Raw genomic sequence first — 72089 nt, 5'->3', positions numbered from 1 at the left:
TCGTATCGTATATATTAATTTGTTCTTTTGTGTTTTCATCACAGAAAAATGAGGCATTCAGTCTCAGGAAAAATTTAACATTTTGCGTTACATTTTTTTCTAGAGTTGCTTCTTCTCCTCAGATGAAGAATTTTAATATCTGTTCCAGGTTGATGGAATTTTTTCAACGAGACAAGCAGCACAAAGACATCTTTATTTCTGTGGTGCGAGCATGAAAACAGAAATCTTAAAGACAGACAGATCAAAGCCCAAAAAAACCTCAAACTATCTGAATGAATGTGTTTTATAGTTGAGGAGAAGCGACATCTTGATGTTTTCCGCTGCAGTTCGATGATTAATTCTCCTTTTTAAAGACACATTCTTCCTTCACAGACATGTCAGACTCTTTGAGGTCTTAATTATCACCAATCGCATTCCGTCTGCAGGTGATAGTGCTGCTGCGTGTGTGTGTGTGTGTGTGTGTGTGTGTGTGTGTGTGTGTGTGTGTGTGTGTGTGTGTGTGTGTGTGTGTGTGTGTGTGTGTGTGTGTGTGTGTGTGTGGGTGGAGGGGGGCTTCATTGAGACACTTGATCAGCTGAGGCCGTGCCACAGCCTTTTGTCAGAGGTCAGTCTTTTAAGTATCCAGGGTGGGCTGGACGTCTTCATCAGCTCTCCGTCTATTGTAGCGAGGTCGTCGGTGAAAGCCTCTTACTGGACCTCCCTCCCTCACTTCAGCCCGGTGAGCCCCCCCGTCAGAACAACAGTTGTATTAGACTGCTCCACGCTCTCTACAGTTGTTTATTGTTTGGCCTCCATACAGCATGAGAGCCTCCAAAGCCTCTTATGCTGCCAGAGGAGCCCGTGAGGACCTGACGGGGGACTGCCCTCGAATTAGAGCTCCTCTCCAGCTTCAACTGGAAATGAACGTGTAACAGCTCCTTCACCTCGGAACAAACTGCTCATTTGGCATCAGTACATGTTACTGATCACGTTTGTTTTTTTAAACATAGTTGGAATAAGGGCGACAAAAGCTTTCTGACTTCAATCAGGGGAGTTATGGAGAATCACTGTATGAAACAAATCGCATTATTCCTTATATTTGTTTGTATAATTATTTTAATGTCCAGTTATTTTGTATTAAAGTTGTTGTGGTGGATGACTGGTGCCATGTTAGGAAATGCAAGCTAATTTGTGCACTACTTTTTACACAAAGAAGAAATTCAAAGTGTTCTGTAAAAGGCAAAGAATTTAATTAGAACAACAAAGCCTGATGTGTTATGATAAATCCACATGCAGAGCCAAACAATGTTAGTCCATCACTCAGTACTTTCTAACCTGCCTATAAGAATCCATAGTTAAGCATTAATAATACTCAGTTTATTATACTTATAAAATTGTGATGACTCGAGTAAAAACTTGATACAAAGATGAATCTGCGACACGCGGACTAATGCTGCATTCAAATGAAACTCGTGAGCTCGTGGTTACAACATGGGAAGTTGTGTGCGCCGTATACTCGGCGTTTAAGTGGTACAGTCGTAAAAACATTGTTGCTCGGCAACGTGGATGGCGTCTAGAAGCCACAGTTTAGCTAACAGTTTAGCAAGCTAACAGGGGCGGGTAACATAACGCAGCAAATTCAAAGACACAGAGGGAAAAGATGAGGCTGGAGGGAAGATCAACGTTTTCCTCAGACGAAGGCTGTTGTCTAAGTTATGAAGACATACTCTACATCACTAAAATTACACATGACGTTGTTTATTTCTATAAACATCAGCTAACAACTCATGGACCCGAGGCTACTAGAAGATTTGAATCTCCGACGTTGTGACTACCACAGAGGGTGCGTCACGGTAAACGGTAAATACAACCCCATTTGAACGCAGCATGAGACAAACCTGCATCGAGCGAGGGGAACACAGATTTAACTCATCAGTGAGGGCACAGGTGAAACTAATCACACAATCAGACGGGCGGGAAACAAACTAGCTGGAAATGAGGTAGACCGACCTGAAACGAGAGGAAAGGTGATTGTATGAAATAAAAGAACAAATGAATGAATGAAAAGAACAATAAAACACACAACCCATTGAGGACGGGGCGCAACACAAATCTCACATTGTCATAATCTAACTTGTTGTTTTGATCGAACAACTAACGAGACAATTTATATTTCATCATCACGAAGCTCTTTATAAACTCAGTCCAAAGATCCTGTTGGATGATGAATATTTGGACCATCTTACCTTTGTGGTCGTAGCTTCACGGCCCTCGGGGGGATCTCAGTCTGATCAGCACCGCTACAATCCTCATGTTAGATAAAGCTTCTGTATCTTGGTTCACTCTGACTTCATTCATTTAATTATATTGTATGTTTATTTTTATGGAATTACTGTAAAACCCCTTTGTTAATGTTAGTAAAAGATGATGATTATTATGGTAAATAATACAAACTTCATCTAAGAGCTGAACTGTTCACTGCCCAGAAGAAACTAACCCTCTTGTACTGACACAGGGAGGAAAGGAAAGTTATTTTGCATTACATTTTATTTTCCTCTCAGTGGAATCAAATGTTTGCTTAACCAAGTTGGTTTTATGGAAGTTCTGTGTACTGAATTTAAAATAATCCTCAGGGAAACTAAATGCTGATTATATACTCAGTAAAGATTTATTTTAAATCTTTTAAAAGAAAAGCCGGTTCACCGTCTACATCGGTGATGTGGCTGAAACAGCCTCAGCAGACATCCCCTGTTTGTTAATCTTTCACTGCATGTGTTTTTTGCCTTCCTGCATTAAACTGCAGAGTTCCTGCAGTTCCCAAAAAATTCCCAGCATTTGGTGATTTTAATCTTTATTGTACGTCCTCCACTCCGGGATGAATTCACTCCATTTTGCTAATAAATCCATCACAGTAATGAAGCCTTAAGTGTAATTGTGGCGGGTCTGACACTGTGTGTGTGTGTGTGTGTGTGTGCGTGTGTGTGTGTGTGTGTGTGTGTGTGTGTGTGTGTGTGTGTGTGTGTGTGTGCGTGTGTGTGTGTGTGTGTGTGTGTGTGTGTGCGTTTTGTTAGGATGCAGATTTGTATTTCCCTCCAGGTGAGAATTAATGTAAGAATAAGTCACTGCAAACAGATGCCTCTGCGTTTTATTTATTGTTGCTTGTAGCTCAAGTGTGTTTTTTACTCCACAACTGTATCTGCAATTGCACATATTACATAATATGATATAATGATATATACTGTACAAGATTTAGTAGTTTATTAAAGCAGGATGGTGAAATTAATGTTTGTATTGTCTGTGATAAAAAAAAATAATGAAAAACTAATGATAAATAAAATAGTTTGTCAAAGCTCATGTTGGTGGAGGGAATGTTATCGATGTGGTGGGAGGTGGAGATGAAACTGAAGTTTAGTTCCAGTTCAGTCTGAAAGACCTTCATGGTTACACAACGTCTCTGCCTCTCTCTGTTGTTTCAGTGAGATTAATTTAACCCTCCAACCAGTGAGGTCGTCAGTAGTCCTGCTCCACATCACATCTTCACCATCTTTCTTTACCAGCACAAGTGTCGAGGGGATATTATCCTGCAGCTTTAAGGTGGTGTAACCACCCCCTTAAAATTATGACGTCACAATGGGATGTAACACATAAAGATCTGATGTGTTTGTTTGAATGAAAATGAGAAAACAAATCTGAAAAGTTCTCTGTATTTTTTTTAATTTTTGCATTAAACCTTTAAGAAGGTCTAAAACTTCAGTTTTTCAGTTCCCATCTAATATTGAGTTACCATGGTGACAGGGTTCACTATCAAGTAACGATGAGGTGAAACTAACGTGTGCAGTTTACATCACCGCACAATTACTCTAATGAGGATTGGTGAATAATTATTGAGGATGAACCTCATCGAACTTAAACACTTAAAGCCTGTCTGCTCATATTACCGCATAATGTGTCATATATGGATTACTTAATGCACTGATAACTTCCACTGAAATGAATTGATTTCTGTTGATCTTACTGTTCACACTGTGTTCAATGGTTTGATCATTTTTTTTCTTACACGTGTGTTTAGTGGGTGATGAGTTTTTCACACGTCACTGTATTGACATGTCGGCTTTTCACACTAAACCAAATGCTTGGATGAAAGTTAAACAAGCACTTTTGCCTTAAATGAGTTCCACCTCGTCGTTACAAGCTTAGTCGGAGTGTTTATTCTTCTATTCAGAGCTCAGGAGAGGACAGTAAACACTGGCACACGTTATTTGGGGTAAATGTTGATCCAAGGCGGTGTCGGGCATTCTTGGGACGTCCAGAGCCAGCCAACATACTTCAGTGAGCGGCACTGACAACCATTCAGTTTGTTAAGTCAGCGTTAAGCTCCCATCGTTATGAGTCAAGCGGAACTCTTGATTGAGCATCCCGACTGGAATTCTTTCCCATTCTGTCATTCTTTCATCCTCAGCAACAACAAACTGAGCCCGCAGCGCTGTGGGCTTCAGGTAGCGAATCTGGGCCGCTGAATGGCCCCGCGGACCTGCTCTGAAGCCGTATTTAGATCTGCTGCAGCTGCATTCAGATGTACTGAGCCGTATTAAGATGCAGGGATGGAGTATTGAAGCTGCATTGAGAAGCACTGAGGTTGAATTGAGATGTTTTGAGCCATATTTAAATTGTACTGAAGCCGTATTGAAGTTGTATTGAGATGTATCAGAGCACAGCTAATTGAAGCTGAGCAGCAGAGAATGTCGTGCTTTGTAGCTGGACGGGATTGTCCGTGCTGCTGCAGCACGGCATTGTGGTCTAAAGGGATCCTCCATGCTATTGTGGCGTAAGGAGATTGTCCACAGTGGAAGGTAAGAAAAGGAGAAAAGCCGTGAAGAGAAGGAACACTTGAGCTGCCAGAGGTGATGTAAGTCTGCTCGGCGGTGTGTTGTCTGTCTGAGCTATCTGTCCCAATGGGAGAGGCGGGCTCAGATTAAATGTGTCCAGTGTGTGGCCCTGGCCAGCATCTGTATTTGATACGTGGATCAGTTTGACCTCCACATTTGATGTGCAGAGCAGCCTAACCCTTCTTTTGTCCTGAAGAAAAGCTCCTAATACTGAGGGCAAAGGCCTCTACACAGCTCCACTCAGGAGTTGGTGCGACACACCAAACCTCGGCTCACGTTCCCACTGAGTGCTCATTTGGTTATCGTTACGCTACGCAGTCCAATGTTTCATAAGCGTTTTCTGTCTATTTATTAGACAGAACATTTGGATTTCCTGCAGCCATCTTTGATGTCTGATATTATTTTAAGGCATTCATTTATGATTCGGCTGAGTCAACTAATTAAAGCTAGCCAGTTTAACAAAGTGTTAATTGAAGGGCTGGTATACCCAAAGTAAAATAAAAAAAAATCCTCTCACTTCCCTTTCTCCATGCAGGCAGTTTTATTATTTCTTCCAGGTTTTGAAATAGCTGTCTCTGAGATTTTGCCTCCAACCAAAGACAGTGGAGGCGATTGAAAATGTGGTTTTGGTGCTCAAAGCGGTCAAAGTGGCATCTAAAATAATTCAAGTCAAGAATGAAGCACTATATTGGTTTGAAAACACAATTCCAATTCAAGGTGCATTTTCTATCTTATTTTAAAAGTCCAGGTTGAAATCAAAGTTCAAAGTTCACATGCCAGTAGATCATCTACGTAAAGACCAGATGATACAACAACTGTTTCCAGCAGGTTTTGTGGTTATTCCAGAGCGTGAACATTGTTTCTGCAAAGACACACGTTGGTTGAAAATATAAATGTGATTTGAAAATTAAAAAATGTCTTGAGAGTTGGCACGAGTATTTTCCATGTAAACTCACATTGTGGCAACTTGTGTGTGCTCTGATCACTTGATGAGTGAAACAACTTTTCACATGAATTATGTTAATAAGCAAATACTCTCACTCTAATATGTTTTTGAAGGAAACCTAATCCCATCCCACTTTTCTTTATCAATCTACAATATCATCACAAAATGTTGTCATTTCTCCTCCTGCTACCTTTCATTGTACGGTAGCTAATGTTCCTTTCATTCATAAGGACATCACGCCACTTCCCATATTGGAACAAAAAAGGGTTCTCTCGCATTTGCACAAATGCATATAAATACATAACATGCACAATGTTTACTTCATTGAACGTATCTACTTTTGCCAAATACAGGACTCGCATGGTAAAAATTCTTATTCATATAAACCTGAAAGCAAAACAGTTAAAAATGTACAACCCTGGTTCCAAAAAGAGTTGGGACGCTGTGTAAAATGGAAATTAAAAACAGAATGTGATGATTTGCAAATCCTGTAAACCCAAACTCTAAGTGAAAGTCGAAGAAAGACAACATATCAGATGTTGAAACTTGTGAATTTTATTGTTTTATGAAAAAAAGATATGCTCATTTTGAATTTGATGGCAGCAACTTGTTTCAATAAAGTTGGGGCATGGTTATGTTTACCAACTGTGTTGCATCACCTCTTTCTTTTACAACCTTTGGGGACTGAGGAGACCAACTTCTGGAGTTTTGAAAGTGAAATGTTGTCCCATTCTTGCCTGAATTAGGATTTCAGCTGCTCGACAGTTTGAGGTGGCCTTTGCCTTACTTTTTGTTTAAACGATGCTCTAAATGTTTTCATTGGGTGAGAGGTCTGGACTGCAGGCGGGCCGGTTCAGAACGACACTGTCCAAAACCGAAAAAGGCTCATCGGGTGAGGTGCGCAACCAGGTGAGTTTTCTTTGACATTGTTGATCTTGTGCACCGTGAATTCATCCCCCAAGGTCAACACCAAGTTCTACTGCGCATTATAGTCAGTACAAATGACCTGAACTGTGGCGCAACGGCACATTGAGTTCTCCAACGTGACATTAGGTCGCTCAGTGCGTTGGAAATGGGCAAGTTTCTAACCCACAGCAACACAGTCGTAGCTCCTACGCGCCAGATTGCCGGAGGTGCTGATTTTGATCAAGCCAGGAAACTTGGAGCACTTCCCCACGAAGGGCTCGTCTTCCCTGTGATCCGAGCACGTCATGATGCTGCGCTCCGTTCACGCACAACAGGAGCATTCGTGGAACTTTCTGATCAAAATAAACAGAAGAAAATAAACAGACGTACTGCTTTCAGTTATTAAAATGAGTATAAAAGGTACAGACACACAGTATATCTATATCAGATCCACAATAAACAAGCTGCAATAAACAGTATTTAAATGTGTGTGTTGAAAAACCAAAGGCGTGACAATGCTCACCTTCTCAAATACTTTACTTCAACACTAACATACTCTGGAGTCCCTGCCGGCCAGGGGTGCCAGCCTCTTCCCCTCTCTCTTACATGTGAGTCAAAAAAAGGACAAATATGTAGAGATTCACTGAGAACTCTTTTCTGTGTTTTAGATGACGAGTATCACCAGATGGCTGGTTTCTGTAGAATTGATGTCTACATATGACTTGAAAATGATCTGAAAAGATGAGATTCCAAAGGATGTACATATGCACGTATGTGATGTGTATGTGAGCATAAATCAGTTATCTGTATTTAGTGTTATAATAGAGCTGTGAGAAGACTTAGCTTTCAATCAATTAAACGATTTGATTTATTTCACTGTGTAGAGCGAAGAGGCGGACATTGAATGAGTGTCTAATTCCTTTGATAGGATTCCTCCATTGACTAAATAATTCTCCATTGACAGTTGACAAGCATCCATTCACAACCTGCAGGTCTTTTATTTAGTTGTTATCAGAGGGCGCAGGACAGCAGAGCTCATCACAATAAGAGTTTATTTATGAAGGCCTGTGTGGACATAGGTCTCGATGGAAAAACATCTCTGCCTGGTTGAAATAAAGATGTCAAAGTGAATCAGACGTCGAGCTGATTCCCATCTGCTCTGTGTGGCTTAATTTCAGTTTGCCTTCATCTCTGTCTGTCCACTCTGTCCGTCCGTCTCTTTATGTGTCTGTGAAAAGGCAGAATGCTTCCCTGTCACAATTTCATCTCGCTGTGATTACCATGCAAATGTATTTCATTAGGATGTAAATGATCAACATAATGATGATTTTTAATTAGAATGTAAATGATGATTATTTGTATGAAGATATCAGCAGCTGTGGGAGAGAACTGTGACAGCGAGCTGTTGTCTCTGACTGACTGACTGACTGAATGGATGGATGGATGGATGGATGGATGGCTGCTCTTTCATTCATTTACTAACAATATTCTCCTCTTTCCTCCTCATTCATTCCTCCATCTGTTTCTCTCTCTGTTCTTCCTGCCTGAGGACAGTAGACACAAACATACACATTTTCATTCACTGGACTCCAGTTTGCAGCAGCTAAGGATCGAGGTAGGATTAATAGGCTAAATACAGAATCTGTAATTCCTGTTCGATAAATCTCATAAAACCCCGTTTGTAAAAAAAAAAAAAAAGTTGGGTCATTATGTAAAATGTAAATAAAAACACAATGTGATGATTTGCTAATTATGCAAACCCATATTTGCTTGTAATTGAAAATAGAAGACAACATATCAAATGCTGAAACTGAGAAATGTGATTGTTCTGTGAAAAAAGATATTCCTATTTTGAATTTATTGGCAATAACACAATTCAGAATAGTTGGGAGAGAGGCAACAAAAGACTGAAAAAAATTGTGTAATATGTAAAAAAAAAAAAAGAACATGGAAAATTTCAACTCATTAGGTTAACTGGCAACAGATCGGTAACATGATTGGTTATAAAAAGAGCATCTCAGAGAGGCAAAGCCTCACATAGTGTTCACCACACTGTAAAAGACTTCATGGGCATAAGAATAATCTTCCTCGAGTGCAAATAAACAACAGGAATTTGGGGATTTCATCATCTACGGTACATAAAATCATTTAAAGATTCAGAGAATCTGAAGAATGAAAGGAGTAGAGCAAAAACCAACATTGAATGGGCGTGATCTTCAGGCCCTCAGACGGCCCTGCATTAAAAAAATGACATGAATCTGTGATGGAAATCATTGCATGGGCTCAGGAACACTTCTGAAAACCATTGTCTGTGAACACAGTTCATCGCTGCATTCACAAATGCAGGTTAAATATCTACCATGCAAAGAAGAAACCAGATATAAACATGATCCAGAAACACCGCCGCCTCCTCTGGGCCCGAGCTCATTTCAGATGCATTGAGGCGAAGTGGAAAACTGTCCTGTGTTCTGACAAATCCAAATCTGAAATTATTTTTGGGACTCATGGACTTGGAGTCCTCCAGGCTAAAGAGGAGAGGGACCATCCAGCTTGCTATTAGCACACAGTTAAAAAGCCAGCATCACTGATGGTATGATGGTGCATTAGTACACATTGCATGGGTAACTTTCACATATAGGAAGGCAACATTAATGTTGAATGATATATAGGTTTTGTAAATGCCAATGTCAAACCACATTCTCCACGTATTACAACGGCATGGCTCCGTAGTAGAAGAGTCTGGGTGCTAAACTGGCCTCCTGCAGTCCAGACTCATGATGCACTGAGCTCCTCTCCTGTCTCTTTATATTTACTTTGAGGGAATTTCTTTCTCATACAAAATCCTATGACTACACAGTGCACACAAAGATTACAATAAACCAATATTAAAATGACAAAGGAAATGTATGTATATTATGGAGCAAAACAGCTCTGCTTAAAGAAAATACAGCCTTAACCACAGATTTCTTTTGGTGGCTTCCTGTATTTTGAATACTGTGTTTTATATTAGTAGAAAAAATTCCAGTATGAGTGCAGATTTGTTGTGGCAGGCAGCTTTGAAAGGGGTTTAGAACGTTCTCTTCATTTTCCGTATGACCACACCGCTGAAGTTCAGGTGCAGTTTTTATCAGCAGCCACTTATAGTTATTGTTTACCTGTACAAGGTGTTGGTTGAGGGCACTGACAATTAAAAATTCATGGGAGCACTATTATTCCTCAAAGTGTGTTTATTTAATTCACATGAACATAATTGGTCGGGTAGGAGGTTGCAATGGAAGCTAAATTGCCCTGAATATAATTTCTATCATGAATTCAATTCATACACTTTCTGATTGATTTAATTAATATGGTTGATTTAATTAACATTTCCGTCTGAGACTCATCTGAAAGAAAAGAAATGCAAATGTTGATGGAGAAGCTGCATGCTGTGTTAAAAAGCCTTAGAAAGCATATTAAGACACACACACACACACACACACACACACACACACACACACACACACACACACACACACACACACACACACACACACACACACACACACACACACACACACACACACACACACATAATGATTGTCCTGTTATGACCAGAGTAATCTAATGATCTTGTCATCACTCTTGTTCTGTGATGGAAGGTAGGAAGCCATCGTTGATCACTCTCCAAATGCTCTCTGACGATTAGAGTTCCCACCTTGCTGTTTGTTGCTGACAGTAATTGATAGGTGCTGACGTGGACGTGGACTCTGTGAGATGTGACGGAATGAAACTTTTCAGTGAAGCTGCAGGTCATCCGTCTTGGAGCCCCTCTCTCTTTCTCTCTGTGACAGCCATCAGCTCCTCTTTCTCTCCCTCTTTTTTCCAGTCTTTTGTTAGGTAAATGAGGAGAGGTTGACCCCATTCTCATTTCGCAGCCACCCGCTGACCGATGGAAGACAGAAAGAAATGACGAGCTGCATGAATGAATGAAACAAAGGAAGAGATTATTACTTTTTTTCAACAGCGGCTCATTACTGAATTTGCAGCGTATGAAATTTGTGTGTACCTTTGAAGGTAATGTGTGTGTGTGTGTGTGTGTGTGTGTGTGTGTGTGTGTGTGTGTGTGTGTGTGTGTGTGTGTGTGTGTGTGTGTGTGTGTCAGATTTTTGAATGCCAGCTCATTGCCGGCTTCTAACACACATTCCTCATTCACTCAAAGTTGGAAATCTTTGACTTCAACCAACAAGATTTGTTTTTAGTAATGATGGGCAACTGGTTGCCAATGCAGGACGTTGTTATCAAACCACGTGGCAACTGGAAGGATGTCGTGTATTAAACCAGACTAAGATTCTTAATCTTAAGTGCTGCCAGAGCATAAACATAACTATAACAGATGTTAACATTGCTGTAGTCACTAAAGAAGAGACTGCAAGATGGGGTTAAAAAGAAATTAAATAGATTTAAGTAGTAAACATTTTGCAGAATTACTATTTTTGCAATTTGCCAGAAGCGTTCATAAAAATTGTTTCTTTTATATGAAAAAGAATAATAAATACAATCTAGTTGCCATAACATTTATTTTTGAAATGTATTTTCCTCATCATGGCAGACTGGGAACACAACTCAGGACAGGACGACATCAGGCCAATTGCCTACAGACTACATATTACAATCATTTGTTAAAATATTATTTTTGAAATATGCGTTTTGAGGACTCAATCGTGTTACTGACCTGTTACCAATTCATCTAATTAGTTGTGAAATGTTATAACATGTCTCAACTTTTTTGAAATGCGCATCAAATTCAAAGTGAGTATATGTTTTTTTTTCATAAAACAATACAATTTCTCAATTTCAACATTTAATATGTTGTTTCAAATAATAAAAAAGAACGTGACACCATGTGATCAACTTCAGTTTAAAAAAAAATGTTATGTCTCTATTCACTTATTTATTATTTATCACTTCTTTATTTTGACGTGTTTACTTGCAAAGATAACAGGTAGGTGAAAACCAGTCACAAATGGTCACACAAGACACATGTGGAGATGCATGTTGATGCCAGGTGTGAACAGGGCCTTCCTATTAGGTAGAGATTTAACAACATGCAGAACTTACAGTATCCTAGTTATTTAAAAGATGGATAACTGATGTAGACCTGAGTGCAATCGTTAACATGGTCATTGAGGCTGCTAATGCTGAGCCAGCTTCCTGAATGCCTCATCAAATAACAGAATTTGGGACACTCAGATGTACAAATAATTCAAACCTGCTGCATTTGGAAGACTCATTAATCAGGACAACCTTGTCATCATATCATGACTGTTGTTAATGAACTGGGAAGGCGATGCCAATTTCAAACCCAAAGATCCAGTGTGCCACAGTTTTGCACAGCAGATATGTTTCCTTAATAGCCCCAGACTGTTTCAAAAATAATCACAGAAATGTCCGTGCTTATCTGCCCATAAAAAAAGAAACTAAAACTAATTTTATTGCAAAGTAATAAATATTGGAGACAGATGCGCTGAAAAATCATAGAGCAGTTATAACTTCCTGAAAGCCATTTGTGTTTTTCCCAGCTCTGCCCTGGGGTCTTCTTCCAAAGCACCAGGTAACTAAGGTAACAACTGCACATATCATCTTTCAACCATCTGGACCTCCACATTTTTACTACAAACGTCTATCTAAGGCTGTGATCTTTGACATTATGTGATAAAGATACTTGTACAAAATTTTATGGCCATGTCCCAAGAAATATAACTAAATTGTTAAATCCTACTTTACTTGTTGATCGTGGGCAGCGTGGTGGTGCTGTGGTTCTTCAAGTCACCTCACAGCAAGAAGGTTCGGCGTTTGAACTGGCAGCAACTTCTGTGTGGAGTTTGCATGCTCTCCCCAAGCCTGCAAAGGTTTTCTGTATTCCTCCCACAGTTCAAAGACTTGCATAGCATTGCACACCTGTCCAGGGAGGACCTCACCTCATCCAACGCATGGTATTGGTTGACCACAGCCAGGATCACTTGTCAATGGCCATCATACGTAAGGCAGTGGGTGACAAATCGGTTCTTGAAGTTGATGTTTCGGAAGCAGGAAAAATTGTTAAGTGTAAGAATCTGAAGGACTTTGATAAGGTACAACTTGTGATGGTTAGACAACTGGGTCACAGCATCTCCAGAAACAGTAGGTCTTATGTAGTTCTCTCAGTATGAAGTGACCAACCAACCAAAAGTACCCCAAGAAAGGCCTTGGAGTGCTAATCCCACCTACAATAGTCACATGAGCTTTAGAACTGCACCATGGAGCGATGGGAGAAGGTTTGTTGTCCATCACGTGGACATCCAGGTGTGTTTACCTGGGGAAGAGAAGGGAGCAAGATACACTATGAGGAGAATATTCTGGTGGGTCAGCCTGTGGTACTAGCATTCACCAGAGGATGTAACAAAGGTAACACCTACCTTAATACTGTTGCAGACCATGAACTTAATGGCTTAAAGGTAATTCCCAACAGCAATGACCCGTTTTAGCTCGATAATGCACGTTGCCACTCTGCAACAATTGTTCAGGAATGGTTTGAGGAACACGACCAAGGATTCAAGGTTCTGACTCGACATCCAAATTCCTCAGATCTCAATCCGATTGAGCATCTGTGGGACGTGCTGGAAAAACAAGTCTGACCCATGGCGGGGGTCCACATCCTAACCTCCTTGGTGCCTGATTCTTTGGTGGCTTTACTTCTTCCATCTTCTCCCACCGTCACCGACCCAACCCAACCTACCCATATCCCAAGAAGCACACATCAGCTCGGTCAAACTGCCAAAGGCTTCGTCTGCCAGCCTCAAAGCATGTTCCTGTGTACTCTCTGTGGATCTGTCCTTATTGAAACATAGGTCGGAATATACAGGAATATAATTGAAATAACTTTATTATGGAAACCCTCCCAGATCACTTGAGAAGACAAATACTTTACACTTTAAAATTAGAAACAGATTTTCATGGTAGACACAATCTGATGGTCACTTTTCATAAGCTAACAAAAGTGTTTGTTCTGCTTCCAATAGTTGGTTCACTGTTCAATTTATGGACATTGGAGCTTTGGAATTGACCCCCCCCCACCCCTCCCCCCACCCCTCTTTCCTTCCCCCAAACAGACATACAGTCGTTTTTCAGTTCAAAGTCAGAGTCCGTGCCAGTTAGGAGATCACATCCATGTCAGGGTTTTTACAATATCAAACACATATCACCAGAATCCACATTCTGAATATTCTATACACATTGCAGGTCGGGGCGTTTGGAATCTGCTGATGGAAAAAAAAAAAAAATCACAGCAGTTCAGTTCAAGTTTCATCAAGTTCTTCCCTTTACATTTCAGTCAACATCTTTATTTTTGCTACAATACAACAGACTGATATAAATTACCAACTGAAAGTGGAGGTAATTTGTCTTCCCACTGAATGTCCCGATGGAAACTTCGCAGTTTTTTTCTTATTGTTACCGAAAGCATGGTCCACCTTCCTGAGCTTCCCGAGTACAGCTCAGGTGAGAGATTTTCATTGTGGGCTCGTGCCAAAGTGTCCTCACCAACCAGGCTTTTGTGGGGACGATGTGGGGAGAGAACTCCCCAAGACCTTTAGTCCAGTTACTGCTGAACTTGTAATATTAAAATTCTTCCAATTCTGAAGATCATTCAAGCTCCCTGTGTGTCCAGAATTTGGTTTGAAACTAGTAAGTAGAAACGCGTAACTTCTTTGTATTTATTTGCTGAGGTGCAGCCTGTTTCAGTCTATGACAGGTCCTTTTTGACATTCAATCTGTAAAGATAGGCTAGGCCACGCTTTGACGACCCATTCAGTCATGTTGCTGCGGTCACTGATGATGATCACCGCAGTGCTGTGAGAAATGACATCACTGAAGGCGTGGCCAGTATTGTGACATATCTGCCTCACTTCCTGGAACTTGGACTGGAACTGAAACACCAGGAGAGATCAGACCTGGTGGAGAAGAACAAAGAGGTCATTAGAGAATAGTTCACAAGGATGAAAAATAAGGTTAATGCAAAACAGATGCGGGTCTTTCCATACTAATGGGAGTTCACACAGGGCATTTGAAACTGTGCTGATGTTATGGTTAGAGCTCAGAGAAAGCCCTGATAATGTAAGAAGGGATGCACCAACAGACAATAAAAAGATTTGTTTTATCTAATCTTATTTTTACAACTCCGTCTCCAAAAACTCAATAAAATGTGAATAAAAACAGATTGTCACCAAAACCTGTATGTCATTCAGCATTAATGGGGCTTTCCCAGATGTAAAAGCTACCCACGCCATGTGCACTAAGGCACTCCCGTACCATCACAGATGCTGGCTTTTGAACTGTGCACTCACAAAAACCTGGGTGGTCCCTCTCCTCTTTAATCCGGAGGACACAGTGTCCATGATTTCCAAAATTAATTTCAAATTTAGAGTTGTCAGATCACTGCACATTCAAATTAAATGAGCTCGGGCCCAGAGAAGATGATGTCTTTATCTGGTTTCTTCTTTGCGAGGTAGAATTTAACCTGCATTTGTGGATGCAGCGACAAACTGTGTTCACAGACAACGGTTTTCAGAAGTGTTCCTGAGCCCATGCAGTGATTTCCACAGCAGATTTGTTTCTGTTTTTAATGCAGTGCCGTTCAATTCAATTCAAAAAGGTTTGAATTTAATTGAATTACACTCAGTCAATCAAACCAAAGACACCATATTTCAAAGTCTGACATACTTGACATTAAATTAAAAAAAACCTTTATTAATTCCTGTCCCGTTTGACTATTAACATGCATCCTGTCAGTGCAGGCAGAGCGCTGAGGCCAATTTGTGACTTCCTACCTGTTGACGACGTTGCAGAGGTTGTCATTGACTGGCTGCTTATGTGTGGCTGCATGTGTGGAGGAGTGTATGTCTCATAGCTTCTTCCATTTACAGTGGGGCTGGTGGGCAGCATGCAGGAATAAGAGGTCTGGTTGGAGGCCTGGAGACATAAAGGAATATTAACCATTAAAACAGCAATGAGCCGTTCACCATCACCCTTTTAACATTTTAGGCAGCTTTAAAATTGCAATCAATTCACTTTGACATTTAATCAATAAATTAATACGAGTAACAATTATTGGGTGCTCAGAATAAAACCAGTCCTGCATTAGAAACATGAGGGGTGACTGGAATGGGTCAGTGACCACAGCTGGACTGGATGTTCAGAAACATTAACAAACAGCTGTAGTCAACTCATCAACCGTTCTGATGTGCCATCTTTAACTCCAGGAATGTGTTGGTATCTGAGCAGATTAAATACTTAGTGCACTTTTGCTTTACTTTGTTTCTCCCAAAATTCACACAAAACCCTTAAGTTCATGTTTTTTACTTCATATTTAATTTTTTATCATTTTGATTAATTACCGTAGTTTCTACTGAAGTGTGAACTGGCAGCCACAGTAAACAGTTCCATGTAAAACTGTTGTATATGTGTAATGATGATGGTATTTTAGGGCATGCCGATGAAATTGTACACTATTACAACATACACGCATAATACATGATGACTAAAGAATGCTCAGTGTGTCATCACCTGCTCTGTAGTACATTTGAGCTGTTGTTGTGTGACAGTAGAGAGCTCTGTGTTTCAATACGTGTGTTATGGAGTCGACTTCCTCCATTCTCCAGACGTAATTTACTCAACTCTGTGTTGATGTGTGTGCAGAGAGGAAGATGCACATTCCTCTCGCTTACTTGATCAACATTTATATGAGCTGAGGACTTGTGATAATTGAGAAATGTTTGTTGCCTTGTGTTTAGTTTTTCTGGCCATACAGGTTTACCGTAGGAGGATTTTAACCCCATGACCTCTGACCTTTAAGGAATATATTTTCCCCTTTAAGATTTCCTCATGAGTCATATTGTTTCCTGAAATTGGCTTGTTGTTAGTTTGATTGTTCCTCTTTATCTGGTGAATTTAACTAATATTCTTGTAAAAACAAGTGCAGCTGAGTACCAAAAAGATTACAGATGGATCGCACCTGGTTCTAATGTTGGGATCAGACCCAGGTGGGTCTAAGTAGCACGGATTCCAGAGAACCTCCCTGATTGGCTGCAGACAGGAAGTGACAGGGTATAAAAGGTCTTGGGTGTTAGTTTTTCTTTTGTTCTGTGGGCAAGTGGGGGAGTGCATCCTCTTGTGTGCATTTGTTCTTTTGGTTGTTTTAAATAAATGGAATTGTTTGGGAAAAATCTCTGTCTGCCTGCGGGTCAATTCTTCCCACTCACGCTACAATCATCCACAACAGTGCGATAATGATTTCTTTCTGGCTCCACTCGGTCTCCCGGTGCGTCCATCGGTGCAGCAGGTGAACCTGTTGGTTAATATTCCCAGACTGAGTTTGACAGGTCGCTGCTGCAACGAGCAGACTGAGATCTGCTGGTTTCAGAAAAGCCCGAGATGTTCCGGTGCTTTCAAGCAGACTGAGGAGCAGCTGTGTGTTGTCGAGTAATCTTACTTGCATAGGCAGGCTGGCAGCCATACTGAAGCTGGGCATCGTTGGTAGGCTGTAGCTGTTGGACAGAACTGGATCGGACCGTCCCAACATGGATCCTGATGAGAAGGACACTAGAGAGACGGGGATGGAGGAAGACAGGAGCTTAACATACAGGTGGTCACGTATCTCTATAACATTAGAGGACAGTTGACAACATTGTTTTCATGGAACAAAAGAGATCTGAAGTTGTCAAATGTCCGAATAGCCATATTTAAAAAGAATTTGTCTGAATAAAATCCATTCTAAAAGTTGCAAAAACTCAGGATCCATCTGGATTAAAACAATTAGAAGTACGACGAGATGTTTGATGCCAATTTTTTTCTCCGTTTTTTCTCCGTTTCACTGCTGATCATTAAAACACCTGCAAGAACCTGCTGCAACCAACTGACCACAGTCACTCTGTGGAAGAAGACTTTTGACTTTTGACAAATAATAACAAAAGGAATGACTTTTATTTAACTAATTCACTTTCAAGATCTTGGTGCATGTTTGCTGTCATTTTACTTGAACACAATAAAGATTAACATTATGCTTTAATAAGTTACAGGTAAACTGTACGTCCTCGTTGGTACCTGGTGTAGTCGGCTGCGGTAGAGGCTGGTAAATACTGGTGTTGAAGCTGCTGCTGATGGGGATGTGATTGGAGGAAGTCGACACCTGACGCCGCTGATTTCTCAGCTTCTCTTCTCTTCTCCACTTCGCTCGTCTGTTGGAAAACCAAACCTGAAAGTACCGAAGCAAGAAAGACAAAAACACGGTTCACAAGTTCACATTGTTTTAAGCCTTAAAACAGTACTGACATGCACAGATGTAATCTCAGACTACAATTGGCCGCTACAAACCGAACGTTTCTACTGTGACTGTGTTTTTGTGACTTTATGAAACAAAAGTTTTTGACTTGCAACCAAAAAGGCTAGATTTGAAATTAAATCTTTTTGTAATAAAAAAAAATCTAGTTTTGTAAGCAAAATTCAGAATTCTGCGACCAAAACGAATGAAACTGTGAGCGCAAATTTTTTTGCAATCCAAATAATTATATTTTTTTATTTACTTTTTGGAAAGCAAAGCTTTTTTTGGGGCACCAAGCAGGTCAAATTTGTGAAGTCTCTTCCAGTAACACCAACTGTTGCAAACATTTCTTGAAGATCTTGTAAGGAAAGTTTGAGACTTCATTTCACATCAAACCATCTGAATTTTACCAGAGCAGCCAGTCCTGAACAAACTGACTGTTGTTTGAAATCTACATAACTAATGATTTTCCTCAAAGAGAAATTATTTATTTCAAATAATTTTGAGATTTTTTTTTTTAATAATTTGCAGACTGACCTGCATCCAGAACCTTTTTTCCAAAGGCCTGAGAGAGTTCTGTAGATTTTAGCATAATGACACCAAGCACTTGATTAGCAAAGGGAACAGCAGCGCCTCAGTGTCAGAGGTTTTAATAAGATAGTTTCCACCTGTCACTCACAGTCCAGTCATAATCTGGAACTCTGATTCTTATGCCTATGAAGGTGTGATAAATGTAGGAGTTTACTTTATTTGCTCATGTGACAGATGAGTTTTTCATTTATTTAAATTGTGGAAATGACCAAAACTTTTCAATTCTGTTATTTGTGTATTTCAGCGTTATCTGTACATATTGCTTCAAAGATGATTACGTTTTTTATTAGTCCGGATAAGTCAGAAGAAAACATTTCCATGGGATGTACTCTCCTTTTCTCCTCACGCTACAGTGCTTTGTAAGCCTTAAAAGATCATAAGAGTAGAGCCGACCTGTATTCTTGCCTCTGGAAGGTCTATTTTGTTGGCGAGGCGTTCTCGGGCGAACACGTCTGGATAATGAGTCCTTTCAAACTCTGCAACAAAAGAATGCAGTCATCAGAAGATGTGTCATTATATGATAATCGTGGTTGACATGTACTTTTTACTGCTAAGTAAAGCAATGAAAGTATTCCAAAGTAAAGTCGGAGTTCCCTTAAAAAAACTTTAGTTTTTGTTCTTTGTTTCACAACTGTAAATGTAATCCTATTCCTCCGCAGTGTTTATGCACTTTGAGTTTGAGTGCTTTCCTTCTACGTCTTAAATAGTACGCTTCGCTTCAATTGTGGGCAAATTTAATGTTTTTACTCCTACAATATTTTTTAAATAGATTTTTTTTTCTTACATAACATTTCTTATCCCAAATTCATATTTCATATGTTCCTTGACAGCATGATTACTTGTAATAAAGGATCAAATATAGTTACAGATTATATCTTAATACAGTATGTTTTTTGCAATATGCAGAGGACTAACAATCCTGTATCTGTCTCAGGGCTTTACGTTCACCATCATAATCAACTAATAGTAAACATAATATCAGCCTTCGGAGTCTCAGAAACAGAAAATGCAAAAGATCTTGTGGGATACTCAAGATTTAAGGATTACTTTGACGTCTTCGAGTTTGTATGGAATGATATGAGTGCCATAATAAAGAATACATCTTTTTAAAGAATAAGGAAATGAATGTGGAAATATAAAAGGAAATAAATACATCAATAAATAAAAAATATTTGGAAATATAAAGACAAATAACAAAGTTTAAAAGAGTATTGCTTTTTGCTTTTCTCATATTTTCTTGGCTTTTCCAATGTTGCTTTTGCTTTTAATTGAAGGGATGAGCTGTCAATTCCCTATTTTTCCAAAAGTCAATGCTTGTCTTCTTTTCTTTCTTTTGTTTTAGTTCAGTGAGATGTACACACCTAAACAGCACAATCACCACACTTATCCAGTCAAGACTGCTGACTCGAACACTGAAGACGCCTGAGACACAAACTGAAGATAATATTCTGCTTGAAATATCACCGCAAGGTCGTGTTAAAAGATCTTTGTTGAATCGGCAGGAATTCAGCTCCTTCCACACTTTTATTAAACCGTAAACCAAATGCATCCTCCAACAGTGTTTCAATGAAGTGAAACACTTTCAGCCGGTTCTGTATTCAGGTGTATGATGTCGTAGTTGTCGTCACCTTTCTCCAGCGCTTCGATCTGTTCCTGCGTGAAAGACGTTCTGTTTCTCTGCAGTTTCCTCTTCAGCTGAAGTCTCATCTGCGTCTCTTCGGTGTCTTCGCTGATGGAACTTGCTGATATGGTGTTCTCGCCTCCCTCCGCCTGCGGACACTCTGCAAAGCAAACAAAGACAATGACTGTGGTTTCACTGTTAAAATCTTCCAGTGATAAAGGAACAAAACGATGTGAAAACGTAAAAACATTGATCATTTCATTTTTCACACATTTTGACGCATTAAATTTGAATCAGGGATTCCACATTATAACCTCTTTATGGAGTGTGTGAAGCCTCCAGAAAAAAGGCTGTGGGTGCCCAAGTCTCACACGGGATTTGAGAAGATCCCTGAATTTGTTTTAAATAAATCATTCCACTATAAGAAAAAACATCTAAAGTGGTGTAGACTTCAAATGACTGCCAGTTTGTCCAGGACTGACTTCTCCTGCAGGTTCAGCCCAAGAAGAGACGTTCTGATGCACACAACGTCTCCAAGAAGACAAAAGTTCATCAAAGCATCTGCAGGGAACTCTGCAGCTGTCGGTGTCAAAGTGTCTCAGAAAGAGCAAAGATCTTTAAATGTGGAATAAAGTGCTCTGGACAGATGATTCAAAGACAGATGTTTGGCCACACGAACAGACAAAGGCAGCTTTGAACCTCAGACCAACTGTGAAGCTCGGAGGTGGAGATATTGTGGTTTGTTTTTTGTTCTGCCTCAGAGACTGGGCAGCTTGGAGTCATGTTGTCCACAATGTTGGACAATTTTGCAAAAGACTACTTAGTTTCTCACCAGAAGAAGATAAAAAATATTTACATTTTTGCAGAATAACCGATTGAAAAAAAGTTAATTTCTCCTTGTGGTTGTGTTAAAGAACATGAGCTTCATCTGGAGACTGTAATAAAGAGGATCACATGTTTGTTTGTCCAAATATGTCAAAATAATTAAAGTTTCCACGAGATCTTCTCCCTTTTTAACACGACTGTAAGCTGCAGTCTAACAGGTATATCATCGGTAAGTTGAAGCCGACACTCAAATCCATGAGATGAAACCATGCATGTAATTTAAAAAGCATCAGAGTGGAGATCTCCAACATGTGATCTGTGAACAGACGGGAGCTCGACTCCGGCTCCCCGTGGAACTCATGTTATTTGTGGTGCTAGCCTAATTATTCATTATCCCCAACAGACAGAGACTGCAAAACAGAATGAAGCTATTGCTCAGTGTCGTAGTCAGTGAGGCAGAAAGAGACACAAATGAGAGCAGACGCCCCGTCTCCCTCCCCCTCCACACACACACACACACACACACACACACACACACACACACACACACACACACACACACACACACACACACACACACAGACCGATGGGGAGGCAGCAGCCGTGCTCGTGGAGGATGACTTTGTTTCAGTGCTGTGATCCCTGGGCGCTGGAGGAGGAGCAGCAGCATATGAGTCTGCTCCGTACAGCAAATGGGGCCCGCAGACACTCACCGAAGGGAAACGAGGGCGAGCTGCTCACATCAACTCCATAGTCTGTTTTCTCAGACCATAATTATGCATATTCTGCAATTCACTGCGATAAAAAAATATGTAAATACAATTTAAACATTCCAACATTGAGCAGCGTAAAGAAGAAAATCTGACCTGAATGTGACCTGTGATGAAGTTAAGAAAATGTCTGACTCTTAATGTGACCACCAGATTATGTAACAACTGAAAAACAGCGATTTATTGTCCTTTATGTACAAAACTTTGAAAATAAACGTTGAAATTATACAGTAGTATTATCCAGGATATAAAAAATCACATCTAAAAGATCTGTTGTTGTTGTTGTTGTTGTTGTTGGCTTGACTTGATCCATGTTGTGAACAAAATCTGAGTGACAGTGAGGTCCAAGGCCGAGGTTATGCCAGTTTAACTGCCAGTTTAACTGCCAGTGCCTGCAGTGGTATCCTCAGTCCCTCCTGGATTTTGCAGTTTTTGTGTGATTGTTGTGATTGAAAATGTTTGATTTTGATTTTCTCAAAAATTGCGATGCTGCACATCACAGAATTATTTTAGTTCGAATCTTATTTATCTATTTAACTTTCAAAACCATGGGGATAAAAGTTACAACAACCTTTAATTTGCATTAATTATTGCGATCACAATAACTTCACACTCACAAAAGCAGCCAATCAAAACCCTCCTGCTCTTAAGGGAGATGAAAGGAGCGCAGTGATTGGTCGTTACTGAAGCTCCTCCTGATTCCCTCTGCTGACATCCTGGACTGAGTCTGCTCAGTCACACTAACACGAGATCCTGCCAGCATTCATACCTGCCCTTGGTTTTAGATAACTCGAGCTTGTCTCAGCAGTGTATTGCAGTACTAGCAGTGGTAGTGAAGTGTGAGCAGGAGTGTTGTGATGAGTTAAAGTCTTACCGGTGGTGGAGAGTGTCGTCCCAGCGTACCACCCTGAGCGTCCTCCCCAGCTCGTTTGGACGTTGAGCATCTTGAGTTTGTCGAACATCCCCTCGGCTCCCACGGTGCCCATTTGCTGCTTGTCACTGGTTAAATTCCTGAGCACTCGATTTATCGATGAAACCTGGTGACGACAAACACAACGACGTGATCACATTAGTGGAGCCTTGGTTGAATATTAAAGTCTTAGGTGGACAAAATCTATGGTGTCAAAACCACATTGAGGGCATAAACAGCTCCATGATGTCCATGATTTCCCCTTGTAGGATTAATAAAGTAACTAACTATCTATCTATCTATCTATCTATCTATCTATCTATCTATCTATCTATCTATCTATCTATCTATCTATCTATCTATCTATCTATCTATCTATCTATCTATCTATCTATCTATCTATCTATCTATCTATCTATCTATCTATCTATCTGTGTCCTTCAGTGTGTCAAAGCTCAACCTGCCATGTTACACTGTTATGTACAATAATGCATACCACACTTTATGACTTTATTACCAACAGTCAAGGATATTTCTCAGTTCTTTTTTTATTTTTTTTTATTTTGCAACTATTTATTTTCTTATTTAGGTTAGGGAGGACCAGCAAAGTAAGAGTTTCATTGTAATCGCCTTTTTTGATACTGTGAATATGACAATAAACTTCTCTTAACTCTCTTAACTCTTAGTGTGTCAGCCAGACATCATTTATTTGACATTACACTATTAAACTATATGGCCTCTATGAGTTAGTACAATATAGATGAGGTATGAGTAAAATATATTTTTAAACTGAACTCATACTGGGCTGAAACACTTTTATCACCAAACATCAGAATAGTTGTAATTATAGGTTGAGATTGATACACAGCAGCGACTTGGTCTGAAGTCAATGAAGTATTTTAATGTATTTTTTTTTACTGTTTCAAGGACGCATTATTAAGACAGTAATATATGTAGACGGGGGTAAATCATACTTACACTCTGCTTGTTACACACACAGGGACACACAAACATGTGAAAGATTATTATTGAACATCAATGTGATCAATCTTCACTGAGGAGATCTGTTTCCTCTGCAGAGAGAAGTTCCTTCTATATCTAAATGTGCCATTATATTATCAGTCCACCACGCTAAAATGCACCTGCCTTTAAAGGCAGATAACACTGATTTAATGGATGAATTAATCCATTAATGAGGAGATGATTAATTAGGAGGCTGACAATGACCTCTTTGAACCACATGCTTTACTTTGTCCCCAGATTTTCTTAAAGGAGCAGAATTTAATTGAGTCATGAATGACGTGCTTTAGACAAAGCACTGATATTGTTCAACTACAGCCTGTAAAGTCTGATCTCATCATCTCAGACAAAATAAATATGTGAATTACAGTTTGTGCTTCTGTGCCAGCTGTCAACATATCTATCTATCTGGTAACTCCTTAAAAATACATTTTAAGGTGTGTTTTGTTTTGTTGTTGTGTTTCAGGTTAGCTTCAGTGTGAAGAGATATAAGACAATTATAGAACATGATGAATTCATCAAAACCTTAGTTTTGTTTTGCTTTCTTCTTTTTTTCCCTCCAAACTTGTATTTCTTTAATTTGATTTAGATTTTCCTGAATAGTCCACTGCTACCCACATGTATTGATTTTTGATATGATATGAAAGGTTTATTTTTAAGAACTCATCCAGACATCTATTACAACCAAACACATTTGTAAGTCTGACATTAGACATTATATATTATGTTCAGGGTTTTAATGATCAGTCTGGTCTTTTTCTCTATCTGAGCAAACCTTTATTTGAATTACCACGACTCAGCAGAAAACACACAGCTCTTACACTGGGGATGTTGTCGTTGGTGCAGACTCCCTCAGCCAGCAGCCGGTCTCTGATCTCCCAGGCGAAGATGGACGGACACTCTCTCTTGTACTGGGCGATCCTTCCCACCACCTCCGGCGTGGCCACTCTGGGTTTACTCCCTCCGATGGCCCGAGGACGGATCGAACCTGTCTCGTAATACCGGCCCAAGATCTTACTCACGCAGCCGTTAGACACCTGGACACAGAGACAGCACACGGCTTTGGTAGATAATATAGGGAATGATCACGGCCGTGATTACAGAGGATCTCCACTGAGGGAACACTATGTTTTTATAGTTAATAAGGAGCACTGCTGCAAATACAAAAGAAGATGTATGAAGTCTTCAAGTGTGAGCTGAATTAAATCTGAATCATTGTGATGTCATCTGATGGTTATGGTGGTTTTGTTGCATTAATGGCTGGAATAATCTTCTGAGGGGCCGGAGACACATTTTTTTTATCGGGCTCTGGACCCCCTCCACACAGAAACATTTTTAACAACAATTATTTTAAAAAAAATATTTCCAGAACCAGCTTGTCAAATATCAATCATGCTGATAATGAAGAAAACTGTTGGTTGCAACCATAAAACAATCTCACTGTGATTTTCTGTTTTAGTTATAAAAGAGGAAGCAGTTTGTTTAAACTTTACAACCAGTGTTCTCAATATAAACCACAATAACCTGAGTGTCTCTTCAAAACCACAAGATGGACTATGAGTAAAAGCTATTCACTGGATTCTATTATGATATTTTATTTACTGCAAGTGGAGAAAACTCCCAAAATAAAGTTATAATTGATCAATATTATGAAGTCAGTTGTACGCAGTGAACCTGGAGCCGCTTGCAGCTGCCCTGATTCTAAAATCATGTCCAGGGACGTAGTGACTGTAACACTCCTACAACGTGACCTGTGACCCGTCTGAATGTGGTTCTGTTCTGGTTCTGGATGCGGTTCTGTGACCGCAGCGGCTCATCGTACCTGTAATATCCTGGATATGTCACACGGTCGCGCTCCGCTGTGAGCCAGCTCCACGATCTTCTGCCTGATGGTGTCAGGCAACGGTCGGCCATTCACAAACACACCTCCCAGCTGGTTCACTCCACTGTGACCTACACACACACACACACACACACACACACACACACACACACACACACACACACACACACACACACACACACACACACACACACACACACACACACACACACGGAGGAGGCGGGAAGAGAGGGTGTTCAGCAGCTTGTTTACTGAGCCATACTTTACTCTACAATAACAATAATCTACAGGAGAGGTTGAACTACGATGAGATAGCACACTGATCAGGCACATGCATGAGAAGAGGAGGAAATCACAGCAGGAAGCAGGTCAGAGGAGATGAAGAGTAAAAACATCAAACATCCTGTGGTGGGTTTTTATAAAATAAGTCTTCTCCTGTCTTATTTTTCTATCCTGGACTCACTAAAACAAGATCTACAGTCCGAGAGAGTAAACAGTAAAACTGAGTGCGTGCAACACAGATAAAATGTTTCATGATTCAAAAGTATTTGGTCCCACACGTATAATGTGTAATAAGAACAAACAGCTATGATGGACCTGCTCCTGGTAGAAGAGCTCAAACCAGCAGGCTGTTTTAATCCCTTCTGTCCACCTCCTGAAATGTCCTTGGAAAAGAGACACTGAACCCCAAGTTGCACCCTGCATGGCAGCTCTGTCACCACAGGTGTGTGTGTGTGTGTGTGTGTGTGTGTGTGTGTGTGTGTGTGTGTGTGTGTGTGTGTGTGTGTGTGTGTGTGTGTGTGTGTGTGTGTGTGTGTAGCTGAATTACAAGCAAAAAGTTGGAAGTGCTTTGTAAACTACGGGAAAATGTGTCATAGGATTGAAAGTAGAGATCTGCTTCGTCTTCACAGATGATTTTTCTTTTTCTGCTGTTCTTTGCTGAAGGTGACGTACTTGGGTTCACTTTCTTTTTTTAAGCTCTTGTGCGATTGTTTGGGATTCGTTTCAAGTTCTTCAGCAAAGTTTCTTCTGTTTAGTCTCCAGAAGACTTTGGGTGCTTGAGTTCTTCTGCTAATTTAATCCCAACTGTTTTATTCATTGAAATTCTGGTTTCCAGAGTATCCCTCTTGATATGTACCCGTTATCGTTGATCCTGTTTCGAATCATCTGTGAACTGATAGTTTTTACAACATCTGGTGAATCTTGCTGTTGTTTTTTCTATATATTCACCCCAAGCTCACATGTATTTGCCAGATGTGCTCTAACTGACCAGTAAAGTTAAATACCTTTAAATTCAGACAGATGCCTTCAGCAGAGTAACTACAGGTTTAGTTCATCACATTAATGATGAACGTTCATCCAAGTTTAAGAACAGCCCAAATATTTTTGTTACCTCTCAGAGGAGAACGATGTCTGAACAGAATCAATTATTTTAGGAGAAAATCTTTGTGCTAAACATGTTTTTTTTTTTCTACAGATCAAATACCAGTTTATAAGAAATTATATAGTTTGTCTGCCGAAATACATTTTAAGGGCAATGTTGGTAAATATAAATGATCCTCTCAGCAAATTCTGTCTTCTAAAATTTAGACAGCTGAGCAGTGAAGAGCAGTTCAATTAAAGCAAACCCTCCATTATAAGTGTAAATATTCACGCTGCCACCTCGGAGAGTGTGAGAGCAGCTTAAACGACTTCGTCTGCTGGATGCTGCAGGTCTGACGTGTTTCGGTCTGACGGCCGCTGACCTCGGCGTGTGCTGCAACGCTGCGCGGGTTAAGTAGAGATTTACACTGAATCAATTGTCTATTGTTTGTTAATGGCTGTGTGGGGTGGGGGAAAGCATATTGCAGATTTATAAACCTCTCAACAGGACATTAATAAATCATACAACAAGCCCACACACACACACACACACACACACACACACACACACACACACACACACACACACACACACACACACACACACACACACACACACACACACACACACACACACACACACGTCTCTCTCTCTCTCACTCATGAACAACCTCTTAGCTCTCACCATCCACTAGTTAGGACAGCGTAACCCAAACCTTAACCTAACCTCACCCTAAAAGTAACAACACCAGTTGATGTTCAAATACTGAAATATGACCTGTATTTACGTTTGCATGAATATGCACGTCGAATGACCGCTGTCTGTCTGTTTAAAGCCTTTAGTACCATGTGGCAGCTTCACGAACGTCTTCGGGCAGAAGTTTGGTTGATTAAGTCGACCGATCTTTTTTGTTTTATTATACAACAAGTAGTTGTGACCCAACGATCCGATTGGTGAACTGGACATTTGGAACGTGCTCTAATCATCATAACATCACATCCTGCTCATCACTAGAAATATCACTCCACCTTTTCAATGGCAATATATAATTGGAATTTAATTTCATCTAAGATTCAATATAATGTTGTTTTTACTTGTTATATTAAATTTGACCGATTTGGTGAAATCTGGTATTTTTTTGATTCTTTTTGGTCGCTCCGAACACCCGTATCGTAACACCACGGATAGCCGCGCTCTTAAAATCCTAGCAGCGGTTAGCTGGACCGGTTTGGTTTTAACACATGTATTTTTACAATTTTAGCACGGTGTCATGAGTCCACGGATATCTTTTTTTCATCAGATATCTTAGTTACAACCAGACTGAGCTAGCTGAGCAGTTTAGTGTTTCTATGTTCTGTATTTATTCAGTTTTAGAAACCACCTCTAGAAAGCAATTTAACGGACTAGAACTCCTATCTGTTGCTAGGTGGTTGCTAAGGGTCGGACTACTTCCTGGAGCAGTAAACATTGCATACGTTACATAAAAGTCTACTGACGCGACTGTTAGTTTTACAGTTCTTAGTCATACCCCATGTGTTGCCATGGAAACGGTGATTACACTAACAAAAAGTTTTATATTTTGAGAGTGAATTGCTCCACAATATGAATACATTTAGATTACATATTTCATTTAGTTGGTAACTTGTTGTATATTAATGACGTTAAAGAACACCTTGTTGTCAGACAGAGGACACGCTGTGAGGTTCATCCAGAAAAGAAGAAACCGGTGACGAGGAGAAAATGATCTCTGACAAACACCGACACCAGGAGACGTTAGAAACAGCAAAGCCGAAAGTAAAAGTCTGTCTATTTTCTGCATGTTTTTGTAATTGCAAATCATTTCTTTAATTTGTGATTACTCTAATAATTAGCTGTTCAATTAAACAGATGATGTTAATTCATTTAGATGCATACAAGAGGGGCAAAGGGAGACTCATTGTGACCACCACCCGACCCCTCCCCTCCCCACCTACCCCCCTCCACCAACCCTTTCCCTCCCGACCTAAACCTCCCCACCTACCCCCCCCTGAAGAACAGACAGATAACCTGGATCAGAGAGGCTTCACCTTCCAGCACACCTCACACAGTCACGGCTTCAGATCTGAACTTCTCCTCTGGTTAAATAAATCATAAGAAGATTTGCGGAAGCTGCTGCTGACTGAACGTGTGACGGAGGATTACTTCGAACTCTCCTTCGTGCTGCTTCGCATCGTGTTCACTTTGTGTTTTGGGGTCGATCGCTTCACCGTAGAAATGTTAATCACAGTGTCATTTCCCAGAGGAGAACACCGAGCGCTCCTCTCCTGACACACAATTAATAGACAGACATATGGAGTTAATTTGGCTCTCTCCTCCTGTGAGACACACACTCACACACACTCACACACACTCACACACACACACACACACACACACACACACACACACACACACACACACACACACACACACACACACACACACACACACACACACACACACACACACACACACACACACACACAGGGGAGGTGGGCCCTGGGGAGCAGCTCAGCAGCTTTCACTTTAAATCAACTCATTCACACTGAATCTGCAGGACAACATCATTTGTCTGTGTCTTCCCAAACGGTTACAAATAACCAATGAAAAGTAAATATTTGACCATGTGACAATGCTACGGTTTAAGGTCTGGTAAGGTTTCAGGAAAAACTGATTCACCAACGTGGTTACAATAAAGACTCAAAGCTCAGCGAACGTTCGGGGTCATGCTTAAAAAACATCTAAAGATTTAAAGATCAGCGGTGTTAATGAATCCATAATTCTACCTGACTTATTTCACATCCCCAGGAGACACCAGTGGTTTTACACAACACACTGATTCATCTGTTACAAACTCCCGCACACTGACGTATAGTTTATAACCTATTTGCGTTTACATGTGGAAAAACCACACGTAATACAACTCTGAATTTTGGAGGTTGGTTTTGCAAAGCTAAAACATGAGCAAACAATAAAACTGTAGAATAGCTGTATAAATATATATCAGGTTTATTCTCAGGTGCTCTCTATCTTCCTCCTCTCTGTCATCACCCTTACCGCTATTAAATACACACACACACACACACACACACACACACACACACACACACACACACACACACACACACACACACACACACACACACACACACACACACACACACACACACACACACACACAGAGTTTACTTTCTCTCACTGACATTTACAACAGAACAAATATGAAACCAACCATTTTAGAGTTGTATTACTTTCTACCAACCAAACGATACCGCAAGATCCAATCCAGTATCACAGCAAAGCGTGAAATAGACACGCTTTGGGCCATCTAGGCGTGAAAGTTACACGCTTTTCTGGAGTGGTTGAAAATGAAACCTACTGCATACTTTGAGCCAAGTGATTTAAGGGTGAATTCAACTTTTGGCAATAACATGGTTGGGGTTAGCAAAAAAAACAAACATGGTTGCAGTTAGGGGGGGTAAAAACATTGTTTTAACATAAACTAACCAACTAACTAATTAACTAAAAGAAAATTCAAAAAAAATATTGTCACCTCCTGAATGTGCTCCTCATCATCTCACATGGGAGTGTCTGACTTATGTCACCATGCCAACCCTCCTACCGCCTAATACTGCCAACAAATGTCCTTTGTACTGGGTCTCAAAACCTCTGTTACGGGACCTTGGTCACATGATCCCACGTCACATGACATGTACATGCCTGTACGCATATTTAACTCCTAAACAGCCCAAAGCGTGGCCAGCTCACGTTTTGCTGTCGTGGATGGGCGTGTCTATTTCACGCTTTGCCGTGATACTCGGTTGTAAGACCTCTCATTGTACACCCAAAAGGCCGAATTCCCCTGAGAAGCAGTTTATGACCTCATCACGGGGTCACGTGTGACAGTACATCAGTGAAACAGCACAGACCCCGAGCAGCATGAAAATATCACAGCAGACAAAAGCACCTAAACCAGGATACACTTCAAATGTGAGGCAGCATGAATTGCAAGAGCCTTAACAAACCTACAAACACTGGTTCATTTGGCTCGATCCAGTGATGTTTTTTTCTTTTTTTACATTACTGTACATAGTTTATTACATAGTTGAAGTGACCCCTTTACGTGAAATCAGACATCTAGACCAGAGGTTCACAAACTTTTCACACTACGTACTTCTATGGGACGAACTAAACTTCCTAAACAGCCCTTCACAGAGATACCAACAATTTTTTCATTAAATCACTGAAATGATCTGGCCTCAAAAAGTCATAAAACATGAAGCTGCTGTTTCAAAATCAAATAACACATTTATTAATCAGAGCACTCGCAGAAATAAAAGGAAATCAGTTGGTAGAGACGCTCAGAAACAGACGTCTGCAGCTCGAAGCCTGAAGCTCTCAAACTGATGACTTCGAGTCCTCTTCAGCACTGAAAGCTCCGTCTGACCTGCTTCTCTTTTCAACCTTGTGGCCATCTCAGCATCATGCTGCTTGTTAAAATGAACCACAGTTTGGGATTCACTCATGTAGACAAACCAGAACTCAGTATTTATGGGACACGAAGACAATGCAGGGTTTTTAAGGAAAGGAGGGAAGGTGTCGGTGAGATTCAGCAAAGCCTTCTGGATCACAGGTGGTGTATGTGGTGGCGTAAAACAAGAACTCGCGTGCCTCAGGCCAGCATCCCGACTGACAGAAAAGTAATGTGAAAGTTTGAATAAGTTTTGTCATTTTTCTGTTGAGACCATAATTTTGTTTTTACTTTTTCTTTTTTATTTGGAGTTCTAAGATCTGCAGTGGGATTTCTTTTTTTTCCTGTATTTCATATGTGTTGTCTGTTCTTGTTTTTTTTGTCCAGATGAATCAGAAGAGTTCGATGCCGATGCTACTGTCTGTGCTCGTGGAGCCCGCCGCAAGATGGATGAACCCACTTTCATTTCAATCAGCGCCTGATGTAACCTGCGCTCCATTCAGTAATGATCTTAGCAAATGAATATTGGTGTTCACCTCCAGTTACTTCTCAGCAACCAGCAGCTGCTCCATTTTCACCATGTGGAATTAGAATTGATTAAAGTGGAGGTGAGGACAATAGCAACCAGTGTGACGTTTAACCCAACGCTAACGCCCAGCAGAGACCTGACTGAGATTTTATGTTCAGTAACATCCTGTGTGAGATGGAGGCATAAGGGGGCAGAAGCAGTGCATTGTGGGGTTGATACTGGTCAGAGGAGAGATGCAAGACAAAATACAAGCAAAAGACACACAGAGAGAAGTAATCCACACACCTTCACTGCAGACAGCATGGACCTCTTGTCCCGCAGTAAGAAAGAAGAAACCATGTGGAGTTCATTGTCAGTGCCACCAGAAGGTTGTGTACAGCCCAGCATGTTAACAAAGCCAGTCATCATTCACAATATTTCAAGCTGCAGTCAGTAACTTTGATTAAAATGCGTTCACATACATGACTGAAGCGTGTGTCTCGTTTTTCTGCGTCGTCTGTTTTACACCAATCACTAAAGGATGACTCCACTTTATTACAACTTGGGCCTTATTCTTGCAGTCTGTTCCATTATTTCAGCAGTAATAACATTGTGTTCTCCAAAGAACCGCTGAGATCCAAGAACATAATGGCATCACTGCGGCGAAGTCCACTGAGGGCATGAAAGGTCTAATTGCTCGAATTTCTCGGCCCAGACTTCTTTTTATTATCTTGGAGACGACAACGTTAATTCAACTGATAGAAAAAGAAAAACAGAACTAAACTACAACTGTAGGGCGGTGAAAGGTTGTTTGTTTGAGGGAGCAACTTTTTATTTATTCACAACGACACTGAATTACTGCTGTTTTATATCTGTACGATATAAGTGAGTCCTTCACTCTTATCAGACAGTTACCGTGTTACCGTGGCGATCCTCCAATCATTTACGAAACAACTCTGCTTCAAACTTATCATTACAAATCACTACATGGAGACACGTTTCATTCATCAAACATTCATTTCTGAATGTAAATTTCAGAGGGAGCAGTTCTGACAGTCTTTCTATTGCACACAAAAAAAATAAACAATAGAAACAAAAGCTGTCATAACAGATTGTTTTTATCCTTTCAACCACTTAAAGGAAGTCAGAGGAAATTAATTGTGAACACAATATTTACATTTCATCACTTTTCAGGTGTATGTTGTTTACCTCGCAAACAGTTGCCTGTTTACTGGTCCAGCAGACATGAATCAATATTTTTGGATCGTTTGGAGTCGTGTTTCTGGCCACTTGTTAAATTAAAGTCTAGTATTCCCTTAATTTATTTATTTTAAAATAAATGTTGGTCTCTTGAGGGAAACTCTATTTTTCTGTAAACATCTGCAGCAGCAGAGTAAATAAACAATAAGCTGAATCTCACTATAAAGCCTCATAAAGCAGGAAGGAGCTGTTTAATATTTTGGTTCATCACTTTGTCTTCATAAATAGCCTGGCTCTGCCCACTTACTGCTCAGCTTCCTACCAGTGGGAGTAGATAAGTGTGATGAGGTTGAAGTCAAGCATTTGTTTGGAAATGTCGCTCCAAGAGCTAAATGAAGCGATAAGAACAGTTTTTGCAACACCTGTAAACATCAGGGGTTGGAGCCGTAGCGAGAACAAGGCCTGACATTTTTTTATAAATGTAGATTTGTCTTTTTTATGCAAGAATAAAAATCAGCTTTGAGAAAAATTGTAAGTCGAAATATATGAACCAAGAATACAATTGCAAATAAATTTACTCTGACAGTTTAGTTAGTTTGTAAGTCAGAGAATTCAGAAAATGTTGGTTATGAAACTACACTTTTTGTAACAAAATGTTTTAACCGCAAATCCGGCCTTAATGTTTTGTAGGTTTTTCTCGGCCTCTTTATTGTGTCACAAAAAGTTGTGAATCAGACCTCTTTGGTTGTGAGTCAGAAACGTTTACTTGCAAGTTGAAGCATTAAAAAAGAGGAATATTGTGCGGCTGTCAGCTCTTCCTGTTTTGCTCCCTGTGCTTTCTGTTGCAGGTGATGGCCCCGCCCACTCTCCTGTCCTTTCGGCTTCCTGTTTGTTGTGGGGCTCTGCCTGCTCTTGATTGGTGAGGAGCTGCACCTGAGAGGAAGAGTATGAAGCCAGGCTTCCTCATTCTCTCCATGAATAGCCGGGCTCCTGGCAGCCATTCGGTTTTGGTGGGGTTGTGGCTTCTTTTGTTTTTGCACAATTATTTTAAATAATATGGTAATTTAACCCAGTTTCACGGTGTGAACCTCCACTCATTGTTGTGGCCTGAACGAGCCGGCCACAACAATATAATGTCAGCTGAAGTCCCAATGTGCAAATAAAAGTTTTGAACTCACAAACAAAGAGGTCTGATTCTAAATCTAAACTTTTTGTGACACAGTAAAGCAGATTCTCAACAAAATGTGGACGTCTGTGACTGAAACCAACAAAACTTTAAGAGATCATTTGTTTGCAATACAAATCATTTCATTCTTACTTCTTACATTATATTTTTACTTACAAACTTGAACTTGAAATTTACATTCAAAATTGTATTTTTCTGATAGATAAAAGAGACACAAAACTACCGTCATTGTTTCTGATCGTCACGTTGTTATTTGATAAACTGTTATCATAAAAAATACGTCTGAAAGACCCAAAATGTAACAAATTAGCTTTGCCCTTTAATGTGATCTGAAATGTTACAGCACCAGCAGCAGAAGCTCCGATGCAGCCACATGATGGCGGTGAATGACACACAGCAAGCTCTAGTTTTAATTGTTGATGGTTTTTAGTTTTGTCTCGGTTTAAAAATCAGCCGGTCTTCTCGTGCTACCAGCTTAGAGGGAGACGTTGTGTTGATTTGATTTGACTCCTGCAGCTACAGACACACTAACATTTAAAATGATACGACAGGTCTGAGATGTAACTCACTGTTTTGCATCATGGAGGCCACGCCGGTCTCCCAGCTCGGTTGACTTCTGTAATCTGTAGACAGAGAAATCACTTCACTGTGTTATGGTGTAGGAGACATGCAGAAGCAACAGCAACACACTGAATCATGCAGGAAGAGGAAATATCTTCCTGGATCTTCACAAGTCATTAAATTATACACAACACTTTGATGCTTCTTCTCAATCTGTTTGTTGGGAGGAAACTGAAACTTTTATCAGACAGAAAAAACATGCTGAGGTGGAAAGAAAACCAGCCCTCCACTCTGTCTGGACATGTGGGCAGAATGGCTGAATGCCAGAGCCTCCTGTGGATGGTTCATATGCTAATGTATGCTAATGTCCATAAAGTTATGAGACTTGGAAATCCAGCTCTCACACTCAGGACTTGTGTTGAGACACAATCTGAGGGTCCGACAGTGTGGACGCTTTTATTCACACTAAAAGTGATTTATTCAATGAATCGGTCTCCTGTGTCTTTCTAATTTCTTCAAGTTATTACACACGTGAACATTTATTACATTTTCTCTTGAAGATATCATGGACAGTCGGAGAAAACAAGCTTTTGTTTCACTGAAACTTTCAGGTTTAGTTTAGTTTTTGATTGTTGCGTTCAAATCAGAAACTAAATATGAAGAGAAACAACAAGTACCTACATACAAAGTGAGAGAAATACAGCTTACACTGAAGACAGTTGGTCAATAAATTAGATTGTAATCACAAAGAACAAGTAGAATATGTTTTGGTGCAAATGTTCACAATATCAACAGCATGTGTAATAACGCAGTGAATAATTGTGTTAATATAACAGAAGATGTGATGAGTTTACAGATGTGCAATATTAAATTATAGATTTCATGTTAATATGAAGTGTCTGTGAGGGAGAAAGAGAAGAAAAACACTCTCATACTTTCTCTCTTGTGCTTCTCTGTTTGCTGAACTCTGTTTCTGCATCTGAAGCTCTGAACAGCTGCTGAACACATTTCAACACTGTATGACAAGATATCTGTGGTATCAACTTGTTCCCCGCTGACAGAAAGAAAACTCCTCCGTGATTATCAACAGAGTTAAAAATATATCATTCAATTTCTACACAAAAAGAAAAGCAAGAAGTTTATGATTCAAGCAGGAATTTGCACGACAGAATATAGAAATAAAATTTATCTGAGGGAGATAAAAAAGAAACATTTTCTATCTTTGATTATTTAATTCCACACTGAGTCCTGCAGAATAAGCCAAACTGGACGGACCTCGATAGACGCTTCGTAGCCCTTCGTAGCCCAGACAGATTCTTTCAAACATGGAGCCACAAAGATCACGGAGAGACTGAATTACACACAATAATGTGCTCTGACAATTTTCCTCATACAGAAGGTGCAATAATGTGAATTTGCAGGGAAAAATTACAGCGAGAGTATCAAAAATTTAATACAAAAATAATCCTATATATATTTATATATATATAAAAAAAACATGCCTTAATTTTTTAAATTATCATAAAACGTTCTTTCACCCTGCTGTTCTTCACAGAAACAGAGTTTGACTATCAGCTCATCCTGAGCAGCCGCCAATCACAACTTACTGTTTGTTTCATTGATAAATAAATCAATATTTTAGTTCCTGATATTATTTGTGTTGTGAAACAAAAGCAGACTTTGAACAAGATTAGTTTTTAATTTAAAAAGCAGACTCCTGGAACTAATCAAGAATAATCTGGAATAAAGCAAATGGAAAAGGATGAAAGAAATTCATGATAATATATATGTTGTCTGTTTGATCATATGAGTATTTATTTAATAATGTCTCATTTATTCTTATATGACAGTCAGACAAAAAGGAAGGAAAGATGAAAAACGATTATCAAATGATGAGTTTCTTCTAAATGACATTGTTTATAACTTTTAGTTTGTAAATGTTACAAACTAAATGTCACACTGATCCAGAATTGGACCATTTTGAGCAGTTTTTTTCAATGTAATTTAAAAATACTACGAATGAAATCACTGCGGTGTCCTGGTGGAATATATTATCAATAAGGAGTCTTTATCAATAAATAACATACATATCTATAGCCTGTAAGGTATGGACGGATGAGGAGGAGGCATGGAGAGATGAGCAGTTTCACTATCTGTTGTGTTTAAAGTATGTAGAAAGCAAACGACTTTCCCTCAGAACCAAAACCTTTTTAGGTGAACACCACAAAGAGAGGAGAAGAAAGGCTTCAAAGCAGCTCCTTCTCTGAAGCTCTTGTCATTAACAAGCCGCATAATGAACATGAGGCAGCTCCGCGCAGGAACACAGGCCGGCTCAGGCACCTCGTTCCCGCTGGAACTCGGCGCTTTTCTCCCTGTGAAAGCAGACAAAGAGCCGGAGGAGCGGAGCCGCGACTCGGGCTCCGTAAATACCCGCCGGCTTTGTGTGTCCGCGGGATTTTGGTGTCGTCGCCTCGTTAGCTGCGGCTCGTTAAAAAACCCGCGACACAAAACCGCGGCGGGGAGCCCAATTTGAGCAGCACAACGGACATAAAAGAGTTCTGTTGAACACACTGATGACAATATAAAAGTTTCATTCAGCCGCATTCAGCGCGCTGATATGAGCAGAAAAGAGCCGGGAGAGAGACGGAGCTGCAGCCGGGCACTGCTGCTGGGGCAGCCCGCTGCAGACCGCTCAGGAACATCAGCATCACAACAATAACAACAATAATAATAATAACAATAATGTTTGCCAAAACATTTTAATAACTTAAAGCACAGGACTTGGTCACTTTAAGATGCAGGTGGCTAATTCAAGCTTAATTTAGGATAATAATGGATAGGCTTGTCCAGGTGAGATGGAAGGTCTTTATACGGACACGTTTAATCAATACAACTTCTTACTATATTCATACTTGAACTTGTATGTTCTCTGAGTTCTCCAACATTTACCCAACACGCCCTGTGAGTGTTGGACTCCTGCAGTGAATTGCACTGGCAGATATCTGAAGGCCCAGTAGTTCAATAAAAGTTACCTTCGGAGACACACATATGCAGAATTAAATAGAAATGGACCCGTTTTTACAATAAATAACCCACTTGTTTATTTTTGTTTGTTTTTATTACGCTGTAAGTTCCTAAAATACCAACAAAAGAAAAATAACCTGCATGAGCTACAAAAGAGAAAATAAATCTTTTTGACTTCAACATTAAAGTGAAATCAACATCCTGACCATCAGGCATCAGTCCGCTGCTCGGATTCCTGCGTCTTAAATTCAGTGTCTCTGGATGAAGAGGTTATTTTCTTTGATCTTAAAGGATGTTTACTGCGACATGCTTCGAGCAGACAGATCACGCAGGGGCAGCTGGAAATCTGATATCATTTGGTATTTTAGTGCCGATGGACACAGAGCACAAAGGAAGACAAAACAAAAACAGGTGTGTGCCGTCGGTGCAGCGAGCAATGTGTCTTCAAAATGTGAAACAAAATGTTAAATGTAAATAGAAAAAAAACAACTATAGTGTCTCTGGCAGATAATAAGCCATAACATGACCAAAGCTTGTTGGTGAGGTTGGAAGTATCCACTGATCCACCACGCGCAAACAGAAGGCCCTTTATAGGAGTGTTAAATATCGTGTCTTCTGAAGAACATATCCCTCTGACACACACACACACACACACACACACACACACACACACACACACACACACACACACACACACACACACACACACACACAGCATAAATAAATAAATACAAAATTAAACGTTCCCAATTCACATGTTGGTTGAATTCATTCTGGTCTGATTAATCGTGCGTTTAATTGGCTTCGATTTAATTAAGACGTTAATTAACAGCTGACTTAATTAGATCATCAATTAAGACCAACTTTATCTTACATGGCTCTGGATTCTAAACACACACACACACACACACACACACACACACACACACACACACACACACACACTCTCCAAACAGCGTGTTTCATATTACATTTTCTAATATTCTGCAGAAACGTTTTTCTCTGACTTTTCTTGTTTTCTGTGAGCTTTCTAATTTAAAACCACACAGGCCTGTGTCCAGGCCTCCATGAAATAAAACTGGAGCCGGCTAAATGCTGGAAGGCCTTCACTGGACAACCTGACCATGGCGGTTTAAATAAAAGGACGAGTAAGTGACGTGGTTTAGCCTACAGCTACATGACGTCATTTTTTTTTTTTTTTGTCATTTAAACACGATTAAAGAAACAATATTTCTCAAATGTAATTTCAGCTGACAATAATAAAAACTGTAAATGTGGTTATAGATGATGGATTTAAGTTGATGAGGTGCAGTTTGACACTTTAATGTTTCCCCAAAGAGCCGTTTCAGCTGCCAAATTCTAGAAACATTTTTCATCACAAATACAAAGAAACGTGACCAATATAAACCGCCCACCGCGCAGTGTGGCCTCAAACGGACCGGGAATGAAATGTGACTCAAGCACACCGGAGGTCACCTGGAGTTTCACTGCGTTTAGAGGACTCAGCCTGCACAGACCGGACGACGCACACCGGATATCAGAAAACGGGACATTTCTCGTTGTAGATGTGATTTAATAAATGAGCGCTGAAGGATGTGAAGCAACGATGTCAGACCTGGTTTAGTAAAAGTATAAATATGAAAGATGAAATACAACTTTCGACCCAAAGATCGGGTTCACTGAAATCTCTCAACAGTCCAGCGACTTTGTGTGATGCGCAAAATAATGTCAGGATTTAACGGAAAAGCTCGCGGTATTTCCAGGTGAAAATCTGTGTGGTCATTCTAATGAAAAGTGGACGGTCACGCGCACGCACGCACGCACGCACACACTACGGCTTTTCAGAATCCACTCATCTTCCTCATCTTCCTCATCTTCCTCCGCAGCAGAGAAAGTGAAGCTGAAGGAGCGCGCGGCACAGCTCCAAGGCTTCTGTTGTTGTTTTGTTTGTTTTTGCCTGGTTTACTTGAGGCTCTTATTTCCTCCGGAGACTGCCGAACATGCATGAGCCGAGCATGAGCCGAACATGAGCCGAACATGAGCCGAACATGAGCCGAGCCCGGCTCGGCGCGCCGTTCCGGAGCAGAAGGAGCAGACTGCTGCTCACCGAGCGACGTTTTACGACTTAAAATGAGAAATACAACAAAACTGGTGCTGCTTCAGAGAGCTACAACTTCTGTGGTGGAATACACGTAATAACAGCAACTAATAATTATGTTTGGCTGAGAATATTAAGGAAGTTGGTCCCTGGGATTCAATGTTACTTCAGGATAACTTGTCAAACAGGAGCGTCTGTTTATTTATGGTTCTGATGATTTGGGGTAAATTAGATGATTAGAAACTTATAGTTTCACCATTGAAGGACAAATAAATAAATTCAATTCAATTATTTTGCACATAAAACATTTTTTTTCCACAATAGAGACCGTATTATCTCTTTCTTTTTGTTCCTCAACACATCACCTGTTCCTTCTTTTCTTTCTTGTTTCTCTGTTCTTAAAGCTGTGTTTAATTTTCAATTTCCAAACTCTTTCTTTCTTTCTTTCCTTCTTTCTTTTTTCTTTCTTTCTTTCTTTCTTTCTTTCTTTCTTTCTTTCTTTCTTTCTTTCTTTCTTTCTTTCTTTCTTTCTTTCTTTCTTTCTTTCTTTCTTTCTTTCTTTCTTTCTTTCTTTCGCTCCATCAGACCACAAACTTTTTTTTTTGTCCTCGCTGTTTTTTTAAACCAGGTTTCACATGATCCACTAGTCTCCATCTTGTCCTTATCTGTTAAACAAACGGTAACTTTTTCTAGAGAAGAGAAGAGAAGAGAAGAGAAGAGAAGAGAAGAGAAGAGAAGAGAAGAGAAGAGAAGAGAAGAGAAGAGAAGAGAAGAGAAGAGAAGAGAAGAGAAGAGAAGAGAAGAGAAGAGGGAAAAGAGAGGGAGCTACCTTACCTTTCTGTGGCATGCTGTATAGAAGTTAAAGTTTTGGTTTGTTTAGTTTTCCAACAGCTCCTTTCTTCTATTCTTTCCTCCAATTAGTTTCTCCTTGACTGAAGAGACAAGTGCAGAGAGACAGAGCTGGTCCTCTGAGGAGGAGGGAGGGGAGAGGGAGGGAGGGAGAAGCAGTGGGAGGGCTGAGGGACGGCCAGAGAGAGAGAGAGAGAGGAGGTGTGTGTGTGTGTGTGTGTGTGTGTGTGTGTGTGTGTGTGTGTGTGTGTGTGTGTGTGTGTGTGTGTGTGTGTGTGTGTGTGTGTGTGTGTGTGCCTCCACCTCTCTGATCTCTGTGTGTCTGTGTAGTCCTGACATGATAAAAACGATGCCCTCAGACAGTTTCTCCTCTCGCCGCCCGGCGTTGCACTTGGATGGATGAAGAGTGAATAAAAGAGAGCTTGAGAGAGAAGAGAAGCTCAAACTCCGCCTGCTCTCACACCGGACCAATCACTGCGTGAAGTCAGTGTCCGATTCAGACAGTTCCAGTCCAGCATCAGAGAGGAGGGAGCACCGGACCCTCTCAGACCGTCCGACCGGCACTCTGCTCACTGCTGAATCTGCTTTCACACATTTCCTTTTTGTTTCCATCACTTTCTTTCTTGTGCACGTGTTCACTTTGGTTCCTTTCAGATTTCTGGCTTTCTGCAAAGACTGTGCAGAGCAACAAGGAATGAGAAGCTGGTCAATAAACAGTGAGTGATGATTATAGGACTACACATCCACCATCCCGACCTCCACTTTTACTCTCCACCTATCTACATAAAGAACACACTGCTTCCATCTGTACTGAACATAAGTTTGGAGGTACACAATTGCCTAATTAGTTCAAATCAGAATCAGCTTTATTGGCCAGGTATGTTTAGACATACAAGGGACTGTAGGTTGTAACTTCTCTCTTAATGTACAAAAACAAAAACAGAAATAAATAGACACATAAAACATAAATAGACATATATACAGGTAAAAAAACAACAATGTACACCTAAACAATGGCGCAATAGCACCTAGTGCAAATGGTGATGACGCAATAGTGCAAATGGTAGAGTGTTATTGCACAGGGTTTGATATTGTTTAGCAGAGTGATGGCCTGTGAGTAAAAACTGTTCTTGTTGGGCTGCAAGTGTTGACGATGGTCTCTGATTATATCAATAGAAAAGTTCACTGTATGTATGTTTTGTATTTCAGCTGTTCCACGTCAGGATACACCCGAGATAATCACATGAACTAAATAAAATGACTGTCTTGTACCGTCTGGAAGGACAGCACCTTTATAATTTCAGTCATTTTGTGATCACAAAATTTAGAAAACACGAACTTCTAAACCTTAAATAGAAAGCCAGTGGACACGAGCATCCGTGGAGAGTTTCTGTGGAAGCTGCCTGTGATCCTGACAGACTGAGTTCAGGAGTTAAAACAACACCGACCCTCCTGTGGTTGGTTTACCTGGATGTTTCCAGCTCCTCCTCACAGACCTGCAACCGTTTTAGGAATTCTACAATTACCTTGAGATCCAATCATTTCTCACTTTGACAGAACACACACACAACGTTGTGTGTTGAATTTCATTAAAAATGAACATAACTCTGTTCCAGTACATCATGTTTTATTCACAAAACACACATGTTGTCCAAAGCTGTTTTTAATATTCCATGCTGCAATCTGACATGTGACAGACAGATTACAATTACAGTCCATTGATACAGTAATTCATACATGCAGTGTAATTTAATATCAAATATTATAATTATGGAATAATTTAATTAAAATGAAGTGCTTCTTACTAACAGGAGCCACAGGGGGGCAGTGATGTCTATGTGAGATTTACTAATGTCACCCACAGGTGATGATGCAATCCAAGGATTAAATTCATGTGAAAATATTTTCCTAGCATGAGAGAAATGTAAATATTACACATTTTGTCAATATAATAAAAGCCAGTTGTTCAGGGAAAAAACATTAACTTTGGTCATTTTCTGTAGAAGTTAAACATAAATCAGAAATACTGTTTGTGAGATATCACTGTCTCTCAGTTGAGATCCTGAATGAGACGGTTGATCTCCAACAGATAAACATTCCCATTAATCCACCAACAGGTATAAAAGTTTAATTTACAGTTTTGAATACAACACATTCAAACAGTGTATTCAAATGACCATTATCTAACACTATAAATATCCCTACTTTAAACTTTCACCTGTGTTTAAACTTCATACATCCGTCCATGAACTACATTAGCTGTGAAAGAAATCCTACTGATGGAGAACAAATATAATATAATTATCCGAAAGAAGGAAGAGATTCTACAGAATTTAGTTCATATCAATTTATTTACTTGTTAAATGTGTGTCAACTTAATTAAACTATTATCTTAGTCGGTCTCACTGGAAAGATAGTTTCCAGCATCCTAGACCAAACAGCTTTTATTCCAACGTGGTTATTAGTAGACGATATATATGATCTGTTACGCAATAATATTCAAGCCTTTTAGTGTTAAATGAAGAAAAACCTTTTGACTCATCTGTGTGACTACAAATGAAAAAGTGACTCCCAGGTCTTATCTTGATATGAATGCAAAGTTCTGTCATATTTTAATCATACTAAAAGAGATGTAAAATATGTGAAACTGATGTATTAAAGTGAACAAAATGTCAAAACAACTTGAAACTCTTTTATTATACAAAATGTGTAAATTAGAGAAGTGAATGATTTTGACAGACAGAGGACCTTCAACACTCGCAGACCAGATAAATATGATTCAAAGGACCAAATTTTAAACCTTAAATTGCAGCAAGATTTTTCAGTATGAATGAAAACTGCACGTTTTCTAATTAAGGATTTTAAATCACAAATAAATCATGAAAATATGAGAGTGACAAATTTGAAATATGACCAGATGACAAAAAATGATTTATGTTATTGAAGAAATTCGTGAAGACCTTAATTTTATTCCAACTGGAAAGGAGAAAATATCACATATCAAGGGACTTGATGTATTTGGAAAACTAATAAGCAATAAAAGTATAAAGTCCTTTAAAGAGTGTAATTAAAATACAACACTCACTTAAAAAAAAAAAAAAAAAAAAGAATATCACAGTGTCCCTGAAATTAAATCAATGGATGACATGTATCATTGAATTTACTTTCACAATAATAATTTGATGTCGTAAATATCAAATATTATGTGTCAAGAAAAAGAAAAAGAAATGCAAATCAAAACTGGAAGACAGACTTGAACATTCTGATTGAAAAACAGAGAGGTGGAAACAACAGATTACATTTAAAAAATATCCAAAAAATGTCATAAAATCCAGGGACATATTTTCTGTTTTGTCAAGATGGTCTGAATGGCTGTATGACATGGAGACGCAAATTAATAGTCCTCCACTCCAGTAGGGGGACACACCTGCTCCTTCTGAGGTTTTTGGTTGATTTTTGTACATGTTACTCTACTGAAGAGGTCAAAAGTATGAAATCAGACATGGAGTAGGCAGGAAAAAGGGTAAACAAATCAAAACATGTTTTATATTTTAGATTCTGTAAAGCAGCCACCTTTTGCGTCTGTGTCGCTGCAGAATTTTGTGGTAGCCATGCTGGTTAAGACCATCCAGCTTGTTATCAACACACAGTTCAAAAGCCAGCATTGATGATGATGTGGGGGTGCATGAGTGCACATGGCATGGGTAGCTTGAACGTCTGGGAAGGCACCATTAATGCTGAATGATATATTCAGGTTTTAGGGCAACATATGCTCCTCAGTAGAAGAGTCCTGGTGCTAAACCGGTCTGCCAGCAGTCCAGACCTGTCACCCATTTAAAACATTTGGCACATCATTAAACAAAAAATAGGACAAATGAGGCCTTGAACTGTTGAGCAGCTGAAATCCTATATCGGGTATGAATGGGACCACATTTCACTTTTAAAACTCCCAAAGCTGGTCTCGTCAGTGCACATAGGTTTCCAGAGTGTTGTTAAAAGAAGGTGATGCAACACAGTGGTAAACATGCCCCTGTCCTAACTTTTTTGAGGTGCGTTGCTGCCATCAAATTCAAAATGAGCATATCTTTTTCATAAAACTAAATTTCAGTTTTAACAGTTGATATGTTGTCTTTGGTCTATTTGCAATTAAATATAGGTTTACATGATTTGCAAATTATTGCATTCTGTTTTTTTTACACAACATCCCAAAGTTTTTGGAAACGGGGTGTCCACATCTTAATTAACTCCCCTTCATTTTAAATTCCCGCTCTTCTTTATACAGCTGACAAAATAATAAGACCTTTTCCGCTGCCTGTCCATGTTCCTACTAATTACATATTTCACTTGATGTTTCATGACAGTCCAATAAATATTCTTCATAAATTAGAGGTCTTGTCTCACTTCTCTAAATTCAGATTAAGAGACTGCCGTTACCAGGGTTACAATACTAAACACTTGGTTAAGATGAGGGAACAGTGATGGCCATGGTTTCCAAAAAAATCCCATCTATGGATGGAAACAGGAAATGAACAGTGATCTCTGATGTTTCGTTGACTCATCCATCCACCTTGACCTCCTCACTATGCCGACTTTACAGCAACATTACCCGACTGCGGCCTTTTTTCACATCATAATTACGGCAGCTGCTGAAGTTCAGTCTCTTGAATGCGAGCTCTGTACTTTTGGACACTTACTGAAACGAGTGATTTCTATCATTCTTCTTGGGAGAACAGTTTCAGAGCTAGACGCTGTCACTTTACACAGCATTTGCATATGCCATGGGTCTGCCCTGCGGTTAATTTCATTCAGAGCAGCAGTGTTAAATGCATTACTATAATTAGCAGTTGTGACTGTGTTCATATTTCAGCCAGTTCATGTCAGCCTCACATTTATCTTCTCTTCTTATAGCCATCAGTCTCTCAGCAGTGAATGGAAATAAAGCAACAGAGGCTGATGTATAATCAGATGCTGCTGACCTGAACATTAAACTCGTGTCCTGTGTTCTCTATCAGTCTTATTAATGTTTTTAAATCCACGTCTGCAACAGGGTGATTCCTCTCCGTCCCCTCCTCCCTCCGTCCCTCCTCTTTCTCGGGCCCCGGTCTCCCTTCCTCCCCCATCCCCTCACTCTGTCCATTCATCTCTGCTTTGTATTATCCTCACATCAGGATCTGTAATGCAGTGATATGTTTGTCTACTTTCCTCCAGCTGTCACAGCACATACATACTGTTTGTTTGCCATAAGGAACTGAAAGGTAAAATATGCCCATTAGTAGCTACATAAGAGACAACTGGATGTCTCAACTCAACTCAAAATAAAATATTAGAAATTTTGTTTCATGCATACCAAAGAGAAATTGTGTTTCAGGCAAAGAAGTGCAGGTTCTTTGGACTAATGTCTGATGGAAGCGCGTCCAAAAGACATCAGTTTAACACTGAGATGCTAGGATGAAAGTTTTTCCATCATTTGAACGTTCTCTATGGATGTGGCTAAAAACACGTTTCAAGAGACAAACCTACAAACCAGCTGGGACGCTGTGAAAAATGTCATTAAAAACAGAATGCAATCATTTTTTCATATTTCAGTGAAAATAGACCAAAGACAACATATCGAATGTTGAAAGTGAATTTTTTTGTTTATTGTTTTATGAAAAATATCTCATATAGCTCATTTTGAATTTGATGGGAGCAACACATTTTGAAAAAGTTGGGACCCTAACCCAGAAGGAAGTACTGGACTTTCTACTCCACAACAATTAGTAGTATGTCCACAACAACTTTACTTTGAATGTGATTATTTTATAGACTGTAGATAAGAGCGGACGTAGCTTCAGGGTCTGAAAAATGAAGCCAATACGGAAGTGCCTTAAACTGTAATACCACCGAGGGCCACTAGAGGTCGGCTCCAAAAAGGCTCCATAGACTCCCGTTCAACTTCTCTCATCTAAGACAACACATTTTCTCGACAAATCGTAATGCTGTCAATCATTGAAGTCGTTCCTTTTTATTTGTTTTCTGGTAGTCCATCTGAAAATAATCCTGTCATTAAATATATATTTGGCCTCAAACGCAGCTATGTTTGGGGGAGTGTCTCAAACTAGTGTTTCAGCCAATCAGATAAATCTGATTTTGAAAATCAGCCTCAACCACGCAGATCATTGGCTCTGGAAAAATATGAATATTTGATTGATCACAAAACCCAAAATGTTTTTGTGGAAGTGGTTTTATTCGTATCTATTTAACTTTTTTTGTTTGCATGTTTTTCTTTCTGCTGATGCAGTGGGGTTTATAGATGGCTTTTGTTAATTTGTTTTATTCTGAAAAACACAAAAACATATTTGACAAAAAATGTGTATTTAAACGTGTCATATTTTTAAGTAGGTTTGCAAGTAAATTCACAAATAACAAATAACAACAACAAAGTCATACTCAGCACTCTAGTGAATCTTTTTTTGTCGGAAATGTAAAAACTCAATAATAATTATATTTGCTCCGACTTTGTTATTTCTCTGATTGCTTCTAATCTACGTTCAACGAACACTTCTGCACACGTTTCGCACTAAAAGGCTTTCAGCAGCTCAAATAGTAAAATCCCTCCTTTTTTTGATAGTTTTGGAAAAAGCAATAATGTAATAACTGCAGATAATGTTTTCAAAATAGTAATACAAATTGATATGATCACAATCAGCCTATGAGGTAAATAAACTCTATAGCATATAATGTGACAACGTGTGTGTTGCATTAATGCAATCTCATTCCCCTTCAGTGTTCTCGTACCAAGTATGCTGTTACAACTCTGGGTATTATTGGAAGCTCTGACGTTATTTGAATGCTGCCTTTTATATGAGAATCTGTGATACTAATTACTAATTTAGACGCTCAACAGGCCTCAACATCAGTCAACATGACGACTGCTTGTAGAAACAGGAGACGATATTAAAGAACGGGGCATGAAAGTATGCTACTTCTGAACATGACCACCTGATTGTCACATGACTTCTGAAAAAGCAGCAAATCAGTCGCTCTGCAATTACTGCTGCTGTCAGGGGTCGGCTTCATCGCCGCAAATTAAGGGGCGATTAATTCACCGGCACTCTCTGACGGACAGAAGCTGAAAGAGGAGACAGCAACCGCTTGACCTCGGCTGACAGAAACACATGTCAACACTCTGCTCTCTGTCCTCAGCTCCTCCTCCACCTCCTCCACCGCTGCTCTTCCATCTCCTGCTCCTCCACCCTCCCCGCTGCTGCTCCTCTTCTTTAATCACTCGCTGCTCTTTTTCCTCCTCCGTCTGTAACCTCAACTCCTACCACTCCTCCACCTCCATGTCCTCCCTATTCTCTTCGTGTTTCATAAGCTGAGTTTCTGTCTGATGCTGACAGCTAACAATTAATTATAGGTAATCATCTAAATGGACAGCAATTACTTGAAGGAGGGAGGGGTTGGAGTTTGTCTTTACAATATTATGAGTTGGTGTCTGGCCTTTGACTTGCTTTGGTAAGTTCTTAAACCAGCAGCAGGCTGCAGATCCACCGAAACACACACTGCTTTGATTATTTCACTTTCACGTTCTTTCATTTATTTTTCAACATTTATTTAAAGAGTGTTTGGAAAGCCAGACGTCCTTTTTTTACATCTACATACTCCGTTGTTCTTCACTTGAAATTTTAAATCACATTCAACACATAGACTGGATATAATAGTGAACGTAGCTTCCGGGTCTGAAAAATGGTTCCCATGCAGAGTGCCTTAAAGCTGCAATACCACCGAGTGCCACTAGAAGTTGGCTCCAAAAGGCTTCCGGCTCCATAGACTCCCATTCAACTTCTCTGTTTAAAAACAAAGTCTGTACATTTTATTTTGTTGTCATTTTCTAAAGTCACTCCTTCTTATTAGTTTTCTGGAGGTCCATCTGAAAATAATCCCGTCACTAATTGGAAAATAAGGCTCAAAATGCTGTGTTTTGGGAGGCGTGTCTGTTTGATTGACAGGCCTGTGGTGCAGTCAGGTTACAGCTATTGGTGGGCGGGACGTAGTATTTTCAATCAGATCCAGTCAGATCCACCGCTGGCTCCTCCCCCAGCCTCATTTTTAAGACCCAGAAGCTATGTCCACTTTATGGTTGGAGAGCAACATTTAAAGTCTTGTTTATTTTGTGGCTGTTTACTGATGCTGAAGTTACATTTGCCATTTCCCTGTTAAGGGTGTGAGACAGAGAGAAATATGGTTCAGCTTAATGATTGGAAGATTTGAATATATTCACACAGACATCCTTCTCTCTCAAAGACAAAGAGCATCCAGGAAGTCTTTGTCTGTCGAGTTCTGTGTCATAGAAGGACATGTCTTCATTGCTGTGTGCATAAAAGGATGTTTGTTTGTTTTTCTTGACGTCTTTGTCACACATTTAATGTACATTATATTGCATTGAGCAGATCACGTTTCTGGCTTTGTCTCCCCTTCACCCTTCCTGACACTTTGGTCAGGCTGACAGGGAACTTTCACAGATGTTTGTGTGAACATTGTGTTTTGACAGTTTGGACATCAGTCACTTGTGTATCACTTAGACTGTTGAAGGTCGCAGACCTTATCTGCTGCTCCCATGAGTCCGGACACCCCGACGCTGGGCAGGAGGCACCTGCATGTCGTTTAACTTGGAGGAAGTTGGGCCACGGACAGGATCCAAGCAAGCTTTGGGAGAACATGCAAACTCATCACATGGCCGACCTGCAGTCATCCAGGAGGTTTGAACCAGTCAGTGGGATAAGAGAGTTAACCTCTGCATTCCAGTTTGGACTAATACTGAAGATAAACATTTCTTACTTAATACTGATACAAATTCTAGGTTACATGATGTATCAAACTAAATATATTAAGTTAGCGTCATGAAGTAGTTATCTATAAAAATCATTTTTAACAGAGATGTTTGCTTTTTGTGTCCTGGTAAAAGTAATCCCATCTATTAGGTCAGTATGTTACGCAGAAGCTGTATTCAGAGAATCAGGCCTCTCTATTTAATAATGACAATAAATTCTCTCCCGGAACTCACATCATATATTTAGATTTATTATTTTGCATTTCCACATGCTGTGAGATCATTCATGTCCTGATTTTATGTCTTAGAAAAATATACAGTCCTATTGCTATTCACCATGATCTATGAAATATGAGCCTAATCAAGTCAAACTGACCCAAGGAGGTAATGTTTATTGGCATCTCATCTTTAAAAATATAGGCAACATCACCATGCAGTCATCCATCATTAATGAATCTATGGATATTAGTGTTGCTAACACCTGCTGAGTAGAGATGGGATGAAATAGTTTCGTTAAACCCGTTCTGCATCACTACGAGGAGGCACATGAGGTCAAACTGAACACTTAATGTAAATTGCTTATCAGTGTCATTAGCTGAAGATGCAGTTTTGGATTTATACACAATCATTTAGAAATCGAACATCATTCATGAAAGTCAAATCATTTTGAGGGCATATTTGAATCTGCATTTGTGGTTGGAGTGATAAACTGGGTCCAAAGACGATCATTTTCAGATGTGTTCCTGAGCCCATGCAGTGATTTCCACAACAGAATTGTGTCTGTTTTTAATGCAGTGCTGCCTGAGGGCCCGAAGATCAGCACCATCTAATATTGGTTTTCAGTTTTGTCCCTTGTGTTCAGAGATTTCTTCAGATTCTCTAAATCTTTTAATGATTTCATTTACCGTTGATGATGAAATCCCTAAATTCTTTACAATTTTACGTTGAGAAATATTATTCTTAAATTGTTGCACTATTTTTTGACTCTGCCTCTCTGGGATGATCTTTTTATACCCAATCATGTTACTTGTCTGTTGCCAGTTAACGTAATTCATTGTGAAATGTTTCACTCATTGACATGCTTAAAAATCACTCTGCTGCCAAGCTTCTTAAAATTGAGAAGCATCTTTTCATTCAGTATTTTGGGTACAAACTTACATTCATAGTATCATCTGTTATTTCCACTTATGATATGATATGATATGATATGATATGATATGATATGATATGATATGATATGATATTATATTATATTATATTATATTATATTATATTATATTATATTATATTATATTATATTATATTATATTAATCAGAAAATACTTTATTAGTCCTCGCAGGGAAATTGTAACATTAAACTCACTCACGTCTGCTCCAGGATAGAAAGGACAGAAGAATTTAAGAAAAATAACTATACTAAATATACAGGTAATAGCAGTACATAATAAATACAATAATAATAATGAATAATTGAATGAGCCAGAGTATACTGTATATGCAGTATATACATATATATATTCAGACCAAAAGCTCTTTTCATGTCGCCAGTAGCTCTAACGTTTTCTGCAAATAAAAAAAAATGGATTAAAAGTGTTTTGATATGTTTTAAACATCTTTATTTTCATGCCTTTTATTTATTGTGCTCAGTTGCTTTTCTGCACAGGACATTCATTTGCTTTCAGAACAGCCTCTGGAAACGCGTGCTGCCGTCTCCATCCATTTCCTTCTTTCATGCTTTGTGTTGTCTTGCTCTTGACACTGAGAGCCATCACTCATCCTTAGAGCAGTGACATCTCCTGTCTCGGTGTGATGGGTGATCTCTCTCCTCGCTCTAATGACTATTATCTTTAATTCGCAGAGTCTCAATTAACGGCTTATTGCAGGTCAGTGATTAACAATTAGCTGATAAAGACCCTGACACACTAACAGGACCGGAGAAGGCGGCTGAGGGGGCCACATCGTGGAAAATCTTCAAGTTGATGTTTTTCTTTTAAATGTAGGATGTTTACAGAGAGACAGCTCAAGAGCCTCTAATGTGCATAAAATTTAAGAAGGAATTTTATAATTTTTACACAGTTTATTGGTGTGTTTATCACATGACGAAGGTACCAAAATCTCCCATGAAATTATAACCTTATATAGCAAAATGATCAAATGTAATATGTGACTGCCAGAATGTCCTCAACAGCCTGTGATATAACTTCACGCAGAAGATTCTCTGACTGTGTGAGGTCATATGCATTTTATTTATTATTTGTTCATTTTATCAGGATTTCACAACTGAGTCACATTGAGTCCTGAATCGAAGCTGAGAGACTCAAACATACAAATGAGCGTCTGTTTTAGGCCCCAGACAAGTTCACACAATGCTGGTTAAAACCCATCAACAGCAGGTAAACCTGTACGGAGTCTTTGAAGTTGTCTGGTCAGATGAATATCTACTTGGCTAGCTCTACGGGCACAGCATGCACGCCACAAACTTCTGTCGGCAGAGCTGGCTAGCTCCTGGTTTAGCCTGGAGCTAACTTGAATAAGGATAAACTAAATACTGCAGCTCTTGGTGACTTGTCAAATGTTATCAGATCGACTGATTTAGATTTGGTGTTTGCTCTCTCTTTGTTCAGAAGTGTCCAAACCAAGTGAGAACCCATAGCGACGTCATCCGTTGGTTTGTTGGAGCCAGAAATGACATTTGGACGAGCTGAGGAGGAGCCAACGGGTTCTATGCCCCGCCCACCTAAACCCAAAACCTAACTGCACCCCGGGCCTGTCAATTAAACCAGACATGCCCCCAAACATAGAGTACCTCTTTTTGAGGCCTAATTATCTCATTATTAATAGAAGTATTTTCAGAAGGACCATTAGACAACTGATCAGAAGGAGAGAATTTAGTTAATGACACCACAAGGACTGAAAAACATTTATTGACTTTGTATTTCAGGAGAGAAGTTGATACCCGACTGTCACTCACAGGTTAAGTTTTCTTCTCTGTGAATACAGTTTGGTAACTCGGCTTGTATTAGCATTTGCGCAGACACTCTGAAGTGCGGACCAGTCAGCGAGCGGTGTCGGTGGTGAACCACGTTTGTCCCGCCCCTCCTTCACTGTGACTGGACGGCTGGTGACAGTGACGAGCAATTTTAAACTCTCTCTGACGCCAAACATTCAGCGAAAATAAACACTCAGCACCTCGTGAAGCTGCTAGCGTTCCTTAAAACAATCAAAAACAAATGCTGTTCTAGTGGCAGAGTGTCGGCCGGTTTCGGCGCATGCTGATTGGTTAAAATGAACACGAGGTCTACGCCTGTATGATGGAAAGACTGCAAATGGTTCCCTATGGAGGGTCGCCAGACCCGTATTCAAGGACTGAGACTGGTTCGCACCAGACTAAGAAGTTGATGCTTTTTGACTGGGAGTCTATTGGAGGCAGAGGTTTTTTTGGACCCATCCCCTTGTGGCCCGCAGTGGTATTGCACTTTAAGTCACTTTTGCATTGTCTTGTCGAAATGTACAGAACCGTACACGACATCCATTTTTTAAAACAGTCTTTGGTCCTGACACAATGTCTTGTTTACCTGCTTCATCCTCTATTAAAGTCAATGTTCCCAGTTTGAGAGTTGCAGCATTGATTTGGGGTTCAACGAGAGTTTGATACGATATAGCAGTGAATGGGACGTCTACATACACACCAACACTAACACACAGCACAAGAAGACCCCTGAGAGCCCCTCCCCCTCTCTGTCACCACACATACACACACCACACCCACATGCACAGTTAATAGCTGCTAAGAAATCACATTTGGTAAATTGCGTTGTGGCACTAACCTTTTCTCTAGTAATTAAATGAGTGAGGAGAGGAGGCCTGCTTTAATGAAGTCAGCAATTTACTATTACACACACACACACACACACACACACAGACACACACAGACACACACATGCACACGCACACGCACGGCTCGGGAGGATCCGCTTATGAAGTTTTGTAAAAAAAATACATTTTAATTTGAAAAGAATAAAACTGCATGACGTTTCAGATCCTGATAAAAAAAAATTTAAAAAAAAATGAATATGTTGAGTTACAAATTAATAGAGTAGAAAGTCGTATGGCACTTTTTCCATCACTGTAACATTACACTAGAACTTACCTTTATCTTCTCATTTGATCTCATTCTTATAGTTTAATTAGTTTTTGTTTAGTTTGTGTTGTTTGTGTGCGTTTTACTCCAGACTGTCCAGATGATGCTTGCTTACAGTATAAAAGGGAAGTGCTCCTGAAGTACCAGGGTGGAGTGAGGGCTCGGCCAGCGGACATACCAGTGGGGGGTCTTCAGCCATGTCTCCCTCTCCAGAACCTCGACTAACATCACTCAGTATGTGAAATGCAAAACAAAACAAAAGAAAAATGTTGGACTTGTTGTATGCCAACGTGAAGGAGGCTTACAGCCCCCCCCCCTTTCATTTACCAATCTGAGCCCCCATGACCTCAAACACTACAGCACACATGTGGCATCTATTAAATCTGTGGGGGTTTAATTTTTAGGCCTCGGGACTCGAGCTCGTGGTAACAACGTGGGAAGTTATGTGCACCGTATGTTTGGCATTCACGTGGTTAAGTCATAAAAACACCGTTGCTAAGCAACCGCAAGGTAGAGGGTGTCTTGAAGCCAAAGATGCTAAACATTTAGCTGGCTAACAGGGGGTGTAACGTATTGCAGGAAATCCAAAGTCACAGAGGGAAGAGACGAGGCTTTTGGGAAGATCAACATTTTCCTCCGACGTAGGCTGTTATCTAAGTTATGAAGACAAATTCTGAAATTACACTAAAATTATGATATATTAGCTTCACATCCAACGAAAAAAGTACTTCCATGGCCCCTGACATTTCTGTAAACGTCAGCAAACACGTCACAACTCGTGAACTTGAGAACATTTAGAGCTCCGACGTCGTGAATACCACAAGAGGGCGCTGTTCATACGGACTCTTCTCGTGTTAACGGTGTATACAACCTCATTTGAACGCAGCATCTTTCTCTCTCCATACCCGGTTTCCTGTCTGCCACGCCCTCTTCACCTGCTCCCAGGTCCTTCATCAGCCAGTTTTTGTATTCCGTTTGCTTCCTGCCTTTCTGCTCCTGTGTCTTCCCTGTTTCTTGTTGCCTCCATGTTTTTGCACAGAACTATCTGCTAATAAGGAAAGCCCACTTTTTGTTCTTCCTCCTGCCTCTTGTGTCATGCGTTTGGGTCCTCTCTGTTTGAACTGCACACAACTGCAACGTCATTTTACATGCGTAGCAACCACTGGATAAGTGTTCAAGAGAAAGTATCCAGATGTGCAAATCCAAAAAGTGAATGTTTGAGAATTGTTGCCGCTTCAGAGAGTTGAGGCTGAAATAAGGAGCAGTGATGTCTTATCTTAATGCAACTCTGCAATGATGCATGTCAAGACGCTGCCAGTGTGTGGCCTTACGTGCTTTATAAATACAGATGTTACCGTGTACTGCCCTTAAGACTCCCTGGGAAACAGGGTTCGGGTCCCAGGCCTGAGAAGGCAGAAAATAAATTGGGCTTTTTCCTTTAACACACAAAGTCCTTTTCTTTCCGAAGGCTTCACAAAACAACATACAGTTTGCATTTACTTTCAAAAGCTGCAGAAACAGCATCATCCAGTTTTCTGTTTACCCTTTCCATCATCAGTTTGCTGCCAATTTGTTATCATCACTTCATTTTCTGGCCAAATATCATCTCTTTAATCTGTTGTACTTATTAAATATATTGTATATTATTCTTGGACCAATTTGAATGATTTCCTCTCAGTAAATTCATCACCCTGTCTTCTGAAAATTGGTCTGTTTCTAAAAGACCATTTCATTAACTTCATCCATTTAGTTCAAAATTGAAAATCTAATTGGGAAATCGTTGTGATATCTCTGGATATATATATATATATACATATATGCGTGTGAGCGTGTGTGTGTGTGTGTGTGTGTGTGTGTGTGTGTGTGTGTGTGTGTGTGTGTGTGTGTGTGTGTGTGTGTGTGTGTGTGTGTGTGTGTGTGTGTGTGTGTGTGTGTCAGCGTGTGTGTGCTTGTATGTCCAGTGAATAAAAGAAAGCTTTTAATTGCATTGTTCTTTAATCAAGGCATGTTTATTAGTGGGTGAAAGTTACATTAACCTTTCCATCGGCCCTGACATTTCGTCTCCTCCTAAATGGAGAATTAAAGACCATTGAAAAGTCATTAGTGAAATTTACTGCTTCTGTTGGCTGGTCAGCCATTAGAAAGGCTGCAGGACCACAGAGCACTGTTCCCAGTCTTCTGCCAAGTCACTTTTTATTGTTTAAAGGAGAAGCACATGCAGACACGAAGCTTTTACATACTGAACAAATTAAAAGCATTATATGTGGAATCTACTCAAAAACATGAGAAATAAATCTCATGTTGTGCCAATCAGTGGATGTGTGTTCCTGAGGATTGTACCTACACTTCGCTGTCACCACAATCTCAATCAGCTAATCGTTCCCTTGCCGTCAAAGTTTAAATGTGTTCTCCTCTCTTCTGCATCAGCTGTCAGGGCTGAGCTACCCGTTGTGACCCTCCTCCATCGCTTTCCCCTTTAGTCTTCATAGCCGCAGGTCCAGCTCATCAGAGTTCACCTCATCCAGATCTGCAGTCACGGGCACCACTAACCTACCCAATGCTTACCCTTGTGTCTTCCTGTGCTGTTCTTTTCTCTCTCTGCTCTCCACTCACCCAACTGGTTGAGGCAGATGGCCGCCCGCCCCTGAGTCTGGTTCTGCTGGAGATTTTCTGTTAAAAGGGAGTTTTTTCCTGACGGAGGTTTTTCTTTCTGTTTAAAATTTGTTTTTCTTCCAGCTTGTTCATGTGGGAATTGCTAATTGTTGGTTTTCTTTCCTGTATAATGTACATTAAACATGTATTTTTCCTGTATTACGCTCTGCCTCACCCCTTTAAATATCATGACATCACAATGGGGTCTAATCGCCAAAGATTCTCACATCCCTCATGCATCTGTTCACTCAAAACGAGTTTCTCCTGATTGAACTGATTGAATCCTCTGGATGAGGAAACTGAGTATAAAACTACATTTCTCAGTATTCACTGTCCTGTTCCTCACATCGATTAAACCACTAAAATCTCATTTCTAGTCATTCAAATTATAAGTTTTTTCCAAGAAAAAAAAAAAATCCCCTAGTGCTTTATTGTGGCTTAAATGTATTTCAGCACCTTTTGCCTTCATTCATTATGCAGATCAATGACAAATATTCCCTGCCCTTATCTCCACCCACCCCTCTGCTGCTCACCTGCAGTTCGAGCTCGCAGCTTGATGATGTTGCAACCTGAAAAAACCCAAACTGAAAACTAATGGGGCAGATTCCCTCTCAGAGTGACGTATGAAAACCTAAATCTGTGTTTTTTTAACCTGTCGACTGTCGTTGCAGTTCCAAAACTCAGCCATGGTGTTGACTGGTTATTTCTATCATGATATGTCTTCTGCCATATATAAAAAACAACACATGGACATATTGACAAGGTTAAAAACTAGATTATTTTTTTTTTTTGGGGGGGGGAGTTCTTTAACATTTGTCACACTATAAATATCTCTCAGGGCAGTTAGTGTGACATTATTTTGTATTTTGGCTATCGGGGGGAAAAAAAACAGCTTTTAATTGGCGTTGACTGGACAATTAAACTTTGTGTCTAGCAGCACATACTGTCAATTGATGCACGATTGCAGGTGGTGTTCAACCAGTAGGGAAGTAAGAATCAGTAAGCTGATTCAGAACTACCAAGACCAAGAAAGTGGATCACATCACTCCAGTTCTGAGGTCTTCCTGTCGAACCAAAAAAAAAAAATCCACTTTAAAATCTTGTTGTTGGTTTATAAAGCACTGAATGGTTCAGGGCAAAAATACATTTTATGCTCCACATATCTGGAACAAAGTCCCAGAAAGCTGTATGTCTGCTGAGACTCTCCGCTGCTTTCAATCAAGAGTCAAGACTTTTCTGTTTGCTGCCTTTTACTGAACCAGATTTAAGGATGTTGATTAATTTTTTGCATTTCCGCATTTTACTAATGTATTTTATTTCTTAAACTGCACTGTAACTTGTATTCTATTTTTAGCTTGTTTAATGTTTTAATCACTGTTTTTAACATATGAATCACTGTTCTTAATTGTTTTTAAATGTCCTTTTCTTTTGCCTTATGTTTTGATGATGTTAATGGTTTTGTGGGAAGCACTTTGAATTGCCCTGTTGAAATGTGCTCTACAAATAAACTTGCCTTGGCTTACCGATGCAAACTGCTGATTAGTATAATGATAAGGATGCTGCTTTGTTAGGTGTTGATAGTGTCCAAGCAATCAGGGATGCTGAAGAGAAAGATTTCGGTTTCAGAGAAGGCATCAGTGTTTCTGAATCATGTTCATATTTGGTTTCATGTTTGTATGGTAGAGTTTTAACCAAAATTTGTGAAGTCAGCGATGAACTGTGTTCACAGACGATGATTTTCAGATGTGTTCCTGAGCCCATGCAGGGATTTCCACTACAGAATTGTGTCTGTTTTTAATGCAGTGCTGCCTGAGGGCCTGAAGATCACGGCTGTCCACTATTGGTTATCAGCCTTGTACCTTGTGTACAGAGATTCCTCCAGAATCTGGATTCTGAATCTGTTGATGATATTATGAACCGTAGATGATGAAATCCCCTAAATTATTTTACATTGAGGAACATTATTTTTAAATTATTACATTATTTTCCCACGCAGTCTTTCACAGAGTGGTGAACCCATCTCCAGCTTCACTGCTGAGACTCTGCCTCTCTGAAAGACTCTTTTAATACCCAATCATGTTACTGATCTGTTGGCAATTAACCTAATTAGTTGAGATGTTCCACCAGCTTACTTTCTTTTAGCATCGCACAACTTTTCCGGTCTTTTTTTGACCTGTTCCCAACTTCTTGAAACGTGTTGCTGTCATCAAATTCAAAATGAGTAAACGTTTTTCATAAAACAACAGAATTTCTCAGTTTCAACATTTGATATGTTGTCTTTGTTAAATTTTCAATTAAATATGAGTTTATGATTTTTGAAAATTTAGTAACATAATGACAATAATAATAATAAACTAAAGCAAAAACATTAGTGCTCCTCCCCTACAAGGCTGGAATCCTAATTAGGAAACGGGTAATAAAGGGTCATATTTATCTAAAGCTTCTCTATCACATTCACGGCATCTCTTCTGACAGTTAAACTCTTTACATCAAACGCATGAAATGAGCTGAAGGTCGGGACTCTAAATGGTTTCTTCCCTTTATATCACCCTCATTTTATCCTTCCACACATCCAATTACACGAGTGGAGAACTTGACTAAAGCTGCCATCTTGTGGTGTGATGGAATACAACCACCTCAGCCCCAGTGTCTCAGCAACAACGACTGGGTAAGTACTACACAAGTTACACGCCACCTGCAATTTCAGTTTTGCAGACTTCGGCCCTGCTGGGTTTAAACACCCAACACTTTCTGATGACGACATGCTTGTGCAAATTGCATGAGAATTTTAACTTTGCAGATCAAAAGCTTACAGCATGAAATTGCTCAATGTCGAGACAGAAATATGTGTAAAATGTGAATAAAAACGGAATGCAATGATTTACGAATCACGTAAAAGCGAATTGAATTGAAAACAAATCAAACGCAACATATCAAATGTTGAAGCAGAGATATTTTATTGTTTTATGAAAAATGTATGCTCATTTTGAATTTGATGCCAGCAACACGTTTCAAAAAAGTTGGGACATGGTCATGTTTGTGCTGCATCATCTCTTTTTTTAACAACACTTTGTAATGGAATGGTAATTTCCCATACCATCATCCGTGTGATGCATATATTCTGTTTGATACATATATTCCCCAGATGATGTCATATACTGATATACAATGATACATATATAGTATCAGGAGGAACTTTGGAAGAGCCAGGAGGAACTTTAGAGGAGCCAGGAGGAACTTTAGAGGAGCCAGGAGGAACTTTAGAGGAGCCAGGAGGAAGAGCAGCATCAAGAAGCTACAAGGATGATGTCACCACTGCCGTCCCACAGCAGAAAGCTGCGTGGTGGACGCTCCATCAGAGAGACGTTGGGGAGAAGAGAGCGACAGAAGCTCCAGGCAGCAGCTCAGCTCAGCTCAGCAGATGGAAGCAGCCTCCTCTGATCCTGAGACTGAATTCAGTAATGAGGAGTGGAAGGAGATCAGGGAACCACAGCTACCCTCCACATATGAGAAACATAAAGAAGTCTGCGTAATTGTTGAAAAATGTCACTGTAGGTAGGTAGGTAGGTAGTTACTTTATTAATCCCCAAGGGGACATTTTTTTCGCTACAGCAGCATACAGAAGCAATAAGATAATAATATAAATAATAGAATAAAATAATAGAATAGAATAATAGAAAAGCAATAAAATAGCAGTAAATAGCAGTAAAAAATATAAATATAAAATGCACAGTTTATACAGTACATTATATATCTATATATATTATATACAAACAAACCAAGAACACAGTCAACATATATATATATATATATATATATAGTATATATCTATATACAGTACATTATATATCTATATATATTATATACAAACAAACCAAGAACACAGTCAACAGTGTTATTGTACTGTGATGGATTTTGCCAGAGGTGAGTTATTGTACAGTCTTATTGCAGTGGACAGGAATGATGACCTGTAGCGTCAGTAAGAAAACGTACAGGTGCTCTGAGTGCGGTAAAAAACTCAGCCTGGAGAGATCTCTGCAGAGACACAACCGAGTTCACACGGGGGGGAAACCGTTCGGTTTCGATATAAAGCCGGCGTGAGGAAGCACATGAGAGCGCACGCCCAGCCGCTTTGAAACAGCAAACCAGAATGAAACTTCACGTGAGTTCATGGAGATAAAAAAAAACTCTCAGACGCTGAGTTTATGAAAAATAGTTTAATGACAGAACAGCACTTCTCAGATGTAACGAGAGAAACCCGACAGATGCTTAGTCTCTTTTCTCTCTCAGGAGGGAAAACAAAGTCAGTCAGAGTTTGAGATGCTGCCTGACGTGATGCTGCTTGTACGTAGTGAGCCACAATACTGACGTTGGACGGCTTTAATGGATTTCTGTTTTTTTAGGTTTGATTTGAGAAAGACGAGAATGTTTTTTTTGAGGACACCACATCAGGACTATTTCACAAGAGATCTCATCTCATCACTCAAAGTCTTCCTAAATGGCAGTAAAAGTTCCTCCCTTTTTTTTTTCTTTTCTTTTTTTATGAAAACCATAAAGAAACTTTTAGTAAAGAACTGAGTGACCTACTCAGGTATGAAAAGGGGCGGGGCTTCCCCTGTTTGCTTTTGTCTCATATGACTACAGTGATTGTAGTCATATAGTTATTGTTTGATTTTCAAATGTGAAACAATATTTTTAATCACTCCTAACTTTCTAGCAGGGAGTCTCAGTAGGAGTGATTTAGGAAAAGTTCTCTGAACGAGAAAAGGGACAGAAAGGTTCATCTTAATGAGGAGGTGTGGGCGACAAGACCTGAAGCCAGATATTGACGGACTGACCGCGGGAAAACGGTGTCAGACAAAACAAATAGGTAAGCATTTTTAAAAACCTGAATTAAAAATATAATAAAATGTATTTCAACCAAGAATAAGTACAGTGTAATATGAGTGAAATTGAATGGCTGTGCTTGCATTTTGTTTTGTGTCTGTTGTTGTTTTCAGAACATGATCAATGGATGAGGATGGTGTGTGATACGGTGTCCTCGGGTGAGGAAGGATCTACGTGGTGTGTTCAAGGCCATGCAGCATCACCTCATCAACACCACCCGGAACTTGATCAATATAGTTGTGAACTGAGACAAGTCTTATTGTTATTCTGAGTTAATTACATATACTACTCTGTATGTGTAGCAATGTATTCAGTGTGTTTACAGGTGTATGTGTTCATACAGCCAAATGTTTACTGTAATCAAAACCATCTCCCATTAGTTGTTTATATGCCCTCTGCAAGTCTGTCTGCAGCCATTTGTTTTTGTAAAATGCCACATCTGTCACTGGTTCTTAGCAGCTCACAATTGTTTGTTGTACCATAGTTCTGTCCCTCAACTGTGACAAAAAAAAGCTTTGAACAAAATTCATGTAATAACTTGTGTTTGATGATATTTGTCTGTTATTCACTTTAAAAGTTTGATCTTTTTATCTACAACATTGATCAAAAGGTCTCTTTGATAGAGTAATGTGGGTTTCTTAACCCTAACTTAAAAGGATTGATGTTATAACAGAGAAATGTGCTTACATATATTTTTTTTCATTTATATAAATGCATGTACAATATTCTTATACATGAATAAACAATAATCAAATGCAGAGACAGTTATTTAACAATATGTTAGGGAGTAGTTACATTTATACAGTCTTACAGTTACAACCGGTCCTTTGAGGGCAACCATAATGCTGATGTGGCCCACGGTGAGAAGGAGTTTGAAACACCTGGTTTACAGCATCTTCTTAAAAGGAGTGCAGGAAATGTATTTCAGAAAGAAAGGATATGGTGGAGGGATTGGAGAGGTCAGGGTTGACTGGAGCAGGTTTAAAGAATATTCTGGAGGGTGGTGGACGTGCACAAGTCTTGTCAAGAGGAAAGAACTATTAGGAAACTCTGCAGGAGTCTGTATGAAACAGTCAATGGTAGGAGTTCACCAGCTCAGAGTGAGGAGCCAGCAGGTCTGCAATGAAAAATATTGATATCGCTGTGATGAGATCAGTTCTGGATTATGGGTGTGTGGTATTTGGATCAGCGGCAAAAACTTCATTAAAGAAGCTGGAAGTGGTGAATCCCAAACTCTGAGACTGTTGTGGTGCTTTTAGAACAAGTCCTGTGTCTTCAGGTGGAGGAGGGTGAGACGCCGCTGCATTTGAGACGCAAGCTCCTGGCTTTGAACTACTGGACCAGTCTTCAAGGACATTCTGGAGACGAGCGTCCAACACAAAGGTGCTTCTGCCATGTTGGGGAAGTGAAAGGGCCAAACAGGACTGCTTTGCATGGAGCAGTGGAAAATATGCAAGAGAGATGACATTAGATCAGATAACATTCACTTCTACAGGACCGCTATCAGCAACACCACCTTGGTTATTTCCCTCAGTGTCAGCTGATCATTATGTTTTGAACAAAACCCAAGCAATTTGTCATTGTCAGAAATTCACACTCGAGTGAGACCGGTTGAAGAGGAAGCTGACAGCTGAGCAAATAAATCTAAAATATGCCTTAACCTTGGGGACAGGAAATGTACTCCAACACCTGAAAGAGACAGATTAAACGGATTGAGGTCACTGGATTGATACGACTCCTTTTTCTTTTCTTTTGTAAAGGGACATGTTACTCTGGTCCACTCCGATGCGGTAGGTGGCGCTAATGCACCTTTCGCTGGATGCCCTCCGCCATCAACCCAGAAGAAGAAGAGCTCGTCAGAGAGGGCAGTGACGTCATTCATTCTGAAGGCGGAAGTTTTTGTTATTGTCCAGAACTTCCGGTCGCCGGGCAGTGAGCGAGGAACCCTTCCGAGTCCCGGAAAAACGCTTTTAGGAAGTTCAGTGAACGCGGAACAAGAATGACCCGTGGGCGGTCCCGTGTGGGAGGTCCCGTGTGTGGATGAACGCGGTCTTTAACGCGGTGGGACACCAACGGACCTGCTAGCTTAGCCGCCTAGCTGTGCACGAGCCACACGGTGACGGCGCTTCGTATGTCTCGTTTTGTCCCCGAGGACACTTCTCTCTGCGGTAACATGTCCAGAAGGGAAATACTGAGGACTTTGGTGAATCAGCGACTGAGCGCAGTGGCTGAAGACATATTTGAACTGTTTAACAAAACGCTAGCGGAGTACGAGCAGGAGGCCGAGCGGCAGCGCCACCTGGCGGCCTCCGGTGTGAACAACCGGACGGAAGTCGGTGGGTTCAGATCATCCACCGCGTTTCTGACTTGTGAGAGTGTAATGTTTGAAAAAGCCATTATTTAGATGATGCATATTACCTATGAAGGGTTGTACGTGTTTGTTTCTATGCTGCATGATTCCAGCTCATCTACAGAGAGCTCTCATGCTGACATACATGATCCAGCTGGGAGTATTTCAAATCATAATCAACATCTGCATTTCCTTTGCTGGCAGCGCTCTGACGCTCAGGAACGTCCCATGATTGAAAACTCTTCCCCACGTCATATGTCGCTGTGCTGTCTTTACGTCTTTCCTTGCAGATGTCCAGCAGGTGTTGGGGATAAACGAGGTCCCACGTCGGCTCCAAAAGTTGATGCCCAGTTTGAAGCAGGCAGATCCAGATCCTGCATGCCTTAAAGAGGAACCGGAGGAACCGTGGAGCGGCCAGCCTGGAGGAACCGAGAAGTCCCAGATCCAAATTGGCCGTGTGAAGACTGAGAGTCAGGACGAGCTGGACCGGGACAGTTTAAAAGGTACGTGTGGTCTCCACCGGGCGCTGAAGGATGTATGTAAAACGGATGGAAATGTGCCGATGACTGAGGATGTTGCTTTTACTTCAACACGACCACGAAATGAAGCAAACAAATCTAAATGCTGTTCAAAATGTTTTACGGTGTTTATAAAAATGTTGCAAAGTGCTAATCTGACTCTACAGACTATCTTCAGCGTTCACTGTGATTACAGTCTGGAAGCTCTTTTGGCATTAATATCTGCGTCAGCTGCTTCAGCTGCTCTAATCCCCTTGGGGATTAATAAAGTAACTAACTAACTATCTATTATCTATATCTATCTATCTATTATCTATCTATCTATATCTATCTATCTATCTATCTATTTATCTATCTAACTATCTATCTATTATCTATATCTATCTATCTATCTAACTATATCTATCTATCTATTTATCTATCTAACTATCTATCTATTATCTATATCTCTATCTAACTAACTATCTATCTATTATCTATCTATCTAACTATCTATATCTATCTATCTATTATCTATATCTCTATCTATCTATCTATCTATCTATCTATCTATCTATCTATCTATTATCTATCTATCTATCTATCTATCTATCTATCTATCTATCTATATCTATCTATTTATCTATCTATCTATCTATCTATCTATTATCTATATCTATCTATTTATCTATCTAACTATCTATCTATCTATTATCTATATCTATCTATTTATCTATCTAACTATCTATCTATCTATTATCTATATCTATCTATTTATCTATCTAACTATCTATCTATCTATTATCTATATCTCTATCTAACTATCTATCTAACTATCTATATCTATCTATATCTCTATCTATTATCTATATCTATCTATTTATCTATCTAACTATCTATCTATCTATCTAACTAACTAACTATCTATCTATTATCTATATCTATCTATCTATCTAACTAACTAACTATCTATCTATCTATCTATTTAAATGACGGACCAATCAGAGAGCAGTGGGCGTGGCTTAGTGCGGTGACATTGAAGTCGAGTTTTTATTTTGTGAAAGTGTCAGAAGGCTTTCAAAGGGAAGTATAGGAGACAGGTAATTATTTCAGGGCTAAGATTTGGTCAAATAAACTGAAATATTTATTTAATGGCAAAAATGGCTTCAGATAAGTGTAATATTTGTAATATTCCTGAAAATGTAGAACATGTTATCTTGAAGTACTTAGAGGTGCTCTTCCATCTCATACGGCAGTAAGATGATACCCCTTTGTGCTTTTATGGATTTATTATTAATTAATCATGAATATTTCTAACTATAAATTTAGCCTTAAGCATTCTGGGTTCATCGGCAGGTGAGTCTGGCTGCTGAGTCATGAAACCTGATGCCACTGGACGTCCTCACATGATGAGGAATCTCTTAACATAAAACATTACAAACCTCTATGCACACAGATGAACTGTTGTTTTTTTTTCTTTTTTCATAATCATGTCATTATTTCAAAAGTCCTGATATTTATATGACAGATGGTGACTGTCAAGATCCTTGTCTTGATGATTGTGTTGCAGAGTTCACTGCAGGCGTCCCTCGGCTGTTGGAGTGTAAACAGGAAGCTCCGTCTGAGCGGCAGGTCCGGACGCTCAGCAGCAGCAGCAGCAGGGACCCCGGGCCCCCGCACATCAAAGAGGAGCCACGGGACCCGTGGAGCTGCCAGCAGGGGGCGCAGCTTCAAGGAGAGAAGAAGAAGAACGAGACACTCACCACTCTCATTGTGAAGACTGAACACGATGAAGATGAAGCGCCGCCCTCTCAGCCTCATCAGAGACCAGTTGAAGAAAACGGAGAGGCGGAGCATCGGGACGATGAGGACCGCGGAGGATCGGACGCAGTTTCGCGTTCAGCCAGCGAGAAGACGGCGAACTCCTCCGAATGCGAGACCGACGACAGCGACGACGAGTGGAAGAGAGCGACGACGGAGCCGGCTGCGTCGCAACCAGACGGGAAGACGCATCCGGCCGACGATCCGAGCAGCGAAGACAAGACGTCCGACTCGTCTGACACCGAGTCCGAGGACAGCGACGGCGACTGGAAGTCGGGTTTGAACGCCGAAGAGGCTCCCGTGAGCTCCTCGAAACGTCCGAGGAGGGAAAGATCTCCCTGCAAGAAGCAGCTGAAGAAACGCAGGAAAACACAGTCGGAGGCTGCGACTTTCCAGAGTTCACAGTGCAGGAAGAAGTTGGGTGAGAAGGGAAACCTGAGCGAACACGTGACGAGTCGCTGCACAGAGAAGCTGCTGGACGGCTCAAAGAAAACAGGCCGAGCAGCGGTGAAGACGAAAGACACGCAGCGCGCCGCCGCGCCGCTACGCTGCTCCATCTGTGGGCAGATGTTCCAGAACAAAACACACCTGCTTTTACACACAAGAACACACAACGTACAGCCTCACCGGAGGAGTCCAACCGGAGACGAAGCAGTCGGCTGCTCGAGAGGCCGAGACAGACGGACCAATGGGATTCTTCCGTTTTAACTTTTCACACATCAGTTCGGAGAAAGATTTGTTCAAGACTCGGTTCCAACTCTCTGTATTAACAAATGTATGTTATCCTTCAAATTGATTTGTATTTAACTTATTATTTTTTTATGGACCCAATTCCACAAACAAATGTGCCGACAATAGTTTTACATTTCATATCACAGCCAAACACTCTTTTGGTCAGATTTTATGAAGTAAATATTTTCCCGGTTTGAGTGGTTTGCTGCACACGCTGCAGCGAATACACTTCTTTGATGTGTTCAAAATAAAGTGTTCACGTGATATCGGTTGACATGTGGACGCCTTGATTTTCCACACGTCACTGAGACGATAAACAAGGAGGTCTAAACAGTTGAGCTCATTAAGGCTCAGCAACCGACTTCTGTTTCCATGATGAGACAGAACTCGATTTGAGAGCCTGATTTCTTGTTTTCACCATCAGTTTTTGTGATATTTTTGTCGTAGGGCTGCTCAGGTGGACCTGAACCAACCCTTAGTTATGCTGTTATAGCCAACCTCTAGTGACACTCGGTGGTATTGCAGTTTACAGAATTACGCATTGGCCTCATTTTTTGGAGCCGGAAGCTACGTCCACTTTCCCGTGCAGTGTGATGGACAGGCGCGTCTATTTCACGGGATGCTACTGTGTTTATGATGATTGTTATGAATCTATATGAATAGTTACCTTCATATGAGCTCTGTATACTTACACAGGCTGTGTCCTGTCATCATTGTGTTTGTATGCAGTTGTCTTCACTCCTTGTGTCCCTGCAGCTGCTCTGTGGTTTGTGGCCTCACTGTTTGCATCCTTATGCTTTTTTTTTATTATTATTATTATAACGTTCTCCACCACTGCTTCTATCGGAGGTTTCTTCCTGTTAAAGGGGAGTTCTTCCTCCCAGCCGGCGCTCATGTTGAATCATTGGGGCCCTCTGTGATGTTGTGAGGACTTTGTGTGTCCACAAATGATGGTTTTTGTAAGTGTTCCTGAGCCCCTGCAGTGATTTCCACCACAGATTTGTGTCTATTTTTAATGCAGTGCCGCCTGACTGCTGTTAGGACTTCACTGTAATAAGTACCCCGAGATGACTTTGGCATGTGATTATGATGTATTTTACTTCCTTGTGCATGGATAACAATTATTCATATATTATTGTTATATGCTGTACTTAATTCACTGTAATAATAATTATGACAGCTGATGATGATAAATACCCAAAGAGAAACAAACATTTTTACAGCCACTTATTTCATACATCTTTTTCTGTTTCAGTTTTCATTTACATTACTTATTTATTTAAAATAGTAAAAAGGGCCTAAATAGGTGTAACACTGTTAACACAGTCAGTCATCCTCATTGTTTCAGTCAGATTTTCAGTATGAGTATATTCTATTGGAGTATCGGGTCTTATTTTGGCAGTGAAGACTCTTTTTATTCTGATATATATAAGTGATTTATTTAATATGTTGAGGAACTACTGCGCTTAGTCACAATTTGATGTTCTAGTCCTGCGGTTCTGTTCTAAGTAGTTGTTCTTGCAATAAACCAAATGGAATATAATAACAGGCAGATGTAAGCAGATGAATCTGTCTGCGTAGTGTGGAGGAGGACTAATTGCAGCGGACCTTTCAATGTGCAGAACACTTTTAGATTTTAGATGGACTTAAAAAGATGAGGTGGAGGAGGGGGGGCGGGGCGGTGCAGTCACGGTGACACCTTCATCGTCACGTCGGTCATGTTCTGGTCGAGCCGCCTGTTGATGTGGATGCGTCTGCCGGTTACCGACACATCGGCTCGGCTCGTGTCTGGGTTTGGATCGCCTCCCGGCCGCAGCGTCATCTTCTGATCCTCCGCTGCGGATCTCAGACGGACGCAGGGCAGCTGCAGCGTCGTGTCCCCGCCACAGCCTCCTCCTCCTCCTCCTCCTGCTGCTGCTGCTGCTGAGGACCACAACACCAGATGAGAGGTAACTAAACGTGCCGTCAGACCCCGGGGAAACATCGGTGTCTGCGGCGTGAGGGGACGACGCGCAGCGGGCCTGTGGATGTGGTGGAGCGGACTGCGTGCGGAGATCACGCCCGCGGTGCGCCACGGTTAGCTAATATTCAGAACCCACAGCCTGAGCAAGCAGCAGTCTTTGTGTTTCCAGTCACATATGACACTCCGGGTTTCCTCTGTGTGATGCAAAGTGTTGTATTAACCTGGCTGCTGCCTGACATAATGCTAACTGGAATAATCAAGGTGGCTTTCTAATATTTATAAAACTACTTCAGGTCAGATAGTGAAGTAAAATGGCATGTTTTTGAAATGGAAAAGAAGGGTAAATATATCTCAATAAAAATAATGATTCTTATATTGTTTTTACATAAATTGGCACAATCAGAGAGAATGAAGTGTAAAGCTGCTTCAATCAGGGCCATGTTTTTAGAAATATCAAGTCATGACTCTAAGAAAAATCTAGTCTTGCAACACTGCTCTCTGCTAAATAATGTAAAAATAAAAACAAGATCCAAAAGTGTCCCTAAATGTGTTTACCACAAACCAAACTGATTTATGACACAGTACATAAACTGACCAAAGAGGTCAATACAGGTGCACAAATAGTTTCACTTAAAAAAAAAAAAAAAATGCTATAATTTCCATCAACAGTTGGCCACTTAGTAAGAAGTAACGCATTTAATGCAGACTAGTTTTACAGGTGGATTAATACACAGTGCTGTCAGTGCAGGGGAAAAAAAGGGGGGGGGTGCTATGTATAATGTAAATACAACAGAAGCTCATTATTTGCTAATCATATAAACGCATATGTAATCGCTGATAAACCAAAGATAACATTTAAAATGTTGAAGTCGATAATTTTTGTTTTTGTTTTTATTGTTTTATGAAAAATATATGCTTATTTTGATTTTTTTTTTGCCAGCAACACATCTCAAAAAATTTGGGACAGGAAGGCGTTTCCCACTGTTTTGCATCACCTCTTCTTTTAACAACACTGTAAACGTCTGGGAACCAAGGAGACCAGTTGTTGGAGTTTTGAAAGTGAAATGTGGTCCCATTCTTGCCTGAAATTGGATTTGCCTAAACAGTTTGAGGTTTCCCTTGTCGTATTTTTCATTTCATGATGCGTCAAATATTTTAAATTGGTGACAGGTGAGGTTCTTGATCATGTTAATGGTTTCTACTTTGGATAGTAGAGTGTCACCAGCATTTCTGAATGCAGTGAAGTGTGTACACAGAAAATGGTTTTCGGAAGAGCAAATTACCAATGAAATATTTTACTTTTCTTTTCTAATCTCTTTAGGACATGAAAGGGGAACAAATCAGAGATTAGTCTTTTAGTGTGTATTGTTGGCACAAATGACGACACAGCAACTCTTAGAGTCATTCATTAAAAGCAGTTAGTTTAAAGTAGAAGTTTGGAGGAAAGTCTCTCTTCGGTTCACCGTTGTCGTCTATGCAGTATGCATTATTGTTTTCTGCCAGGCGGGTGCGAGCCTACTCTGGTTGACATAATGCCAGTCTGATGTATCTTCACCCAACCCTCCACTGTTTGCCTGCAGCTCCATGAAATGGAAAGCCTCGCTACCAAGTTGACAGGAAGCAACAGAAATGTTCAGCCGTGGTCTTATTTCACTCATGATTCGTCTTGTAAAACATAAAAAACACCACATAGATATGAAAAAAAGGTGGAAATGTGTTGTGCCCTCTGTAGGGCTAAACTTGTTCTCATAGAACTGGGGTTACATCCAGTAACTACACGATAACCAATATGACATTCCCTTTCCATAGTTTTATTATTAAATTATACAAATCGTTGAAATGACAAAAGTAACAAAGAAACCGAGTATGAAGTTTGATGTGCGGTGTTATGTAATTGCATCAGATCTTTTGGTCAGACATTTTTGCATCCATAATTCTTTTTTTTATTTACAGAATACAGACACCTGGAATCACACGTAGAATTCTTGTCCAAACTAAACATTTTACATTTTAAATAAGATTTCCGTTCACTATGATTTAAAGAATGGAAGATACTTGTAAATAATATAAGATATGATGTGGTGGACATAAATTAAATCCATGGTATTATTATTTTTAACAATGTGTTGTATTTCAAAAGCTTGTGATATTATCTATTGTGTCAAATCTTCATCTGATAAGGAACTAAAGCTGTTAGATAAATGCAGTGGAGCACCAAGTACAATATAGTGACCAGTAAAGTACAAGTACCTTAAAATATAAAGTATAAATGTACTTAGTTACTTGACACTGCCAGTGATCTTTGCAGTTATCAAAGTGGGTTTTTATCTGGTAGTTGTCACCTGTACTTGTTAAGAGTGATGGGAGGGGCCTGTGACACTTCAGATACAAAAACAGTTTTTGTGACACACCTGGTTGCTCTGTTAGCATATTATTATTATTTAGCACAATATTTTGCCAACTAAATGTCTGTTTGTTTGTTTTTGACTCAATATTGTAGTTGTAGATTTGTTCTTTTACTTCATGCAGTGGTCGACAAAATTCAACAAAATGTGACCCTCCAGAACTGCTCCGCTCGGACTCCTGTCATCCTTGTGTCTTTGTCTTTGTCCCCCTTGTTTGACAGACAGTGCCATGGCATCCTGATGCATCTGTCCGACCACCATGCAGTGTTCTTGGAAGTCCATGGTGCTGCTCGTGTTAGCCTCCATCGCCATCCAGTACACGGCCATCCGCACCTTCTCCACCAACCCGCTGAGCCTGCTGTGCTCCGTGGGCCTGGCGGCCACCGGCCACGCCGTCAACTGCAGCCTCAAAGATCTGGCACGAGTGGGCCCGGAGACGCTCGAGGGCTCGGACCACGGCTGCGATGAGATCGTCTCCCACACCCCCGCCGCTCCCTCCCCCTCCCCCTCCCCATCCCTCCCCTCCTACAACGCCAACAAGAGAACCCACATCCTCATTCTGGCCACCACACGGAGCGGATCCTCCTTCGTGGGTCAGCTGTTCAACCAGAATCCAGAGGTTAGATTGGGATGTGAATTAATATGATCTATTTCATATTGAATTGTCTTCAATTATGATGGTTATGTTTTCCAAAGTCCCTAAAATGGTTTTGATTTCCCCAGGAAAATTCGGTTATGCAAAATGAACTGTCATGGTCATGTACTGTCTTTGCTATATTTTCGTATCCCAGGTCTTCTACCTGTTCGAGCCTCTCTACCACGTCCAGTTGGCTCTTCTTCCTCGGCTGGCGCAGAGTCGAAACCTGGCTGAGAGGAAAGTGATGCTGGGAGCAGCCAGAGACCTGTTGAGGTCTCTGTACCA

The 72089-nt window shown here is 40.2% G+C and overlaps 3 protein-coding genes across 5 annotated transcripts in view; 2 read left to right on the top strand and 1 right to left on the bottom strand.

Moving 5' to 3' along the window:
* Positions 1-13839: 13839 nt before the first annotated feature.
* Positions 13840-41028, bottom strand: LOC138633401 (paired box protein Pax-6-like). Of its 3 annotated transcripts, XM_069719613.1 has the most exons (13): positions 40893-41028; positions 34945-34998; positions 32296-32319; positions 25609-25739; positions 24608-24823; positions 22731-22893; positions 20269-20421; positions 19034-19116; positions 18587-18625; positions 17833-17983; positions 17222-17331; positions 15561-15702; positions 13840-14684 (listed from the first exon to the last, which is right to left on the bottom strand). In XM_069719613.1, exons 1-13 carry the CDS (start codon positions 40903-40905, stop codon positions 14599-14601), a joined length of 1365 nt encoding a protein of 454 aa, XP_069575714.1. In that variant the 5' UTR covers positions 40906-41028; the 3' UTR covers positions 13840-14598. The 3 variants fall into 3 exon arrangements, with proteins under 3 accessions (XP_069575714.1, XP_069575715.1, XP_069575716.1); XM_069719614.1 differs by lacking the exon at positions 18587-18625; XM_069719615.1 differs by lacking the exons at positions 18587-18625; positions 32296-32319.
* Positions 41029-63303: 22275 nt separating this feature from the next.
* LOC138633415 (uncharacterized) lies at positions 63304-68035 on the top strand. Its single transcript, XM_069719629.1, has 3 exons — positions 63304-63735; positions 64040-64252; positions 65817-68035. Exons 1-3 carry the CDS (start codon positions 63531-63533, stop codon positions 66773-66775), a joined length of 1377 nt encoding a protein of 458 aa, XP_069575730.1. The 5' UTR covers positions 63304-63530; the 3' UTR covers positions 66776-68035.
* A 490-nt stretch (positions 68036-68525) lies between these two features.
* Positions 68526-72089, top strand: part of LOC138633418 (carbohydrate sulfotransferase 1-like) — an 11676-nt gene continuing 8112 nt past the window's right edge. The window contains exons 1-3 of the mRNA XM_069719635.1: positions 68526-68748; positions 71389-71786; positions 71959-72089. The exon at positions 71959-72089 is cut by the window's right edge and continues 83 nt beyond it. Coding sequence (XP_069575736.1) covers positions 71427-71786; positions 71959-72089 — 491 coding nt within the window. The 5' untranslated portion in view covers positions 68526-68748; positions 71389-71426. The remainder of the gene's footprint in view (positions 68749-71388; positions 71787-71958) is intronic.

Source organism: Brachyistius frenatus, unplaced genomic scaffold (assembly GCF_029030835.1).
Source record: "Brachyistius frenatus isolate BFR_SWC_R1_liver_20210118 unplaced genomic scaffold, ASM2903083v1 Contig_219, whole genome shotgun sequence".
Lineage (NCBI taxonomy): Eukaryota > Metazoa > Chordata > Actinopteri > Embiotocidae > Brachyistius > Brachyistius frenatus.
This window is presented reverse-complemented; position numbering and strand designations above follow the sequence as displayed.

Bases quoted from the DNA above. Each gene is read 5' to 3' on its own strand.
- LOC138633401 (XM_069719613.1), bottom strand. The intron at 17,332-17,832 runs GTACCAACGAGG...CCGTCTCTCTAG, and splicing joins ACCGCAGCCGACTACACCAG to TGTCCTTCTCATCAGGATCC. The intron at 15,703-17,221 runs GTAAGATTACTC...TTATGTCTCCAG, and splicing joins CTGCCAGCCTGCCTATGCAA to GCCTCCAACCAGACCTCTTA.
- LOC138633415 (XM_069719629.1), top strand. From the start codon at position 63,531: ATGTCTCGTTTTGTCCCCGAGGACACTTCTCTCTGCGGTAACATGTCC. The intron at 63,736-64,039 runs GTGGGTTCAGAT...CTTTCCTTGCAG, and splicing joins GAACAACCGGACGGAAGTCG to ATGTCCAGCAGGTGTTGGGG. The intron at 64,253-65,816 runs GTACGTGTGGTC...ATTGTGTTGCAG, and splicing joins GGACCGGGACAGTTTAAAAG to AGTTCACTGCAGGCGTCCCT.